The sequence below is a fragment of the Phyllostomus discolor genome, chromosome 1 (assembly GCF_004126475.2).
Source record: "Phyllostomus discolor isolate MPI-MPIP mPhyDis1 chromosome 1, mPhyDis1.pri.v3, whole genome shotgun sequence".
Taxonomy (NCBI): domain Eukaryota; kingdom Metazoa; phylum Chordata; class Mammalia; order Chiroptera; family Phyllostomidae; genus Phyllostomus; species Phyllostomus discolor.
In genome coordinates, this window is record NC_040903.2 from 122,676,072 (window position 1) to 122,748,160 (window position 72,089).

Consider the following 72,089-nt stretch of genomic DNA (forward strand, 5'->3'; position numbering starts at 1 on the left):
TCCCAGGTGAAGCCAAACTGTGAATCTAGACTGGCTGCTGCTAGTGCTGTGTTTTGGGCCACTTAGCAAGAATTACAGGTGCTGGGGGCTCACTGAGGTCAGCCGTTGCTTGCTTAATAAGATTTAGGAAGTTGTGAAGCATGAGCCAAGACTGGCAATTCATATGGAAAAGTCATGGTTAACAGTTTGGGTAGGGCAGAGTCCCAGGGTGGGGCAAACAGTGTTGGCCAGGTTGACAGAGTCTCAGATATGGTACAGTCCTGCAGGCTTTGTGGCTTTGTTGGGGGAGGGCTCACAAAGGGACAATGGATTCTGCCCACCTTTCTGTCTCAGAGATAACTGTCCTCCAGCTCTTCCCTTGATGCCAGACACTTCAGTTCTTCCCCATATGTCACTCACTCATGCCATTCAAGCTGCTACACTGGTGATGAGTAGAGCTCAGAGAGAGTGGATCTGAGTAAGTCTGTGTGTGGGTTCTTTAAGGGGAACTGCTTGGGACTCCAGAAGTTTCTTCCACTGAGTCAATCCCTGCTGGTGTTTGTAGCCAGCAGCTAATGGGGACTTAATCTTCCTGGCACTGGAACCCTGGGCTAGGGGCCTGGTGTGGGGCTGGGACTCCTCACTCCCAAGATATCCCTTCTAAATTTTTATCCACCACATGTAGATATGGGACCAGTCTATTCTTCATCCTTGCCCCTCCTACCAATCTGGATTGATGTGGTTTCTTTAATTCCATAGTTGTCAGACTTCCATTCAACTCAATTTATGATGGTTCTGAGTGATAGTTGTTCTATATTATAGTTGTAATTTTGATCCTCAGCCATCATCTTGACTGGAAGTTTCCTTGATAACTTTGTTTATGTCTCTTTGATACATGCAATATGCTTCTTTTTTATAAACAAAAAACATGTGATGGGTGATTTTTTTAATGCTTAAAATTACCCTGTTAGTATATATGTTCTTCATCCCACCTTTGACTGTTTTGAGCCAATTAATTTGTTCACTTACTGCAGCAAACATGAATGTCAGATATCTGAACTCTGACATCTTTTCAGTGAGTTTATTTTATTCAAAATTCAGAATTATTTAATACAAGCTTACATACTGATCTTTCCAAATAATTTTCCACATGGGATTTGGTCTTTGGCTTGCACTAAATGATCATTTGCCTCTGTTGACATTTTAGTGTTCATTGTAATAGCTCCCAGTATTTATCAATGTTCATGTCTTTGAATACATAAAAGAATGAAAACTGAATAATGCTACATTTCTGGAATAACTTTTTAGTTACTTCATTCCTTTACTTTTTTGTATATATTTATGTAGTATTTAAAATATGCAAACCTGCCCTAGTCAGGTAGCTATGTTGGTTAGAGCATTGTCCTGATACTCCAATGTTGTAGGTTTGATCCCAGGTCAGGGCACATAGAAGGATCAACCAATGAGTGCATAAATAAGTGGAACAACAAATCAATGTTTATTTCTCTCTCAAAACATTAAATATTAAACATTTAAAAATAAAATATGCAAACCTAAATATTATGTAAAGTTATTTAGGCATAATTAGATGCAATTTAATATCAGATTATTTTACATATGCATTTATTTTTAAATTAAGCCATTATTATCAAACAACAATCAGAAGTCTTATAATTCTATGTAACAGTTAATATACCCTATAGACTAAAAGATATAAAAGCATAATATTGACATTTTAATATCATTTTTTTAAAGATTTTATTTATTTATTTTTTTGAGAGAGAGAAGGGAGGGAGATAGATAGAGAGAGAGAGAAATATCAATGTGCGGTTGCTGGGGGTCATGGTCTGCAACCCAGACATGTACCCTGGCTGGGAATTGAACCTGCGACACTTTGGTTCGCAGCCCGCACTCAATCCACTGAGCTACACCAGCCGGGGCCTTAATATCATTTTTTAATAAGTGGAAGAGATTCTATTGTAAAGACATGTGAATTGCTCATCTTTGCAAAGCATAAAATAAAGCATAATAAGCAATAAAAAACAAGAAACACAAGATATTAGAGGAGAACCTACAAGTTACAACCAAATTTACAGTGAGGAATCCTGAAGGACATCACAAAAGAAATTACATGTAACTTGACACTTGAAGTAGCTATATTTTGGACTTATACTTCAAAAGTGTACAACATGATTCCATTTGAATTAACACAAACTAGTAACGAAATAGATAAATGATTTGCATAATGTCAGAAGAACTGCGATTAGGATTTTCTAATTTAATCAGAATACAATTCAACTTATTTACTTGGAGATATCAAAGTTTAATTCTATAGATTTTAATTGCTAAAGCTTAACAATATAAAAGCAAAATTTATGCAAATACTTGCATATAGAGTTCTAGCAAAAATAAACATTTACATATACTAAGCAAGCAACCTATAGTCAATTATTTTTGTCCAAATGAAACTAGATGAAAGTTGGTAGTCATTAATAATCTTTGCTGGGTAAATGTTGGAAACTCTAGGAAAATTACAGAATTAAAAATGTACTGATTAGAACCTCATTTGTCACAGAATAATCCTCATTCCTCTCACCAAAATTTTTTTTAAAATTTAGTCAGAGTGGACTAATATGTACTGGGAAATCATAAGTCTGTAATTACATGCAATATTTAAATAGAAAACAGCTAATGTTTTAATATACAGACTATCATCTCTTCAGGGGAATGCTGTCTCTAGGAATCAGTATTAATCAATGTTAATTTCATAAAGAACCCAATTTAGTTATATCATTAGTGGTAAAAATCTTCAGAGCCAGATGAATTATTTCTCATCTTTAGAGTGCCCATACCAACACATCTCATGTAGCACAGGTGCTCTGTAAAATGGAATGAATTCACAGTTGCATTAATTCTAAGTTTTTAATGATGAACTTTTTTAAAGTATTGAATTTTTTAGGTTAGATAGAATTTATATTTTTAATCTTCATTACATCTTTTTCCATTACCATTTAGTTTCTTTATAACCTCCCCCACACGAGCAATCACCACACTGTTGTCCACATCCATGAGTCCTTTTTCCTTTTTGCTCAAATCCTCCACCCACTAACCTTTCCCCATAGTTTTCATTCTGCTCTCATCTATGAGTCTGTCCCCATTTTCTTTGTTAGTAAAGTTCATTCATTACATTTCTTATATGAGTAAAATTATATGATATTTGTCTTTCTCTGACTGGCTTATATCACTTAGCATAATGTTCTCCAGGAACAACCATACTGTTGCAAAGGGTAAAATTTTCTTCTTTTTCACGGCCAAGTGGTATTCCATGGTGTAAAGTCCCATAGTTGTTTTACCTACTCATCTTATGGTGGACTTGGGCTGCTTCTATATTTTGGTGATTGTAAATAACACTATAATCAACATAGGAATGCTTATGTTCTTTCAAAGTAGTATTTTGGGTTTCTTTGGATATATTCACAGAAGTGAAATTACTGCGGCATAAGGCTATTTCATTTTTAATTTTTTGAGGTATCTCCATACTGCTTTTCATAGCAGCTGTGCAAGTCTGCATTCCCACCAACAGTGCATAAAGGATCCCTTTTATGCACATCCTCACTGGCACTTGTTGTTTGTTCATTTACTGATTATAGCCATTCTGAACAGTAGGAAGTGATATCTCATTGTAGATTTAATTTGTATTTCTCTGCAAATTAATTAGTGATGTTGAGCATCTTTTCATATGTCTATTGGCCATGTGTGTCTCCTTCTTGGAGAAGTGTCTATGCAGGTTCTTTACCCATTTTGTAATTGAATTATTTGATTTCTTGGCGTTAAGTTTTATAACTTTTTATAAATTTCGGATATTAACACCTTATCAGATGTATTGGAGACTATGATCTCCTATTTCATAGGCTGTATTTTTATTTTGTTGATGGTTTTCTTTGATATACAAAAACCTTAGTTTGATGTAGTCCCATTTGTTTATTTTTTTCTTTTGTTTTACCATGACCAAGAAGATATAGCAGATAAAGTATTGCTACAGTCAATGTCCAAGATTTTGTTTCCTATGTTTTCTTCTAAGATTTTTATGGTTTCATATCTAACAGTTAAGTCTTGAATCTATTTTGAATTTTTTCTTGTATGTGGCATAAGAAGGCAAAAGTTTCATTTTTCTTGACATATCTGTCCAATTTTTCCAACACTATTATTGAATAAACTATCTTTAACCCATTGAATATGTTTGCTTCTTCTGTCAAGTATTAATTAACTATAAAAGTGTTGGTTTACTTCTGGGCTTTATATTCTGTCTCACTGATCTATGTGTTTGTTTTTATGACAGTCTCATACTGTTATGACTCCTATGGCCTTATAGTATAGTTTGATAGTAGGTAGCATGAATCTTCCAACTTTGTTCTTCTTTCTCAGGATAGCTGTTGCTGTGTGGAGCCTTTTGTGGTTCCATATACTTTTTTGATATATTTGATCTATTCCTGTGAAATACATAATTGGTATCTTGATAAGAAATGCATCACATCTATAGACTGTTTTGGGTTGTATGAACATTTTATTGATGTTAAGACTTCCTAGCCATGAGGCTAGGAACACTTATCTGTATCTTCTTCATTTTTTTGTTCAGTGTCTTAAAATTTTCTAAGTACAAACCTTTTATATCCTTGTTTAGTTTTATTTCTAGGTATTCAATATTTTATTTTTTGAAGCAATTGTGTAGGATTTTGTTAAATATCCCTTTCTGATAGTTCATTGTTGGCATATAAAAATGCAACTGATTTTTCAATATTAATTTTGTATCCTGCTACTTTGCTGAATTTATTTATCAGTTCTATTAGTTTCTTGGTAGAATTTTTAGGGTTCACTATGTACAGTATCATGTCATCTGCAAATAAAGATAGTTTTACTTCTTCCTTTCCAATTTGGATACCTTTTATTTCTTATTTTTGTGATTGCTATGGCTAGTACTTGCAGTGCTATGTTGAATAAGAGGTAAAAGTAAACACCCTTTCTGATTCCCAATTTTAAGGGGAAGACTTGTAGTTTACCCATTATATGACACTGGCAGTGGATGTGTCATAAATGGCCTTTATTGTGTTGAGATACATTTCCTCTATTCCCACTTTGCTGGGTTTTTATCATAAGTGGGTGCTGGATTATATCAAATGCTTTATCTGCATCTATGATATGATCATGTGGTTTTTATCCTTCATTTTGTTGATGTGATATATCACATTTCTTGATTTAAAAATACTGTACCAATTTTTCATTCCTGGAATAAATCCCACTTGATCATGGTGTATGGTTTTTGTGATACATTGCTGTATTCAATTTGCTGATATTCTGTTGAGGATTTTAGTATTTATGTTCATCAGTGATACTGGCCCATAATTTTTTCTCTTTGTAGAGTCTTTATCTGGTTTGGAATTAGGATAATGCTGGTCTTGGAAAGTGAGTGTGGGTTTTTCAACCTCTAGAATTTTATGAAATAGTTTGAAAAAGAGAAGTGTTAGTTCTTTTAGGAATTTGGTAAAATTCACATGTGAAGCCATCTAGTCCAGGGCTTTTGATTGTTGAGAGTTTTTTATTTCTGCTTCAATTTCACTTAATTTAATCTGTCTATTCACAGACTAAATTGAATCTGATTCTTCCTGATTTAGTTTTGGAAGATTGTATGTTTCTAGAAATTTATCCATTTTTTCCATAGTCCAATATGTTGGCACATTGTTGTTAATAATATTTCCTTACAATCCTTTGCATTTCCTTGGTGTAGGTTTTCAATTCTCCTCTTCCATTTCCAATTTTCTTTATTTGGGTCATTTCTCTTATTTTCTAGATAAGAGTAGATAAGGTTTGTCATTTTTCTTTATCTTTTGAAAGAACCATGTCCTAGATTCATTGATCTTTTGTATTGTTTTTAGTCTATTTCAATTCAACTTTGATCTTTATTATTTATTTCCTTCCTTTGGATTTTGTTTGTTGTTCTTTTTCTAATATCTTTGCATGCATAGTTAGATTGTTTATTTGAGTTTTTCTTGTTTTTTTTTGAGATACACCTGTAATGCTACGAATTTCTTCCTTCAGACTGCATTACCTGTGTCCCACAGATTTTGGATTGTTGTGTCCTCATTTTCACTTATCTGAATGTGTCTTTTAATATCTTACTTGATCTTGTTGACCCATTCATTGTTCAATAACATGTTATTTATCTGTCATGTCTTTGTGTATTTTTCTTGTGATTGATTTCAAGTTTCATAACATGTGGTCAGAAAAGATGCTTGATATATTTCAACCTTCTCAAATTTATTGAAATTTGTTTTGTGTCCTAACATGAGGTTTACCCTAGAAAATATTCTATGAGCACTTGAAAAGAATGTATATTCTGCTGCTTTGGGATAAAGTGTTCTGTAGATATCAATTAAATCATTTTGATCAAGTGTATCATTTAAGGCCACTGTCCCTTTGTTCATTTTCTGTTTGGAAGATCTATCCACTGAAGTCAATGGGGTGTTAAAATTGCTGACTATTATTGTATTTATGTCAATCTCTCCCTTTATGCCCATCAAGATTTTATCACACCTTTAGGTGCTGCTATGTAGTGTGCATAATGTACACTACGTAATGTAGTATAGTATAGTTCTCTTTCTTCATTATGTAGTGTCCTTCTTTGTGTCTTACTATACCCTTTCTTTTGAAATCTCTTTAATTAGATGTAAATATTATTACCCCAATGTTTTTTTCTTTCAATTTGCATGAAATATCTTTTTCTGTCCCCTTTACTTTTAGTCTGGGTATATCTTTCATTCTGAGGTGCATCTCTTGGAGACAGCATATATATGGGTCTTTTTTTCTTATCCCTTCAGCTACCATATGTTTTTTGACTGTGGCTTTTAAATGATTTACATTTAAAGTGATTATCAATAGATATGTATTTATTGCCATTAATTTTTAAATATTTTTCTCTGTTTTTTTTCTTTTTCTTTTTCTTAATGCCAGCCCTGTAACATTTGTTGCAGTACTGGTTTGTTAACAAACTCCTTCAGCTTTTTCTTGTCTGGTAAGTTCCTTATTTTTCCTTCAATTTTAAATGATAAACTTGCTGGATAAAGTAGTCTTGGTTTTAGGTCCATAATTTTCATCTCCTTGAATATTTCATGGCAATCCCTTCTGGCCTGAAATGTTTCTGTTGAGAAATCAGATGACAGTCTAATTGGCATTCCTTTGTAGTTAACTAACTGCTTTTCTCTAGTGACTTTTAAATTCTCTCCTTGTCTTTAAACTTTCCCATTTTAGTCATGATGTGTCTTGGCACAGACCTCTTTGGGTCCATCTTGTTTGAGACTCTCTGCACTTCCTGGACTTGCATGTCTATTCCATCTACCAGCTTAGGGAAGTTTCAGTCATTTTTTTCTTCAAATAGGTTCTCAATTCTTTGCTCACTCTCTTTTCATTCTGATATTCCCATGATGTGGATATTGTTATACTTCATGTTGTCCCAAAGGTTTCTCAAACTCTTCTCATTTTTTTAAATTCCTTTTTCTTTTTGCTGCTCTGCTTGTTTTTTTTCTACTTTGTCTTCCAAATCATTGATTTGATCCTCTGCTTCATCTGATCTGCTGTTTACTCTTTCCAGCATATTATTTATTTCAGATATTGCATTCTTTATTGCCTCCTGGTCTTTTTTTGTGGTTTCTATGTCTTTTTTCATCCTGTTTAGTATCTTTATAATCATTAGTCTAAACTCTGTATATCTTGCTTGTCTACATGTAAGCTCTTCTTCTAGAGAATTATCTTGTTCTTTTATTTGGGACCTGTTTCTTTGTCTTCCCATTTGGCTCCCTTTGTGTGTTTGTGTCTATGTATTAGGTAGATCTGCTAAGACTCTCGTGAAAGCCTGTGTCAGATGCTGGCTGTCATTGGCTCTGAGCAACCTGTTTGGAGCTATCAGCAATTTGCATTTTGTGGCTCTCTCTGCTGGGCCTGGGTATATTACTACAGAACCCAGCTGCACACTAAGGCTAGCTTTTATCAGCACTGGGTCCAGGCAAAGTTCAGCTAAAGTTCACAGCTTCCAGATATCTCCCTCTGCATGCATGTTTTCTGTTAATCCTAAACACTGAAATTGTCTTCAGCTGTACTCCTCAGTAGGGCTTAAGCTCAGCAAGGTGGGACGAGAGGGATTCCTGATGGTGGGTATTAAATTTTTATGCTTCTATACATTGCTACCAATTTAAAAGGGAAATTAAAAGAAAAAGAACATTTAGAAAACACAAGGGTTTAAATTCTGTAATGAGGTTACTTGTTTTCAATCTGGTATAGTCACTGCTCTCTCATTTAATTCTTTCTGCATTTTTTTCAGAAATGCTGACATTATTTTTTCTTTTTCATGTTATATATTTGATACACTCTGTAATTATTTACTCACAGACACACAAATTTGTATATATACATATCATATATATGTATCACATGTTTCAACAAATCAAACATAAAGATTATTTGAATGAACCAAATCAATTTTCAACTTCAATAATCATGTTTTTAGATATACATGATACAATTAGATAACTTAAGGCTGAACATGGGAAGTAGGTTTGTAAGTCCCCTCAATTCTTTTTCTTTAAATTAAATTATCTATATTTTTAGCAACTCATTTATAGAAATATTCTTCATAAAGTTGAACCAAACAAGAGGTAAATGAGAACAAGATATGAAAAAATGAGCATAGTTAACTATCAGAAGACTAGCTGAAGGAAGTGCTAAAGATTTTAAAATATTGTAAATATATACTTTTTTTACTACTTATACTTTCACACCATAAAGTCTTTCTGAAATTCACCCACTTTTGATTTTTAAAGTCATAACTAGGCAGAAAGTAGAACAATTGAATTAAAGTGACAAATAACATTCACTTGCAATTTAATGATTTGGTGAAAGGCTCTTTCTTTCTGAATTTTAAAAAAATCAATAGCGTTGTTAAACTATTAACATTTAAAAATGTCTGCACCACTGAAGTAAATGTAATAAAATGTTTAGAGTCAGCTTAAAAGTCAAAAACTGAATTTTCACATATATAAGATATTAGCATCTCTAATTAAATGTTTTACTTTTAGAAAGCTGTGTTACAACTGCCATCAAAACAGGTTGGAAATAAATAAAAATAAATAATCTTATTACTTTATATGACAAATAGCCTAGCTCAAAATATTTCAAATCATAGTTCCCAAAATGAGACCTTAAATAGTCATAGAGCTCAAAAAAAGAGAAGTAATTGGAAAGTATTAGTAAAATAAAGCGTATAAAAACATTTCATGTATCCAGAAAATACTACTTACATATTACTTAAAGTCAAATCAGTAAGTTCTACCCATAAGATTTGGGTCAGCCTGTTTCATGGAGTATTTTCATGAATATAGAAACACTCTTTCTTCTTGATTTACTTTTCATAACAATGAATGTGAGGTAAAAAATAATTGTCATTTAAAAATGTTATTGCTCATTCCTAATGAACACATTCATTCTGTATATTGGGTGGTACCTGAATAAGTAAGAGTTTTCAATATTAAGTGTTTCTACAAAAGTATATGTATGATACATTTAAAGCAACTACTGTATATTAGATTTTAACATGTTAGTCATTCAACTATATTTTTGAAACTAAGTATGTTTTGCAATATTTCAACTTAACAAAAGTAGCAAATTACTATAGTGGGAGGGAAAATAATTTTAAAAGGTATATTTAGTGTGATTCAAATATTTTGAAACAATATATGATTTTCCATAGTTTTACATATTTCCAAAGTTTGGGTAATACTTGTATATTAAGAACAGGTATATGTCAGTGATAATTATGAAACATATAAGATTTAAAGATTTTACACTAAGGTTTGATCTGGATACACAAGAAATTTGTAGTCCTAAATTGTGCACATAAGCCAAAGAATGTATAAAGAAGATATATTTATAAAAATAAAGATAATTTTATCAACTAATATTATAATAAATAGGTCTAATTAAAATATCAAATTCATTTTAGAATATTGTTTGCAGTATGTTATTCTCTATGTATGAATTGTTTTATTCTCTAGTTTCATTTTATCACTTTTTATCTGTTTTCCTCAACTATAGGGAGCTTTTGAATATCTTTGAAGAACTGACTTTAATTTATATTTCAATACATAAATTTTCCCCCGAAACTGAGACATTCATCTGTACATAAATTATAAATTGCCAAAGCAATCAAAACTACTGTTTGTCTACCACATCAGTAACCTTAAACAGACAGCACTGCATTGATAGTATCTTTAGAAAAACTCTGATGACCAGGAATTCACACTGGAGAAGAAAGGAGGGCATCTGAAGTGATTCCGGTAAGTAATAGCAGACAAAAGGTATTTTTAAGGAAAATAGTGCCTGACTGATTTTATTTCCTGTATATAATCAAGACAAAATAATACATGTTGCAGAATGAAAGTAAGATACACACGAGATCTAAGAGGTGGAGTAGGTGGAAATTGCACTTACCTCCTCCCAGAACCAGACTGGAATTACAACTAAAATATAAAAAAATTAACCTGAATGTACCACTCAAGACTGGATGAACAGAAAGAAGTTTTATAACCAAGGATATTCAAAAGAATTCATATCAAGCCTGGTATGGAAGGCAAAAATGCAAAACAGGCTGGCCCTGCTGCCATGGATAGTGTCAGAGGTCCCAGAGGGATATCTCAGCTGCAAAGCTTTCTTCTGAGGAGCTGAGAGACTCCAGCCCATGCTGGGCTTCCCAGCACCAGAGCACCAGAGACAGAAAGAAGTGTCCACATAACATCTGGCTTTGAAAACTGGTGGGGATTCTGTATCCCAGGGAGAGACAGGAGTTCCAGGAAGAGACAGGAGTCTGCTAAACACAGACACACACTTAAAGGGTCAACACACAAAATCTTGTTCAGAGCCACTCACCCTAGGCTCCAGCAGAGGGAGGATGAAGAGGACTCGAGTCCTGTTAGAAGAGACTAGGGTTTGTGGCTCAGGGGAGAGAGCTCAGTTGACAGCCACTAGGATCCTTGTTTTGAGTCCCACTCCCACATTGTAGAAGCCTTCTTTCTTGAGTGGAACACTCTTCTCCTTATGGCATCAACCTAAAGAAATACAATAACCCAAGCCTACATAGCTTAATTCCTGCTGAGGACTGAGCTGCCTGGGTCAGGGCATAGAGGTCTGGATAAACTTAGAGGGTGTTAGTGACTGAGTTGTGTGGCTCTGAGGCAGGGGAAACTTCAACCACATTCTCCCAAGCCTGACCAGCATCTTCCCATAATGGAAGAAGCACTAGACCCATACTCTGACCTCCAGCAGACCCACCCTGCTAAGCCTGGGCTCCCAGCAGAATCTTGGACAGAATGAGTTGTGTGACTTGAGGATGAATGTATTTTTCCCTCATATGACTGACTGGAGCAGAGCATTCCCCCCACATGGGCAATTCTTGGTCTATTAGATTCTGATAAACTCTGCTGGCCTCACCCTGATGAATCCCTGTGACCCTGCCTCATAACAAAAGTCTGCTGGTACTAGGGCACATGGAAGGGGACAGCTAAACTTAGTATATCCTGGGACTTTGGCTGAGTCACCTCAGACCCAATGCTGGCACCATGTTTAAACCTATTTCAATCTGGTAAACATCACTTGTCCTTACCTGGTGACTCACTGAGAGCCTACCTCATACAACTAGAGTACCACTAGAGGCATTTTCAGTGATGGAGCCCAACAGATAGCTGGAGGTGGAGGCAGGTTCCAGGATGCTTTGGGACTTCTGCTGATGAGCCCCACGGCTTAGGGCTGGTAGAAGCCATCCTTGGTGCACAGCTTAGTTCTTTCTGCTTACACTAAGGACCAGCAGAGACAGCCACAAACTGTGGATCACTTTGTAGGTCCAAACAGGTTGCTCAGGGAGAGTCACAGACAATATGTGACGTTGATCTGTACCAAAGTACAACCCAAGAGGCCCTATAACATCCAGTCGCAAGCTACAGATTACATCAGAACTGGATCCAATTAACTTCACCAGAGACATATTCAAAGGGAAATCACTGCAGGCCCCACACCAGGGTAAGGCAAATTCTGCTTCAGGTGGTCAGCACCTGCATAACAGTTACTACACTGTGGCCCAGGTTGATCTTCACAGTCAGGCAGCCAGAGGGTTGACATCAAATAGGAACAAGCCAATAATAATCAAGACTCAGTTACAACAGAAGGCTTCACATAACACACACAAAGGACATTCCTGGAGCATTAAGCTCATGGTGTCAAGGAGACTGGGCCACTGAATCCCACAAGACATCTACTACATGAAACCACCTAAAAAACTGGAGAACATAGCACATCTGCCTAATTCATAGAAGAAAAAAAAAAACACAAAAAGGCAGCCAAAGTGGTGAGACAAAATCATGACCCAAACAAAAAACAGAGGTGTCTCCAAAAAAAAAAGAAAACTGAATAAATAATAGACAATTTATAAGATATAAAATTCAAAAAATGGTTACAAGGATGCTCAAGGAACTTAGAGATAACTTCAACAATATGAGAAAGGGCATAAAAACCATGAAAGAGAACCAGTCAGAAATCAAGTATACAGTATCTAAAATGAAAAATATGCTAGAAGGAATAAACAGAAGTTTGGATGAACAGAGGATCAAATTGGTGATTTGGAAGACAAGGTAGAAGAAAACAACCAATCAGAGCAGCAAAAAGAAAGAAAGAATATTTTAGAAATGAGGATAGTCCTGGCTGGTGTGTCTCAATGGATTGAGTGCCAGCCTGGGAACCAAAGGGTCATCATTTCGATTCCTAATCAGGGCACATGCCTAGGTTGAGAGCCAGGTCTTCAGTAGGAGGCATGCAAGAAGCAACCACACATTGATGTTTCTCTTCCCTTCTTTCACCTTCCCTTCCCCTCTCTAAAAAAAATAAATAAAATCTTTAAAGTAAATAAATAAATGAGGATAATTTAAGGAATCTTTGAAACAACAGGAGCATAACAATATCTGTATCATGGTACCAGAATGAGAAGGGAGATAGCAAGGGGTTGAGAACCTGTTTGAAGAAATAGTGGCTGAAAACTTTCCTAACCTGGTGGAGAAAAGGACATACAAGTCCAGAAGCACAGAGAGTCCCAAACAGATAACCCAAAGAGGCCCACACCATTATTAAAAAGGCAAAGTTTAAAGAAAAAGAAAGAATATTAAAAGCAGCAAGAAAAAAAGTCAGTTACTTGCCAGGGAGCTCCCATAAAACTGTTAGCTGATTTCTCAACAGAAATATTTCAGGCCAGAGATATTGGCATGAAATATTCAAAGTAATGGAAAGCAAGGACCTACCAGCAAGGCTATCATTTAAAACTGAAGGAGAAATAAAGTGCTTCCTAGATAAGAAAGAGCTAGAGGAGTTTATCACCACCACATCAGTATTATAAGAAATGTTAACGGGTCTTATTTAAGAAGAAGAAGAAAAAAAGAAACAACAGAAGAGCATAATTAGAGAGAATAAAATGGCAATAAATATGTGCCTATCATAATCAAATGTAAATCATTTAAATGCTATAATCAAAAGATATAGATTAGCCAAATAGATAATAAAATAAGACCAAATGTATGCTATATAATGAGACCCACCTCAGTATGAAAAATACATACAGACTAAAATAAAGGGATGCAAAAAGAGATTATATGCACATGGAAATGAAAAAATAGCCGAGGTAACAAAATTTACACCAGACAAAATAATTTTAAAACAAAGACTATAATAATAGACTATATGATGACAAAAGCAGCAGTCCAAAATTAGGATATAACCCTTGTAAACATTATGCACCCAACATAGGAGCACCTAAATATATAAAGCAAATCTTGATGGACATAAAGGGAGAAATCAACAGTAATAATATAATAGTAGGGGATTTTAACATCCCAACGACTTCAGTTGTTAAATCTTCCAGGCAGAAATTCAATAAAGAAATGGTGTCCTTACATGACACACTAGATCAAATGGATTTAATTGATATCTTCAGAGCATTTTGTCCCAGAGCAGCAGGACATGCATTCTTTTCTAATGTACATGGAACATGTACAACAACATTCTCTTGATAGACCACATATTAGGGCACAAAATAAGTCTCAATAAATTTAAGACTTAAAATCATATCAAGCATCTTCTCTGACCATTATGATATGAAACTAGAAATCAAGCACAAGAAAAAACTGAAAAATAACACAAGGTTTGGAAGCTAAATAACACATTACTAAACAATGAATAGGTTAACAATGAGATCAGGGAAACAATTTAAAAAATAAGGTAAAACAAATGAAAATGAGAATACACCAATCTATGGTACAGAGAAAAAGCAGTCCTAGGAAGGAAATTCATAGTATTGTAGACCTACCCAGAAAAGAAAAATAAACAAGAAAAACATCAAATAAACAATCTAGGTTTGCACCTAAAGATACTAGAAAAAGAACAACAAGGCCCAAAGTGAATAGAAGAAAGAAAATATTAAAAATCAGAGCATAAATAAAAAATACACAGTCTAAAAACACAGTACAAAAGATCAGTGACACGAAAAACTGGTTCTTTCAAAGATAAGAAACATTAATAAAGCTTTAATAAGATGCATCAAGAAAAAGAGAAGATGCAAATACATTAAATCACAAATGAAAAAGGAGTAACAACTGATACCACAGAAATACAAAGGATTATAAGAAAATATTATGAAAATATGACAACAAACAAAACAATATAGAAAAATGGATAAATTGCTAGAAACATGCAGTATTCCAAAACTGAATGAGAAAGAATCAGAAAATCTGAATAGACTGATTATAACTAATGAAAATGAAGCTTTAATGAAAAAACAAAAACAAACCTTCCAACAAATAAAAGTCCTGGACCAGATGGCTTCACAGGCAAATTTTGACAAACAAGCAAAGAAGAATTAATACCTATCATTTTCAAATTCTTCCAAAAAACTCAAGAGGAAAGAAAACTCCCAAGCTCATTTTATGAAGCCAGCATTATGTTAATTCCAAAACCAGATAAAGACACTACATAGCGAGAAAATTACAGGCCAATATCTCTGATGAACATAGATCCTAGAATCTTCAAGAAAATATTAGCAAAATGGAACAAATAATACATTTAAAAATTTAAACACCATGATCAATTGTGATTTATTCCAGAGATGCTGGTTGCTACATTATCCACAAATTAATAAATGTGAAACACCACATAAAAAAATGAAAGAATAAAAATCACATGGCCATATCGAAGATGCAGAAAAGCATTTGATAAAATCCAGCACCATTTATTATAAAGACTCTTAGCAGAGTGGGAATAGAGGGAAAATAAGGCAACATAATAAAGATCATATAGGACAAACCCACAGCAAACATTACTTAATGGTCCAAAGCTACAAGCATTTCCCTCAATGTCAGAAACAAAACAGGGAGGTCAACTTTCTCACTCTTATTCAACGTAGTATTAGAACTCCTTGGCACAGCAATCAAACAAGAAGAATAAAAGGTATCCAAAATTGGGAAATAAGAAGCAATACTGTCATCATTTGTAGATGATGTGATACTGTATATAGAGAACCCTAAAAATTTCAGCAAAAAAACATACTAGAACTGATAAATGAATTCAGTAAAGTAGCAGGAGACAAGATAAATATTCAGAATTCAGTTGCATTTTTATACATCAAGTATGAACTAGCAGAAAATGAAACTAAGCAAATAATCCCATTTACAATTGCATCAAAAAATATAACATAACTAGGAATAAATTTACAAAGGATGTAAAAGACCTATATTCAGAAAATTATGTCACTGAACAAAGAAATTAAAGAAAATACAGCCCTGGCTGGCATAGCTCAGTGGATTGAGCACAGGCTGTGAACCAGGCATTGCAGGTTTGATTCCCAGTCAGGGCACATGCCTAGGTTGCAGGACACAGCCCCCAGCAACTGCACATTGATGTTTCTCTCTCTCTCTTTCTCCTTCCTTAAAAAACAGAAAATGCAAATAAGTGGAAACATATACTGTGTTCACAGATAAGAAGTAATTAACATCATTAAAATATCCGTATACCCAAAGCAATCTGTAAATTCAATACAATTCTTATCAAGATACCAATGGTGTACTTCACAGAATTAGAACAAGTATTTCAGAAATTTATATAGGATCACAAAAGACCCCAAATAGTCATAGCAATTTTGAGAAAGAAAAGCAAACTTGGAGAAATCATGCTACCTAATAACAAACTATCCCATAAGGCCCTAGTAATCAAAACAGCATGGTACTGTTTTGGTGCCATGCTGAACAAAAACAGATATACAGATCAAAGGAACACAGTAGAGAGACCAGAAATAAACTGACAACTTTACAGTCAATTAATATTTAACAAAAGAGGCAAGAATGTACAATGGGATAAAAATAATCCATTCAAAAAATGGTGTTGGAAAATTGGACAGATATGTGCAAAAAAATGAAACGACCAACTTCTTACTTCATGCTCAAGAATAAACAGAAAATAAAGACATAAATGTTAGATTCAAAGCCATAAGAATCCTAAAAGAAATCATAAGCAGTAAAATCTCAAACATTTCTCATATCTTTCTCACACATTGCTTCAACAAGGGAAACAAAAGAAACAATAAACAAATGAGACTACATCAAACTAATTTTTGCCTAGCAAAGAAAACCAGCAGCAAAATGAAAAGGCAATCCACTGAATAAGAGAACATATTCAATGATATATCTGATAAGGGCTAATATCCAAAATTCATGGAGAACATATACAACTCAACACCACAAAAACAAACCATCCAATTTAAAAATTATAAAAATACCTGAATAGACACTTTTTCAAACAGGACATACTGATAGACAATAGATAAATGAAAAGTTGCTCAAGATCACTAATTAACAGAGAAATGCATATTAATGTCAATGGTCATCATCAATAAATCAACAAACAGCGATTGATAGATAGCAGGGATGTGGAGAAAAAGGAACCCTGTTGCACTGTTGTTGGAAATGTAGATTTGCATAGCCATTGTGGAAAATAGTATGGAGTTTCTAAAAAAATTTTAAATGGAACTGCTTCATGACCCAGCAATTCTACTTCTCTGAATGTATCCTAAGAAACAAGAAACACTAATTCAAAAGAATATATGTAACCCTATGTTCATTGAAGTTATTTACAATAGCCAAGATTTGGAAGTGGCCCAAGTGACCATCAGTACATGAGTGGATAAAAAAGCTGTGGTACATTTACACAAGGAAACACTACTTGGCCATAGAAGGAAGGAAACCTTACCTTTTGCAACAGCATGGATGGACCCCTAGAGTATTATAGTAAATGAACTAAGCCAGTCAGAGAAAGACAAGTACCATATGACTTCACTTATATGTATAATCTAATGAACAAAATAAACTAGAAAAAATAAAATAGAAACAGGCTTATACGAAGAGCAGAATGAAAGCTGCCAGAGAGAAATGGTTTGGGGGGCTGGATGTAAAATGTGAAGAGATTAAGCAGAAACAAAACAAAACAAAACAAAACCCTCATATACACAGACAACAGTATGGTGATTACAAGAGGGAAGGTGGGGTTGGGGAGATAGAAGAGGGTAAAGAGGGGATAAATGGTGATGGAAGTGTTGACGGGAGAGACCTGGTTCTTCTTGCTGACACATGTAAAGAATTACATATCAGAAAATTTAGTAGTATGTAATCAGTTTATTACTGGTCCACTTCCATGGAAGAGAACAGGACCGGGTAAAGTAGAGGGTGAAAGGGAAAGTTTCAGGGCAAACCAGGGTGAGAAAAGCAAGAGAGGCTGGAGGCCAGGGTGGCCAGAGGCCCTGTGACCCGAGAGCCAAGAGCACCCTGAGCCCCCAACAGAGAGAACATCCTGAGCCCCCCAGAGAGAGAGAGATCCCTTTGTTCTCAGGACTTACATAGTTGGTGGGATAGGAGGGAAAAAGTTACATATTAATTAATGGGTAAATGTGGTGCCAGCTTTTCTGGGGAAATGTGACTACCCAAACTTAAGGATGTGTGGGGGTCTATTATCTTGCTCCAGACTCCCTTTCGTCATCTTGTTGTAAAACAAATATGTTACAAGAGGCAGTTAATTAAAATTGGGACACTTTTCAAAGTTATTTATGGGCTCTTTCTATAAACATCAGGGACTCCCTCCTAAAACAGATAGTGACCAGAGGTAGGCAATTAACCAAAGTTGTCTTATGGGCTCTTTCTTTGGGCACCGGGGACCCTCTCCCACATTCTGGTCTTGGGATGAAAGCACAGTTTCAAGGCTTACTTTCCCAGATAGTGAAAATGTTACACAGAATTTCAAGGACTTTCTTCCTTGCTAATATAGTGTTTCTTGTGATATTCAAACACCTGGCAATATTATCAGAACAGGCTTAGGACTGCTGAGTTAGCATGTGAGACTTGTCTCCTTCCTTCTCCCTGCCTCGGTTTACTATTTATTCTACCTAATTGGTAAAAGGCATTTCCTGGCAACCAGGGTGCTAAATGCTGGCCAGTGACAGTATTGCAGTCTCAGAATTCTTCCTATATGCTGTCTCCTGCTTCAGAAGGAGACTTGACTTGTGGTGGTGAGCACAGAATACAATGTATAGATACGATATATTATATAATTGTATACCTGAAGCCTAAATAAGTTTATTAATCAGTGTCACCCCAATAAATTCATAACTTTTTAAAAGATACAAAGAAGTTCAGTATATGACCTCAGATTCATAGAATGTCATAAATAATCCTTTTGTATTCTAAAAATAAAAGAATAGTTTAGGCCAGAAACACCATTAAGTGGCTGATCATAAGTGATCTTATCATTTTTTCTGTGTGTGTGCATGTGTCTGCATGATCCACACATAACCCTGATTATTAAAACAGAAAAATCATAATTATTTTTCCAACAGATATACCCCAATGTAAATCCACACTAGAAAATACAATGTAACTCTCATTATAATATTTTACCTTTTAACATAAGGGGAATTCAGGCAAAATGTCAAGTGATATAGTATAATAAAAAGTGTTATCAGCACCTAGACCAATTCTCTGAGTCTTATTTTTCATGTCCCAAAATTGAGAAAGGGATTTTTGTATGATGAGCTACAAAAGAGAACATTTTTAGAGTTGCTGAAACATTGCTGTGTGGAGAGAACATCAAATCAAATAGAAATAATGTCACTAAAATATGTACTACATGCATATCAATATATTGTCCTAGTTTGCATGACTGAATTGTACAGAGTTCACTTCAGTATCTATAAGCTTTTGAATATTAAGTCTGTGAGGACTAATTGCCATTTATTGAATATGTCAGTGAAGCAGAACTTCAGTAAATCAAGTCCAAGTAGTAAGTAGGTTACAGCCTTTTTCTCCCTTGTTCTTTTAACCAAAGGATGGTTTCTCCTTTCAATCAGTGAAACTTACGGATAGTCTAGGAACTGGCTGCAGCACAAGAGTAATGGTTGAAATACTAGATGATCCAGTTTTATGACCCTTAGCACAAAGATTAAACCCTCTATTTCCAGCAATGCACAATTTCATACTATTTCAAGGAGCTTGACCCTGAACTGAACTGTTTCAGACTATTCACTTCAATCTGAATTTATAAAGCAAGTGACAGTCTGTAGCATGTAATGGAAAATAATAATGGAAGGACAGCTGTTTGCTTTCACAATTCAGTCATTCATGTTGAGAGAGGAAAAGCTGTGGGGTTCTTGGATTCAGAAGAAAATGAGTTTGGATTTAACATTTGCAAAGAGAAATCCTTTTCCTATGTACTGATTAGGAGTAAATCTTTGGCAGTGGAAGCAAGGGCCAAAAGTGGGACAATTTTCCATACAATGCAGAAAGAAGCATAACTGATTTCTAGTCACTGATAGTGTTGTTTATTTGGCCACCAGATTTAAATGTTCTATATTACTTATCTTCCTTAAAAATAATGTGATTTAAAATATAGAGGAAAATGGCTTGAAAGAGAGAGTACTTGTACAATTACCAATTTGGGATAAGATAATTTTAAACTCCTTACTGAAATATGCTTTACTTAAATTATTATAGTGGAGAATATACTGAGTTCTTTGTATTTGGAATTTAATATTATGAATTGCCTATAATGGAGTAAAGATAGCTCCTTCAATAAATGGTGTTGGGATATCTGGACTGGTCCATGCAAATAAATGAAACTTGACCACCAACTTATACCATACAGCAGAATAAACTCAAAATGGATAAAAGACTTAAGGATCAGTTGTGACAACATAAAAGTTTTAGAAGAAAATATAGGCAGGAAAATTTCAGATATCCCATGTAGCAATATTTTTGCCAATATATCTCCTAGAGCAAAGGAAATAAAGGAAAAAATCAACAAACAGGACCACAGCAAACTGAAAACCTTCTACGTGGCAAAAGAAACCATCACCAAAATGAAAGGAAACTAACTATATGGGAGAACATGTTTGCCAATGATGCATTGGACAAGAGACTGATCTCCAAAATATATAAAGAACTCATAGGACTCAACACCAGGAAGAAAAATAATCCAATTAAAAATGAGCAAAATCTCTGCCTGGTGTGGCTCAGTGTTTTGAGTGCTGGCTTGAGAACCAAGGGGTCACCACTTTGATTTCTAGTCAGGGCACATGCTTGAGTTATGAGCCAGATCCCCAGTTGTGGGGGGCACATGAGAGGCAACCACACATTGATGTTTCTCTCCCTCTCTTTCTCTCTCCCATTCCTATCTCTAAAAAGAAATACATAAAATTCTTTAAAAAAATAAAAATGAAAATAAAAAACAGGCAAAGGAGCTGAATGGACACTTCTCCAAGGAGGACATGCAGAAGGCCCAGAGACATATGAAAAGATGTTCAGTATCACAAGCTGTCAAATAGATACAAATGAAAACCACAGTGAGATACCACTTCACACCAGTCATAGTGGCTATCATTGGTAAATCAACAAACAAGTGCTGGCAAGGTTGTGCAGAAAAGGGAACCCTAGTGCACTACTGGTGGGAATGCAGACTGGTGCAGCCACTGAGGAAAACAGTATGGAATTTCCTCAGAAAACTAAAAATAGAACTGTCTCTTGATCCAGTGAATCCACTGTTGGGATTATACCCTAAGAATCCTAAAACACCAATCCAAAAGAACTTATGCACCTCAATGTTCATAGCAGCACAATTTGCAAGAACCAAGTGCTGGAAACAGCCTCAGTGCCCATCAGTAAATGAGTGGATCAAAAAAACTGGTACATTTACACAATAGAATACCATGCTTGTGAGAGGCCACTCTGCATGTCCTGGGCCCAGCTCCCACTGGGAGATGCACAGGAACCACACCCACAGATAGGTTTTCCCATGGGGAATCAGGCCTGAAATGTACCTAGGCCACTAAGAGTCTTGCTTTTTGCTGAAAGTCCCTCACCCTGAATTGAGGGCATTTAATGCAAAGCAACTTCCTAAAAACCACGCTAAACCTTCCAAGGATGAGTGTAACCAGTCCAACTACTTTTGCCTTTTCATTTGCAAATATCCCTCTTCTGTGATGTGATCACCAGCATCCTCTCCTTTGTTTTCTGTAAAAGCTAACCACCTAAAGTGAGCTTGTGCATAGTTAATGAGGACCTTCTTGTAATGTGCCCAGTAAGACAATAAAAGCTCACTGGAATAAGGGCTGAGGCTTTTGCTCCCCTTGAAAGGAAAAGCCATGCTGTCCCTTTTCCTCCACAGGACTCAGCAGTCCATGTGAATTTGTCTCATAATTCATCCACAATGATGTGGATCCCATGAGCCGGGGTCCACACCACATGCTGCAGGAAGAAAGAAGGAGCTCCTACCTTTTGCAGCAGCATAGATGGAACTGGAGAATATTATGCTAAGTGAAGTAAACCAGGCGGTATAAGACAAATACCATATAATCTCACTTATAAGAAGAATCTAAAGAACAATAGAAACTAATGAACAAAACAGGACCATAGGCATGGAAACATGGAGCAGACTGAAAGTGACCAGAGAGGAGGCAGGAGGGGTATAGTCGTGGAAAGAAGGGGAAGGGACTAGATAAAAAACATGTGTGACTGTCTCATGGACAAGGACAACAGTGGGGGCAGTGACTGTGGTAGCAGGGGTTGGGATGAGTAGAGGAGGGCAAAGGAGGGAAAACTGATACAACTGTAATAGAATAACAATAAAAATGATAAAAAGGAAATTCATAAATATATTTGAAGTGCATACATAGAGCCTTGTATTCTAATATAAACAATTTCCCATGGAAATGCATAAGATGCAACACAATGTGATAGATTTCATTAAAACTGTCAAAAATAAAATTTTACAATGACAATAGTCTGAATAAAATTACTAAATGTACCACATAAAATGAATAATAAAATTAGTAATATTAAGAAATAATAAACCAGTGGTTCACATGATATGTGCTGTGGGAACTTAGATAACAATATTTTCCTACTACAATAGTTTGAAAATCTTTATGAAATTATTGTATTTAAATTGCCAATTACAGAACATTTAGGTGTTTGACCTTTCCTAATGTGAAATATTTCCAAATGAGTAATTTATAATGAGATGATCTGGATTTGTAAAATTCTGAATCTAGTTTTAGAGCAACTGCTACCTGGGCTATGTTAAATGCCCAGCACAGAAGTTGTCACAGACAAATTGCTAATGAAAGTGATAGACTTTATCAGCTCATGTACTTTTTGTAAAATTCTAAAATATTTTTTAATTAGTATAAATGATAAGATTAAATAGCATTAACCTTTACTCACAGGATTAGTAATATTGTTATAGGAGACCTAAAACTTGGGGAAAAAGCAACTGAACTTTGACAACTTATGTTAAATAGAATAAATGACTTCTTCATTTATTAATACAAAAGCCAACTAGTTCTAACTATTTTTTGTACTCTTTCAAGGTAATATGAAGTTAAGTAGTAAGTATTACATCTCAAGGGAATATAAAGAACAGGCCTCTTTGTACTATCAGAAAAGTTAACATGGACGGAGAGGACATTTGTAATTTGACTTCAGGTTATACACACCGTCCAGACGTAGCCAGTGTTCCTCATTTTCATGTGATCGGTAGAACAGGAGATCACTTGATGCAAAGAGAGACAATCACAATTCCTCAGTAAAAGCTGATATATGAAAGTAGAACTAGAAGCCTCTCTCTTAACATGAAATTATAAGGGGTAAAGACCATTTAATAATAGTAATAATAGATATATTAGAAGACCTTATCTCTCTGCCTCTTGTGTGGATATACACATACCCAAACCTGATGGGAAAGAGGGAAATATGGAAAGAGAGAGAGAGAGAGAGAGAGAGAGAAAGAGAGAGAGAGAGGGAAATTTAACAGAAAAAATCCTGAGGTAACACTCTAAACTACTAACTCTAGGCACAACTGGTTCACACTTATGTTCTGAATTCCCTAATACTCTTATCTTTCATTTTGAAGGCAACTTTAAAAAATTCATATTCAAGTGTTGAAGACTTCTTTTGTGATACTATTTTTTCCTTAAGCATGTCTACAATCTGGAAAATAATATTCATAATCAGAAATATTTGATTTGTACTTTTAGAAACCCAATTCCGAAATTCCACACAACTGGAATTAATATACAGATATTACCAACAGTCTAATTCACTTCAAAATCACTGCTTTTTAATATGGACATGACTGAACTTTTAAAAGATTGTTTTTCAAGCCCTGTGGGAAACTGACATTTTTCCTTCACTTCTGAATGCCAATGTTTTACTTCTGCAGTATTTGCATCCAGCTTGCAAATTCACTATTTTGCAAAATAACTTCATTATTTCTTTCTTACATACATACACACATACATCAGCACGCACATCATGAAGGACTCTAATTCTTTCCCAGCAAAGTCAACATTTTTTGATATTATACATAGGTCATACATAATGTACATAAAATATTTGGAACATAATGCATTTATTTTAGTCATTCTGCTTCAAAACATCCTAGAGATGGAGTGTCATACCTAGATATTTCAACAGGTTACTTAATACAAAGTTCAGATGTAAGTATTTATAAAAATAACACCTTAATAAAGGGTTAAAATATGGTCTGTTCATATGAAAAATTTGGTTAGAAATAACAAGTGCAGATATAGCTATTTATTTAAACAAGGTAAATATTTACCTACTATAAAATTTAAAAATGCAGTCAAAATTATCTGTGCCTTTAAATGATGTTTTAATAGGCAATTGTTTTAACGTACTAATGATTTTAATCTAACTCCTACTTAAGTTTTCAAAGAAAACTTTCCAATAGAATAATTATTCAGTAATAGTGGAATAAAAGTAAGCATTTGTATATATTGATGTTAATGGAGAATCAGATTGAAAAAAATGAATCATGTGCCAAACCAAAAGTTGACAAATATATGGATTCCTACAATGAACTCTGGAAAGGGAAATCAATATTTAAACCTTAAGATACGTATTTTGTAATCATCTACAACCAGGTGAAAATAATCTGCTCCATTTCAACCCAACATTGTGACTTTTTGTTGACTACATAAATAAAGGTCATATTACTGTTTTGTATTTCTTTATAAAATTCAGATAATCAGTTTTCGTTTATGGTTTACAATTTCAAAAAGTAGTAAATGTAGTTTTGATATAATATACTGTAATGAAAAGGAATTAGTGTTTGTCTTCAATCACTCAGGCTCTAGGCAGGAATTCAAAAGGCACTCTAAGTATTTTCAACAAAGATACATTTAATACCAAGAACTGGTTAGTTGGAATACTGAAAAAATAAAACAAGAAGTAGCTACCATCCCTAGGATTCAAAAAATAAAAATAAAAGAGTTGAGGAAACTTTCTGGTGCTTCAGCAGTTAAAAGAAAAGACCTCCTAGGAGAGCCAAGACTTCCATTCAGGGGCAGCACTAGCAGGCTGGCTCTTAGGAGAGGTTCTGGCAAACTGGTTTGAGGATTAACTGAAGCTGGCTGCTGCAGCGCACTGCCGCTGCCAGAGCAGTGAGCCATTGTGAAAGCAGCACTTACAGAACAGCAAGCAAACAGGAAAAAGCAAATTTTTTCCTCTTTCTCTTGCCATCCAGTGTCTCTTTAGTGGTTAGTGATCTGTAGAATTCACTAGGACTGCAGCCAACCAAGGGGAGATGGAATTTTTAGAACCTCAGGTCCAGAATCACAACAAAGAAAGTTATTTTTGGTATTGAGAACAATAGCTTAATTACTAACTGTGCTGTTTGGAATCTTTAAACAAGAATGCCAAGGAAGAAAGATTCTTACAAAAATATTTTTATGACTATTATTTTTATGTATCTTTATTTTGTCAGATTAAATTATATTTAGGGCTGTTTTCCTGCTCTACAAATTATTTCTGGTGATGATTATGACAGGATTAGTTATGGTTCAACCAGAAAAGCAGAACCACTAAGCCATTATGGATGTGGTTTAAACCCTGTAAGACTGTTGTTTTGTTGCTGGAGCTTGAGGCCCATAGGCTGGCAGATGAGAAGGGGAGATGAATGCACAGTGGGGAAAATAGGACAAATTTAACCCCACAGCCATGATCTGGAACCCCTGGGCACACGATGCTGGAAGTCATAAGGATGGACAGGAACCCTCGGGTGTCCTGCAGGGGGAGCTGTCACCCTTACAGTGCAGAGCACAGCAGAAGCCAGGAGTCAGCACAGCTGAGGAGGGTACAAGTTGGAGGCCCAACTGCTGTCCCACACTGAGTGAGCCCCAGATAAGTGACAATGTCTGAGAGATACAAAAGCACCTGCTCCAACCATCTAACTGTAAAATCAATAACAACTGTTTTACTCCCATCCTCCAAATTATGTGAAAATATTTACTGCATTTAATAGATTATTAAAGAGTTCAGAAGCAGCACAGATATACAGAAATAGATTCCTTTGAAGAAGTGGAAAACAATTTTGGTGTCAAGTGTGTTCTAAACTGAAAGAGTTATAAGAGAACATATAGTTTTTGACTTGGGGAAAACTGCTTTTAGTTACTTTAATAATGCTAGACCTAGAAAATATTTGATAAGTATCATTTTAATTGCTTTAAGGCATTATTTTCATCATTTAGTAGCCTGATTCAGTCAGAGATCAGTACAAAAACCATTCACTACAAGTACAAAAAAAAGATCTTATTTTCCCTTATATGCATTTTTATTAAGTTAATGTATCTCTCTCTATAATATCTATGTTTTATATATATATATATATATATATATATATATATATATAAAGGAAAACACAAATATTTTTACAAAATATTTCCCCTGAAAGGAATATGCAGGTGATGTTCCAAGATACAATAAATATTTTTTAAATGTTTGATCTTATTACTTGTTATTTTTAGAAATCTATTTTAAGTAGCTCTTCAAACTGGAGCTTTTTTAGAAGCCCTCAAAAGACTCTTAAAGAACAATAAAATAACAGTTTTATCTTCATGCAAGACTCGACAACTATCTGTATTTTAAAATTATCTGTTTATTAAGCTCTAGTGCCTACACAGTCTCTGTATTATAAATACTTTGCTTTCTATTTTTTTTTAAATCACTCAAATCAACTCTTGTGAAACATAGGTACTCTGCACTTTTCTTCTTTAACATGTCTCCTGTACTCCATTCCTACCGACTTCCAGGCCAAACTTCTGAGAGTACAGAACACTATAAATTGGTCTTAGCCCATTTTCTTTTGTACTTACATTGTTAGGAATATAATACAGTTTCCATGTTTGTGATCATCACATCAAAAATTAGTAGGAAGAATGTTAGCATGCACATAACCTTACCAATACAGGTCTAACTTTATAAATTAAACAAGCCTTGCATGTATGTATTATTTATTCCTGTTCGCTTTTAGGTGTTAGCATGTGCATGCTCACCAGCACTACCTTTGCATTTAGAGGTTCTCTGCACTTGGGGGGAAAACAAATCATATATATAATATATATGAATATATATGTGTGTGTATATATATATATATTCATGATTTGGAATTGTTTAAGTCAAGCTACCAAGAAGTTAGGACAAAGAGAAAATTAAAGTTATTCTAAGAATCTATTAAAAATATTTTAGAAAAAAAAGAAAAGAAAAGAAAAACTCAACATTTAATAGGTAATCTCACTTAGGTACAAAAATTTCATGTAACATAGATGGCAAGTTCTATTTATATGGAAGTTTCTCCCTTCTACTCTTAGGGCAATTGGATATAAAAGTATTGCATGCAGTAATATTCTAGAATAAATAACATTAGAAACAGGGAACAGATAACAGTCAAAGAAATTAGCTACAGAATGTTTGCCCAGTTCCAAACTCTGGTTCACCATTTAATTATTTACTTATTTTTTAAATTTCTTAAATGTATTGTTGTTCAATACATCCCTCCATTTTCCCATCACCACTTGTCCCCTCCCCACCCACCCCCACCTCCCACACTCCCTCATTTCCTTCTTTGGCTTTGTCCATGGGTCCTTTACACATGTTCTTTGATGACCCTTCCTCCATCTTTTTTCTGTTATTTCTCTCCCCCTTGCCCTCTGTTCACTGTCAGTTTGTTCTTTATTTCAATGTCTCCAGTTCTATTTTGCTTACTTGTTTGTTTTGTTGATTAGGTTCCATGTATAGGTGAAATCATATAATATTTCTCTTTCACCACCTGGCTTACTTCACTTAGCATAGTGCTCTCCAGTTCTATCCATGCTGTCACGAAGGGTAGGAGCTCCTTTTTTTCTTTCTGCTGCATAGAATCCCATTGTGTAAATATACCACAATTTTTTGATCCACTCATTTACAGATGGGCAACTAGTTTCTTCCAGTGTTTTGTTATTGTAAATTGTGTTGCTATGAACATTGGGGTGCATGGGTTCTTTTGAACTGGTATTTTGTTGGGAACCGCCCTGACTGGTATCAGAAGCTGAAACCCCTGCCTAGGCTAAGGCTAAGGGAACGCCCTTGGAACCGTAAGCCAGTAAGGAAACAAGGGCTTGTCTCCCTGGCAGGAATGCTGCTTCTGCTGCTGAACCCCAAAAATCTTGGTCGGTTAGCCAAAGACGGGTAAGATTCCCCACGGGGGGAATGACCTAAGCCAGGCACGATCACTTTGGGAGGCCCCCCAAAAGAAGGACTTGGGGGCTGCAGCGTAAGAGGGTGATGGACCCTCACTCCTCGGCTTTGACATAGCCTGAGTTCTCATCTGGGAGAAAATCTCCTTATTGCCTTAGTTCTCACCTAAGCCTGAAACAATGACAGGGTGGTGCAGCTCTGTGCTGAAAAGGGGCAGATTCCCTGGGTGATCAGGCCTAAGAAAGAACATGTAAATTACTGTGAAACCTTCTTTGTTTAGAATGCTCTCAGTTGAATGAGAGGGGTCCAAGGAGGAAGTTTGTTCCTCAAAGTCTTACAGCTCTTTGACCCCGACTCAAAATAGACCGGCAGAGTTCCTTGTTTTCTATAGTTCCTTACTTCCCCCTGATAAGTACTGTACTTTACCTGAATTATTATGCAAAATGAGCCCAGTAAAAGCATGTCTGGACGGTAAATTGAGGCCCTCCCCACTAGGGGGGGTGGCCATTCAGTCCCTACTTCCCCACAGGACCTGGTTGTCTCTGTGTATGTTTGTTTCTCGCGTGTTTTTTCGGCGAGCCATCCACAGCGTTCCGTGGTCACTGCTGGCTGGTGACCCACGTGCAACAGTATTTCAGCATTCTTAGGAAATAATCTCAGCAGTGGAAATGCTAGGTCAAAAGGTAGTTCCATTTTTAGCTTTTTGAGGAAATTCCTTACTGTTTTCCACAGTGACTGCATTAGTCTGTGTTCCCACCAACAATGCACTAGGGTTCCCTTCCAGGAAGACAAACAATCCAACTAAAAATGGACAAAGAACCTGAACAGACACTTCACAAGGAGGACATACACAGGGACTGGAGACATATGAAAGGATGCTTGGTATCATTAGTCATCAGAGAGATGCAAATTAAAACTACAATGAGGTACCACTTCACATGGATCATAATGGCCATCATTAATAAATCAACAAACAACAAGTACTGGCAAGGTTGTGAAGAAAATATTATTTATTATTCTTTTTGACACAACACATACATTGTATTAATTTAACTTCATATATAGTTTATATATTATATGTGATATATATTACATTATGTATTTAATATATAAATATCACATAATGCAATTATTACATACACTATAATATAATGCACACTTATATTATATATTTAAAATATTATACATAATATAATATATACTATATTTATGCAATTATATAATATATAATATAATGTATTATATTAAAACTCATAGAAATAGAATAGATTGGTGGATCAATTGGTGGATCTAATGACCATAAATATATAGAATATGTAGAATGTCTAATTATATTATAATATTAAATATATTATACAATTATATAATAGACATTCTACATATTCTATATATTTATAGTCATTATATTATTATATAAACAGAGATTCTGTATAATATACAATGAGATATATACAGATAATAGTTTGATTTGACATATGCATACTTTGCAAAATAATTACCACAATAAGTTTAGGTAACATCTATTACCTCACAAATTTTTGAGAACTTTTAATGAGAACTTTTAAGATTTACTCTCTTTGCAACTTTCAAATATTCAATAGTATTGTTAAATAAAGTCACCCTGTTGCACATTATGTCCCCGGACCTTATAACTGGAAGTGTGTGCCTTTTGGCCACCTTCACCCATTTCACCCAACCCCCATGTCCTGCCTCTATCATCCAACAATCTATTCTGTTTCTATGAGTTTCAATTTTTTTAGATTCCACATATAGTGGGATCATACAGTATATACCTTTTCAGTCTGACTCATTTCATTTAACATAATGCCTTTGAGGCCCATCCATGCTATTATAACTGTCAGGATTTCTTTTTTTTTGGCTGGATAATATTCCATATTATAACACAGGAGCTCCAAGACAAGTAGCTGCTTAAGTGTTTGTGATAGTCCAAAAAACCACCTGGAGGACGAGAAGATATGGACAAACTGTTCATTACTCACATTATAGGGGTGTGCCCCAATAACAGCAGATCAGTACGAGAGAGGCTGCACCCCATCTCCAGCCCTGGCCCTACTTCTAGGGTTAGAGAGGGAACACTGGCAGTGGGGAGGGTTCTGTGGTAGTGTGTGAAAGTGCTACATGTTTGTGATAAACACAGGAGGCTTGAGAAGGCTGGGACTTCACATACAGCCCATTTTACTCATTTCTTATGGCTGCTGGCCAGTTAACCACCTGTTCTCTGAGGTGGAGGGGCTATGTCCTGAGTTACCTCAAGCTCCATCCCGACATTGCTCCTCTACCTCACAATCTTCACATTAGTTCTTCCAGGCAGGGAGTCCCTGGGAGATGAGAGCATTGGTGCACTGCAACCATATGCCACAAATACAGTATAAGCTATACCTTAAGAGGAGGAGAAGAAGGTAGAGACTGAGAATGCCAAGGAGGAAATGACACCACCAGCTACCCAAAGAATTTCGCTTAATGCATCCAGAGCCTGAGACACATTATGAGAGTTATCAGGGCTGTACACACAACACTCAGTGTGTAAGTTTCTCCCTGGGCTGTCCTTAAGAGGTTTAAAGCCATGAGGGGCTGCAAAACAACTCTTCTCATTTGTGAGACTTTCCCACACACTGTAGATACAGCATTTCCAGTGTGGTGAAGAACTAAATTAGTATGATTTGCTACAGCAGTTATGGCAGTGTGCTTTAGGATTGTTCCCACAGAGGGTACAAATGTGGAAAAAGGGTAGAACCACCAGCTGGCTCATCTTACTCAGTAATGGGGTTGACATGAGTCTCAATTCTAGGTGATATATCCAGAAGCATGTCTATCACTTGACCCAGGATATAAGGCTTTCCCCAGGTACTGTTGTAGGGCAGGTAGGGCCACCATAAGGTCTGAAATCCCAGAGGGTTCCCCATGGAAAAGAGTGAACCCTCATTCCAAGTGAAGCATTCTCTTTCCCCCAGGCATCCTCTGCTATCAGGGTGGTGATGAGTTGGCAGAGGTCTCTGGTGGTCCAGCCTACCAGGAAACTGTCCTGTTAGCTGGACAGTTTCATTGGTGGTTCCACTGTGGCATTTAATACACAGTGGTACAGGTTGCTGCAGCTCTACCTCTTGGGCTGCCAACCACCCTAAGCTGGCCCAAACTACATGGCTAAGACACAGTTTACTTCAGTTTACCTGTTCCCTCACAATCACAAACACTGACAGAATGGTGTGATTATAGAGGGTATCGGAGTTAACTCTATGCTTGCTGCCAATTCCACTTGGTCTGGCTGGTGGGGTGGATCTACCAGGGAAGTCCTGCAGCGGCTGTGGTCAGGAACTCTGTGCAGACCCAACAGTCTGACTGGTTGCTCACAGCGGCCAGCATGCCTTCCCATTGGAGGAAGGTGTTGATTCCACAGAATCCAACCAAACAACCCTCAAGAATTTGACATTGAAATGAGGTAAACAAGGTTATAGTATACATTCTATAAAAATAGAAAGAACACAAAGGTTAATGAACACAGAAAATCATACCAGTTTCTGAGTCTGCAAGAGTGTCAGATGAGAAGACATCCAAATACAAGTCTTTTGCTGGAATAAAATTAAGGAATGACAATCTATTAGATCCTCTTTGTCTGTAGTTTAAATGTCCCTCATAATATCATCAGGTGCTCAGGTAAATTCTGTATGTTTGACACTACATTAGTAGTTTCCAATCAATAATTCCAACTCAAAAAAAGAAAGAAAAATGAAATATTAGTTTGAAAGAAAACTTGGAAAATTTAGGATCCAGCCTAGTTTTTAGGAGAGAAATAAAATTTTACAGACAGTTCACTTAATTAGAGTCTACTTTCCATAATTGTGTATAACAAATTTTACTGAAAATATTTTCTTCTAAAATCACCCTTATTTTTATCAAAAAGTCAAATCAATACCAATTCATTTATTACATTAAGTCCAGTTTCAATTTGGCCTGATTATTTGCATAAACACAATAGGAATAGCAATTGATCACATCAGCTTTCATAAATCTACTTTGCTGGAACATTAAAAGAAATTCCTAGATTGACCTTTAATGAGACCATTGGGTCTGGGAAGCCAAGCCACACTGTTACCATCAGGCTTTGCTTGCAGACCTGCAGATTTGAGCAAGTTTTCTGAAGTTCTCGAGGTCTCCAAAATGTCTTGAGTTTCTTCCCCAGCCATCTTTCAAAAAAGCAACCTTTGCTCCTTACCTGGGAAGAATGCCATGAACTATGTGACTGAGAAAGGTACCAGGCCATTTTTCCAAGGGCTTTTATTGGCTTCCAAGTCAATATTAATTTCTTAAGGGTCCCAGTGACATCCAGAGGCCAAACATGTCTCTTTTGATTATGAAATTCCAGACAAAGACTTAGTTAATAAAATCACAATTGTAAACTGGCTGTATGTATCCGGTTATGAAGAAATCAGATTCTTACTGGATTTATGCAAACAAACATATCGCCATGGAAAAAATAGTACCTGCTCATTAAGAGTTTCCCAATTCCAGAAGGACCAGATAGTGAGAAAAACATAAAAACCTCAATATTGCATTTGAAAGTACAACTTACCAAATTGCACTACAAAAAAAGACAGTGTTCTTGTGTCTGAAAAAAACAAAAGATTAAAAAGCAGCAATATCTTTCAAAAAAAGTTATAAAAGCCATACTTATCTTCAGTTTATTGTGTCCCATAATTAATTTCTGTTTATCCTGATTATCTGCATGCACCCCTATAAATCCAGTCATCTCAGAGTTCCAGCAATCTCCACTCAGTTCAAAGGTATGATCCAAGAATCCATTCTCAGAAGCATGCAACTCAAAACAAGTCAGAGTCCTCTCCATGATCCCCTCCAAAGACATAATGCCAGAGTCTGTCCAGAAGGTATCCAGCCATGTAATATGAAAAATAGAGACATTTATTGGAAGAAATACAAGATACAAGAAACATTGTACATAGGGCAATGATGTCTCAGCCCCCTTCAAATTGGTCACCTTGGGATCTCAGACAGTTCTCCCAATTGCCATCAGCTGCCCTGTTGTATTTCCCTGAATCTCATTAATGGTCTGAAATCTGTTCCATTTCAAAGGTGATTTTAGTTTTGGGAAAATGCAGAAGTCACAGGGAGTCAGATCTGGGCTGTAGAGGGGCTGAGTCACCCAAGTGATTTATTGTTTTGCTAAAAAACTCTGTACAAGATGTGATACATGGACAGTTGTATTGTTATGATGAAGCTGCCAATCACCGGTTACCCATAGCTGTGGTCTTATGAATCATCTGAATACTTTCAGTGGAGGGAGTTTCAAGCTTAATGCAAACTTTGATGCAGATTCATTTCTATCCTCACTCAGGCATTTTGGATGTGATGGCCACATAATACACGTGCTCACGCAAGTGCATCTACCACCCTCACTGACTAGTATGGTGAAGTCGTCATTGCTTATGCATGCATATTCCAGTCCACTCTCCTTGGCCACCAGGTTACATTGATACCGCACAAACTGCTCTCATTATATTAACAATGGCTGCGTTTTTCCTGGACAGACCTCGTATAGTTTTGCAAATGCATTAAAACAAACACAATGACTGTTTATAAATGACACAACTTATAATGACATAGCTATAGATCTGATAATAATGCAATTGACAAAGGAATTTGCTTTCCTGCAGCAACATTTTAAAATAACAACTAAAATTGCAAATGAAAATATGTCGGAATTTACAATTTCTAGAACATCTACTTTAATAATAAAACATGCATATACAATTAGAACATATTACTTCTTTATTTGACAAACCTTTCTCTGTACTTTAAATATATTAAATAGGCTTAATTAATTAATGAACTTCTCTTCTCTGAAAGTGGTAGAACACATTATTGAAGTATTCCAGGGGCCCACTGGAATAACTCCAAGTAATTTCTCAATTAAAAAGTCAAACTTTGAACTTTGACGAGAGTGTCAAACAAACTTAACCAAAACAATATAACATAAACTTTTTCTAAAAATACACATTTTATGGTAATAACATTGAAAAGCATTAATTAAACCTAAAACTGTTTTTATATCAAATAAGTTGCCCAGACCACAGGATTCTGCTTACTTTATATGTGTTTACTTTCTTTAGTCCCCCAAAATATTACACTCTAGTTATGCCATCCAGATGCAGAAAATGCACCACCACATGCAACACAGATGAACATGTATAACTTACAGACTATACACATGAAGACTGAACACAGAGATTATACACATAATTTGCATTACTACTGTGTATACAGAAAGCACAAGACCTTTTCATGTGCTTGTCTTCTTGTTTCTCCCCTCTGCACAACCCTTCCTCAACTTGTTCATACACTCTGCAGTTTTCCCAGTCCCTTTAGTTTTCTCTTTTCACGCATCCAGAAATCAGAACAACTTACTTTTAATTCGATGTCCGTCAAAATATACTGCTATAAGTTACACATTTTATTACTAAAACCATATATTCTTTGCCAACTTAAATAGACTTCCAATTTTAGTGACAATTAAAGCCAAGAAATTATCATTCGTTATTTAGATTGATAAATCTTTTAATACATTTTATGATTTTCAGAAATAGTTTTTTCCCCCATTGGCAAATACATCATATTTTTATTCATGGTGATTACTGCATTTTTTAGCATGCCCCAAAGTGAGATGTTTTACTATCTAGTGTCCTTGACAACTTTTGCAGATGCTGAAGAAGAGGTGGGGGAGATACTAGCCCTGGGCTTGTTCCTAGGACCGCAGCACCTGAGCCTCTAGAAGGAAAATTCAGAGTGTAAAAGACTCATTTTATTCCTTTTCTTCCTGAGTTTTACTACCTAAGAAGGGAGTAAAATCTTTTCTCTTCTTTAAATGGTCAATTTAAATTCTTTCTGAGTAGAATATACTGTAATAACATGAAAACTCACACATTAGAGATCTTAACCCATTTACTTACCGGGTCTTTAGTGAAACAATTCTAATTAGTGTAAAATGTGACCTAAGCTGCTCCTTTTCAAAACAGAAACAAAAACAAAGTCTAAAGCAAAGGAAAAATTTTAAGAAAGGACTGGGACTAGCCCTAGAAACTATGCTAAAGTATGCTCTCCATACTTTCACTTTGGCTTCTTCCTTTTCCCTATGCAGGTCTTCTTCTGTCTTTAAAAGTTCTACAAGGCCCACAGGAGCATTGGGAGCATCCCCCAATACTGGCACACCATCCTGGTTTTCCTCCAGTAACTTCTCTGGGAATGCACCTCCATTCTCAGGATTCCCCCCACTATTCTTGGTTGGGATTTCCCTAGCTATTCCCAGGATTCCCCTTGGGGCTCCCCCTCCTGACATGTTGTCATACGCAGTCAACTCAAAAGTGGTCTTTTCTGGAATATCTTGTTCATGATGGCCATGGTAACACAAGTGCTCCAAGATGAGGAGCTGCTTAAGTATTCATGATGTTTTGAAAACAAAACAAAACAAAACAAAAACAAAAACCACCAGCAGAGGTGGACGTGCCATTTATTACTCACATTACAGTGGAGTGCACTATTGGTGGCAGATTGATGTGAGAGAGACCACATTCTACTTCCAGCCTTGGTGCTACTTATAAGGGTAGGGCCAGAGCAGTGGCAGCAGGGAGAGAGCTGCAGTAATGTGTGAAAATGCTACAGGTTTGTGATAAACACAGGGACCTTGAGAATGCTGGAGCTCCAGATATAGCCTGTTTTCCTCATTCCTTATGGATGCTGGCCAGTCAGCCACCTATTCTCTGAGGTGGAAGGGCCATGTCCTGAGTTATCCCACAGTTAGGTAGATATAGATAGGTATAGAGATTAGAGATAGAGATAGGGATAGAGATAGAGATAGAGATAGAGATAGATACAATTTGCTTTATACATCCATTTAATGAGTGAATAAATGTAATCACATATTGTATGCATATCTTGGCTATTATAAATAATACTGAAATAAACATGGGGTTGCAGATATCTGTTTGAGATAGTTATTTTGTTTTTTTTATGGATATTTATACCCAGAAGTGGAATTGCTGCATTATATAGTAGTTCGATTTTTTTTAAGATTTTATTTATTTATTTTTAGAGAGGGAAGGGAGGGAGATAGAGAAACATCAATGTGTGGTTGCTAGGGATTATGGCCTGCAACCCAGGCATGTACCCTGGCTGGGAATCAAACCTGCAACACTTTGGTTTGCAGCCCACACTCAATCCACTGAGCTATGCCAGCCAGGGCTAGTAGTTAGATTTTTAATGTTTTTAAGAACATCTATACTGTTTTTCTTTGTGCCTGCACCAATTATCATCCTATCAACAGCACGTGAGGATTTCTTTTTCTCCACATCTTCACTAACATTTGTTGTTGCCTCTTGTCTTTTTAATGACAGCCACTCTAACAAGTGTGGAGTTGTATCTCATTGTGGTAATATTTTAATTTTCCTGATGATTAATGATGTTGAGCACCTTTTAATGTACTTTTGGCTCTTATATGTCTTCTTTGGGAAAATGTTCAGTTTTTCTGCCCATTTTATAAAAATATTTTATTTAATTATTTTTAGACAGATGGAAAGGAAAGGAGAAAGAGAGTGAGAGAAATATCAATCTGCAAGAGAAACCTCGATTGTTTGCCTCCTGATTGGTTTCCTCTTATGTGTGCCCTAACTGGGGAGAGAACCTGCAACCCAGGCACCTGCCCTGACTGGGAAACAGACCAGTGACCATTCGCTTTGCTGTGTAATGCCCCACTGAGCCACTCTGGTCAAGGCATCTGCCCACTTTTAAATTGGATTGCTTAGTTTTGGAGTTTTTTGTGTTTTTTTTGGAGGAGGTGTTGCATTGTATTTGTTTTTTTATAGTTTTTGTTATTAATCTCTTATCAGATATATAATGTGCAAATATTTTCTCTCACTCAGTGGGTTGCTTTCTTATTTTATTGATAGTTCCTTTGCTGTGCAGAAGCTTTTAAGTTTGATGTAGACCCACTTATTTATTGTTGCTTCTGTTGCCTTTGCTTTTAGTGAGAAGTTAATCTATTGTTATCATCATAAAACTGTATCTATCCATTCATCCACTCTATGTCTTTTTTTAAAATCCTCACCTGAGCATATGCTCACCAGTTTTAGAGAGAGAGGGAGGTAGAAAGAGAGAGAGAAATGGAAAAACATCTATTGGCTGCCCCACACAAGCACCCCAAATGGAAATGAAACGTACAACCCAGGCATATGACCTGACTTGAGATCAAACCCACAACCCTCTGGTGCTCAAGATGATGCTCCAAACTGAGGCACTCGGCCAGGACCACTCTATGTCTTTTGATTGGAGAATTTAGATCACTTTCATTTAAAGTAATTATTGATAGGTATGGACTTATTATTGTTTTGTTCATTTTTTTCCTGATATTTTAGTAATTACTTTGTAATTACTAAATAAATATCCGTTCTTCTTTTTGTCTCTTTTTTGGTAATTTGATGATTTTCTGTAGTGGTAGGCTTAGATTCCTTTCTCTTTATTCCAACATGTCATCATGCTCCCTGAATGGATAAACTAATAGTGGAGAGTTTGCGGATGTTCCTAACAAGAATCATGTTACATATTTGTAGGGTTAGGTAAGTCGGTATAAAATCATTCTCATGAAATGAAGAGTCTGAGAAGGCAGAGGGAACACTTGTAGCCAATGGTACTAGAGACTGGCAAGGGCATTTGATAACCATTTGGCAAAGCATGGTGGAAGAATCGGAAGCCATGGCAATAGGAATCTGATAGCAGAGCAAATAAGCAATCAAAGAGCTCTGGCTCTGCTTTGTTCTGCACACACTTGGGATCAAGTTCTAAATCTGTACATTTTAGTTGCCTAGGAATTTGGGCCACTTATTGAGACTATGTGTCTCAGTTCTATCATCGGTGTTAGCTAATAATGCTATTGGCAGTGATAGTGGTAATTGAAAGAATTAGGCACTCTGTATAAGAGGGTTGAGTTTCAATGAAGTGACTATTTCTTGGGAAAGAAGTTTTAAATTCAGAAAAGAAATGTAGTAATGAACAGACTGATGTCTGCAGAAAATCCACCATATATAACAATGCAGGTATTTGATTGCTTGTACTAAAAACTTGCTCTCAGGAATAAGAGGGAGGGGACTTGGTCTGAGGAATAAGACCAAATCAAACTTCCTAGAAATGGGCCACACACAAAGGCTCAATAGAATATTGTCTAACTTCTGCTCTAAGCCTTACTCATTTTTTAGTTTACTAAAATCCATACTCATTTTTAGTTTACTAAATCTAACAACAAAGCTATTAACTAATAGCTTTGAATCACATTGACCAGTAGCTAATAAAGCTAAACCTGATCACTATCACTATGCACATTTATCCAGAAATATACATCAAAATTACTGGCATACCCACTGCATGACATAAATGAGCAATATACATAATAGACCTGCTTTTCTAAGTGGTAGGTCATAGTGCAGATCTATGATACCATTTGGAATCAGTGGTGTAAGGTTCTTATTTTTTTAAATATATGAACATTAATTTTCCTATATTCAATTGAGTTATGAGCCTATACATTCAAAATTCATTCAATAAATTTCAAGACTAGATAAGTTTTATTTGAAGAAAGAAGGGAAAGATTTCTTTTTTCTTCTGGGTAACTTTTATTTTTTTATCTTTATTTTTTTATTGTGATTTCTATTACTAAAAATATCAGGGTGAAATCTTAGTTTGGGAACAGCATTTCTTGGAGTCCTAAAATATTCCAGAAAAAAAATGAATATAAGTGGTTTTGTTGTTTAAAATATACTGCTGAAGAAAATTTGAATAAGGCATATATATTAGATAATAATACAGTATCAATGCCAATTGTCTGATTTTGACAACTGTACTGTGGTTATGTATAAGAATATTCTTATTTTTCAGGAAATACACATTGAAGTACTAAGGGACAAAGGACTTGATGTCTGTAACTTAAACAGTTCAGAAAATGTGGAGGAGGCAGAGACAAAAAAATAATAAAGTAAATATATTGAAATCCTACTGCTTCTGGAATCTAGATGAAGGATACACTGGTATTATTTATACTATATTTATGACTTTTTTGTTCTGACACTATTTCAAAATAAGTCTTATTCAGCACAAGTCTCACAATGTTATTCAACACTAGTCTCAAAATATTATACTGACTTTATGGAAAATAGCATGAAAATAAATGCAAGACTTGAAGAATGCAATATCAGTCACCATATTAATTATTTATGCCATGTTTACTTTAGCATAGGAACCTGCATACCATTTTCTAATATTCTAATGGCAGTATGTTATATGTGAGTTAAAGTTATTTTTGAATACCATGAATTTAGTGTTTAATTTTTAGTGTTTATTTTTTGTGTTTATTTTTTAAGTTTTATTGAATTTATTGGGATGACATTGGTTAGTAAAAGTATGTAGGTTTCAGGTGTACAATTCTATAACACATCATCTGTATATTGTACTGTGTGTTCACCACCCCTAGTCAAGTCTCCTTCCATCACCATTTATCATCCCTTTATCTTTTTCTTCCTTCCCCTCCTTTCCCCTTTCCCTTTTGTAATCACTATACGACTGTCTGTGTCTATGTTTTTTTTTCCTTTGTCAAATCTTTTTACACTTTTTACCAAGTCTCCCAACCCTCCACCCCTTTGACAGATGTCTGTTCTCTATATGTATGAGTTTGTTTCTATTTTGTTAGTCTATTTTGTTCGTTACATTTCACATGTAAGTGAAATTATATGGTACTTGTCTTTCTCTGACTGGTTTGTTTCACTTAACATAATACTTTCTAGGTCCATTCATAAAAGGTAAGATTTCCTTATTTTTTTTATGGCTGAGTAAATGTACCGCAGATTTTTTATATATTCATCTACTGATAGGCTTTTGGGCTGCTTTAAAATGTTGGCTATTATAAATAGTGCTGCAATAAACAGGGATGTATATATTTTTTGAATTTGTGTTTCAAGTTGCTTCAGATATATTTCCTGAAGTGGAATTGCTAGGTCATAAGGCAGTTCCACTTTTAGTTTTTTGAGTTAACTCCATACTGCCTTCCACAGTGGCTGCACCAGTCTGCATTCCCACCAACAGTGCAAAACGGTTCCCTTTTTTCCACATCCTTGCCAATAACTGCTGTTCGTTGATTTACTGACGACAGCCATTCTGACAGATGTAAGGTGATATCTAATTGTGTGTGTTCTTTTAATACTCACCTGAGGATATGTTTTTTTATTGATTTTAGAGAGAAAGGAAGAAAGAAAGAGAGAGAGAGAGAGAGAGAGAGAGAGAGAGAGAGAGAGAGAGGAAGAAAGAAAGAAGGAAGGAAGGAAGGAAGGAAGGAAGGAAGGAAGGAAGGAAGGAAGGAAGGAAGGAAGGAAGGGGAGAGAGAAACATCAATTGGCTGCCTCTCTTACATGCCCAGACTGGGGATCAAACCACAAACTTGGTGTGTGCCCCGACCAGGAATGGAACCTGAAACCCTTTAATGCACAAGATGATACTCCAGCCAACCGAATCACCTGACCAGGGCTCTGATTGTAGTTTTAATTTGCATTTCTCTGATAGTGACATTAAGCATCATTTCATATGTCTATTGGCCAACTGTGTATCCTCTTTGGAGAACTACCTTTTTAGGTCCTTAGCCCACTTTTTAATTGGATTGTTTGTTTTTTTTGGTGTGGAAAATTATATTTTAATAGATTTTGAATATTGAACATTTTGAATATTAAATAATATCAGATACATCATTGGTGGATATGTTCACCCATTCAGTGGGCTGTCTTTTAATTTTTTGACAGCTTCCTTTATGGTGCAAAAACTTTTTAGATCGGTGTAGTTTCATTTGTCTATTTTTCTTTTGTTTCCTTTGTCCATGGTGATATATCAGAAAGCATATTTCTATGAGTAATGTCCGAGATTTTACTGTCTATGTTTTCTTCTATGATTTTTATGGTTCTGAGTCTTAATTGACCATAAAGGTGTGAGTTTATTTCTCACCATTCTGTTCCATTGATCTATATGTCTATTTTTATGCCAGCATCATGCTGTTTTGATTACTATGACCATGTAGTATAGTTTGATATCAGAAAGCACAATTCCTCCAACTTTGTTCTTCTTTCTCAAGAATTTTGTGGCTATTTGGGGTCTTTTGTGGTTCCATATAAATTTTTGGAATATTTGTTCTAGTTCTGTGAAATATACCATTGGTACCTTCATAGAAATTGCATTGAATCTATTGATTGATTTGGGTAGTATGAACATTTTAATGATGTTAATTCTTATACATGAGTACAGTATATCCTTCCACTTATTTGTATCTTCTTCATTTTTTTCTTTAGTGTCTTATAATTTTTTGAGTACAAGTCTTTTATATCCTTGGTTAAATGTATTCCTAAGTATTTTTTGATGCAATTGTAAATTGTATTGTTTTCTTAGTTTGCCTTAATTGAATTTTCCCTATTAATGATACCCACATTGGATGTCAAGAAAAGAGTTTGTTAACTTAACAAAGAAAATTTATAATATTCTCATTATTTTCCTCATTAAATACACATTATTGAAGTAATGCTTGTTTTAAATGGGCATAATTATTAATAGAAAAATGCACACATTAATTTTAAACCATAATGACTTTGGTTCTTTTTACTTTTATAGAAGTAATTTAGGCACAGTTGAATGCAATTTAATTTTTATTTAGCTGAACTTATTAATGATTCTATGGCAAACACAAGACAATGCAAAGCAAAGGTCATTGGAAGGAGGCTTATAGATAGTTACTTAATTTCTGTGCTACTATGACATTATCATATGTGAGATGCTGCTATTTGATGTTAACTAAAATACTTGTAAACAACATAATATCCTCAATGAAAATGGCCATCCACTGAATGACTTCCTTGGTATAGTCTCATTTTAACTGGAAAGCCCTTCTATTTACTTTTCTTCTCTATTTCTTCTTTTTCTTTCTCATTTAAACCCTTAATCAGTTCCATGAGACCCACATCCGTATTTATTTTCTGTAAAAGAAATAAAATAATATAAAATGAATGAAAATATTAAGTGAATTCATTACTTTATTTCTTTTGTTCCTATTTACATGTTAGTGCCTTTCATTCTGCCTTCAGTCACACTTATTCCATTGAAATGTTTTTTAAGTCATGAAATCAAATGTACTTTTCTTTGTCTCCATTTATTTTGATTTTCAGATTCTTCAATATGAGCTAATAAAAATAAAAGGGCTTCACAATCAGATATGCCATTCTTTGTGTCTTGGACTTTGAGATTGCCATATAAAGAAGCTTCTTGGTATTTTGAAGCACTTCTATACCTAGGTTTCTATATATATTATATGGATGTAATATCCATCTTTCAGGCTTTTTGGAAGGTATTAATGAAATAATGGATACCAGATAAGAAGGGCCTAAAACTTTCAAAAAAAATTAGTGTTATTCAACCAAAAAAACTACATCAGACAAAAGATTCCTTAAGGGTTTGGAGGATGGTAGTGCCTAGAACGTTTCATTGGAAATGTGAAATCTTTAGTTATTAAAATGGTGGGCTTTGAGAAAACTAAAATGAACAAAAGAATTTAGTGTTTGTATAGAATCAAGGAAATCATATCCCAGAAAAGGTAAACAGACAAGTTAAGCTAAAACAGAGTTTCAGGGAAAAGAGTTGGGGGATGACTTTGAGAAATTTGAATCTTAAAATGCTATGTCAAGAAATTTAAACTTTGTCTTGAGTAAAAGAAGAGCTATTGAAGTTTCTTTTTGACAGGAGGGTGACTTTATTGAATGCAGTGATTAATGTAGATTGAGTTAGAGAAACATTGAATGCTATGATTTGAAGATTGGAAAAGACTACCTAAAGGGAAACCAATTTAGAGCTTTATCACAGTTATACATACATGAACTTATAAGAGTTTATATTTAGTATTTTCTGCAAAAAGCATCAATAAAGAATAACATAACTTGTTCCATGATACAAACTGATAATATTATCATTTATCTAATTTTTTTGCATTATAGAAAACAACATCCAGGATGTTACATAAACAATTTGGAATATTTTTGTCTTGTGTGATTAGAAGGAAAAATTTTATTAAAGACAAAAATTATAGAAATTATGGTAGAGAATCTACTTTTGGTTATATGAAAATTTGGTTTTAAAAACTGATATTGGGTTGATATAACCATAGGAAAATTATCTGGAGACAGTTTGTCACATGAGCTTAGAGCTGGAAAGAAATGGCATGCAAACTATTCACCCATGTAATATGAAAAATAGAGACATTTATTGAAGAAGATACAAAATACAAGAAAATTGTACATAGGATGATACCTCAGTCCCCTTTAAAGTAGGCACCTTGGGACCTCACACAGTTTTCCCAGTCCCCTTAGCAACTGCACAATGATGTTCCTACTGCTCCAGTAGCAGGAGTTGTGGAACAGATTTTTGTCATGACATGTTTCATGTCAAAATCTCAGACACTGTAGTTTTTAGAATCCCCAAATCAGCTTCTACTTCTCACACTGTAAGTCAATAATCTTTGTTGATTGTAGCCCATAAACAGTCAACATTCTGAGGCATTCTGCTTGTTTCAGGCCTTCCAGAACATGGATCACTTTCAACAGATTCTTGACCAACTTTGAAATGTTTGTGCCACTCTCTTATTTGCACTGCACTCATTGCATCATTCCCAAAAGCCTTCTAAATCATCTGAATAGTTTCCGCAGAAGAATGGTCAAGCTTAAAACAAAATTTGATGCAGATTCATTGCTCTTCTTGCTCAGTTATTTTGAATGCAACAGTCACACTACAGTATGCATGGTCGCTCAACGGTGTCTACTGCCCCCACTGACTAGTACAGTGAAATTGTCATTGTTCACACATGCACATTCCAGTCCACTTTCCTTGGCTGCCAGGTTACATTGATCTCAACAGACTGTTCTTGTTATATTAACAATGGCTTGACTTTTTCCAGACAGACCTCATACACGGTGCCAATATTAGTAATATAAATTTTGTAGAACAAATTTTCATATTTTAATTTTTTTAATTTTTTAGTTGTTCAGTTACAGTTGTCCCCATCTTTCTCTCATTGCTCTCCCCTGTTCTGTGCACCAACATGCTCTCCTACAAAGGGAAGGGAACTACTAGCTATTGTAATCTACCAGATGCTTAATACTGGGTGATTTATTCCAATAGTACCATGAGTACTTTCTTTACCACATTTACTAGTGCTCATTTGATCGTTTATATAGACATCAAATATACACTCACTAGATCTAAGCTCTCTCTCTTTTGGGAGTGCACCAAGAATTATGGCATTACTAGAAAGCCATTATTTTCCTTCTTCTCTCCTCCTCTTCCCTTGCCTCTCTCTTTTTCATGCCTTGGGGATTTTAGGCACTTTGTCAAGTCTTTTGCTGGCACTGTAAGTCCCCAGCTTTCAACTCTGCCCTTGGCTAGCTCCCCTAGTTCCTCAGTTTGTAATGGGGTACAGCCAGCCCCCTTCCCAAAGAGGGATTTGTAATGGGGTCCAGAACTCAGGGTGTCCAGGAAATATTAAAAATGTGGGACGGCACCCTCAACCACACAAGTCTGAACTGGGGGATGGGACATGTGGAGCAGGGCCATTGAGAGTTGTTTTGCATAGCAACAGTTTTGCAAATAACCTCTGGCATGGTTATTTAACATATCTATAACCTTTAACTGGTTTCATGGATATGTTAACCAGCATATCCATGAAACCAGCATAGCTGTGGCCATGCTTTGAGCCAGGGGGATGGGAGTGACTTCCACCCAGGATGTAACTGGGAGGCAACTCCCCCTGGTTACAGCGCCTGTATGAGAGCTTAGAGATGATTGGCTCCACATGATGGGGTCATGCCTGCCCAGACTAACTGTCTGCCCAGTAAAGCTGGAAGAGTACAGGAATGCTGGCAGGTGTAATTGATTATGGGAGGAGTTGAAAATGGGGCTGCATAGGAAGATTGGCTCTGAGATTTAAACTCAGGTATGGCAGTCATGCTGAATGGTGGGGACCACACAGCTTTGGTGAGAGTCAGGACCATGAGGCTTTGGGGTGCTTCCTTTTGCCATGTGGCTTAGGAAGCAGGAGAGACCTCGCTGGGAAGGAATGGGGTGAAAGGACTCTTGTTGGTAGGCCATGAGAAGGTGCCACATGGTTTTGGATTAACTGGAGATCGCAGTAGCGACACAGCTGATGGTACCGAGAACTGAGGGGCTGCCTGAGCCATGGATTGCAATTCTTTTCCTGAGATATGGTACCCCAGACTGGGTAGAAGGAGAAAGAAGGACTGTGTGCATTTGTGGGCATTCTAAAGGACTTTAGTATTTTAATAAAGACATTAAGTCATTACTCTAAGTCTCTATAACTTTTTAAATAAATAATTACTTTCCTTTTCACCAATCTCTGGCATTTAGAGATGTCTTTCCTAGGTGGTGGACAAGGTGAACCTAGTATGGTGGGGACCCCCAGAGCATAAGAGAGGGTTTATTCAGTAATAGTATATCATTCACCACCACCCCAGGTCTGTTCTATAACAATTCTACAATTAGTACTCATTGCTTTAATGGGAGACCATATCTTTGAGAGGAGCCCTTTGTCCACTAGCTAAGAATTTATAAAATAGAGAAAAGAATTAAATGTACTTGGTAAGTTTATACAAGAATCTTGATTCCAAAAACATCAATGTGGAATTTATGACAGACAGTATTACTAACTGATTTAAAAGTGCTGTACAGTGTTCTACATGTTTTATGTGAATTACCTTCTTAAATTCCCATAGCTATTATATGGAATAATTACTATATTATCAGACCCATTTTAGAGATTTGGATGCTGAGGCACAAAGAGGTCAAAAAGAAGTGACCCTGGACTCAAAAATGGGCCATTTGACTCCAGTGTTATCCAAGTGTCATATTCTATTAGTCTTATTTTCTGGTACATTTCACACAGAATCCTCTTCTTCCTTACACTTGAAGTCAGTCATTTAGGACAGGGACCCAACCCCCTGTTAGGAATCAGGCCTCGCAGCAGGTGAGCAAGCAAAGCTTTGCTTGCATTACTCCTCCTCCTGTCCCCACTCCCTGTCTGTGGAAAAATTGTCTTCCACAAAACTTGTTCCTGGTGCCAAAAATGTTGGAGATTTAGGAAGAAATAAAAGTCAAGTATTCTTTCTGTCATTTAAACACATATGAGGGGGAACTCCAAAAAACAGAATGATCTTCTGGAGGGCAGGTCCCTTGTAGTACAGGCTTCCCCTGCTAGCTGAGTTCTAGGCACCCATCTGTGTCAGCGTACCAGCTGGCATTGCTTTGAGAGGCCGTGTGTGGCTTCAGTGAATTTTTTTGCCTGTTTTGTGGTGGGTGATTTACAAGTGCACCTGCCCACACCATGCTGAGTGTTCAGCACTTTTTGACCAAAAAAATCATGATCCCCATACCTCACCCTCCCTGTTCACCTGATCTTGCTCCAGGCCACTTTTTTTTATTTCCCCAGGAAAAAAAATATTCTCAAAGGGAAACATTTTGCTGATGTGGAAGAGGTGGAAACAAAAACAGCAGAAACACTAGTAAACATAAAAATCAATGAGTTCAAAACTGTCTTGAGCAGTGGAAAAATGTCTCAATAGGTGTATTGCATCAAATTGCATCTAAGGTGGCTGAAATTTAAACATGTAAGAATAAATACACAATTTTCCATAAATAAATTCTGATTGGGGGGGGGGTCCCTCGTACAACTACGTGTTCTTCCTTCTTTGTGGAGACAAATACTATAAGTATTTTCATCTCCCTCTCTTCTGAGCCATTCCATAGAGCACTGCTAACAGGTACATAAAAGATGTCAGAACGTGGATCTTCTTCTTCATCTGAAAGCCTGACTCTCATTCAATTCCTCCCTTATCAGATAAAATAGTCTAAAACTCCAAATGAGTAAAGCATGTTGTTACTTTTTTCAGAAACTGTTACAGTGTTTTATGTACTATTTCATTAGTGTTCTAAAAAATATGTATAGCTTTGTAACAATGAAAATATCCAGTAAATTCCTATAATATTGAGTTCATTTGCATTCTTCCAGAAGGGGCCTTAAACTTGTTAGATAACTTTAAACATTATATCTTGAGACAAATTATTTTGTTTCTCAGGGGGCACCTTACAGTCATTCATCCTTACCAAAAGGAAGAAGAAAAAATAGTCGACATACAATGAAAATAATTGTCAACATTACCCAAGTGAACAAACAAATGCCAAGGACAATGAAAAAAACACAACTGCAATACACCATTGTCTCATTTCTTTTTGAAAAGGAAACATTTCTAAAATAGTATCCAAAAGAATTTTGGGAAGTTCTATACACATTCTTTATGTTGGGGGAAAACTAATGAAGTGAATATATAATTATGGAGGGAGCAGAAGAGGAACTTCACACTCAAATGTGAAGTTTCAGAAGAGGGCTCAGAGTTCATGTTCAAATAAGGTTGATATATTAAATTTTAATTTGCAAAGCCAGGAAAAGAGCAAAATGTATTCAACGGTTGTTCTTTAGGTTACATTTCTTTTTCTTTAAATAATTTGAATTTTCAAAATCAATCACATTAATTAATTTATAACATTTATTTACCCACATTCACTCTTCATTTCCATAAACCTGGCATCTGGTAATTTCTTATTCAGTATTTCCACAAGTTAGCATGCCTGTGCATGTTGCTCTTTTCTTTCTATACATCAATTTGTAATATTAAAAATAATTGTCAAACTAGAACACTATCTTTCATGTTTCCTACAGCAGCTGCCAAAAATGTGTTTCACCAGCAGTTTAACAAGGCCAACACCTGGCAAATAGAAAGTTTCACTTGAGATAACACAAAAAAGCTATTTCTATTGACATGATTCTCACATAATTATATAGGAAATAATCCTGAAATATCATAAGTGTACATTACTAGATAATTACAATGTACTTTTACATGTGTAAAAGTGCACAATTAAAATTGTATCAGTAATATCACATCTGACTCATTAATGTAGGCTAATAGTGAAGAGTATGTTATCCTAGGTAAACCCTACTGATAGGAATACACTAAAAATGTTTTGTTTGGTACATACAACAATGAATTATTAAGTCAAATATCAAATATATAGCACATTAATAGTAGATAAAGACTAAAACTGGTTTCATATTCATGTCTTCCACTAGTTTAAGACCTTGAGCAAATTAGTCCCAAATGGTGTGGCTCAGAGGATTGCACTCTGACCTGTGAACCAAAGGGTCATCTGTTCAATTCCCAGTCAGGGCACATGCCTGGGTTGTCAGCCAGGTCCCCAGTAGGGGGTGTGTGAGAGGCAACAACACACTGATGTTTCTCTCCCTCTCTTTCTCCTTCCCTTCTGTTCTCGAAAATAAATAAATAAAATCATTTTTTAAAAAAAGACCTTGAACAAATTACCTAATCTCTCTACACTCATTTGTCAAATTAAGAAAATAATAGCATCCTTCATATACCCCTAATGTTGCTGTAAGGTTATCTAAAAAAATTGTTGAAGGAATTTTATAATGTTTTACACATAAAGGGACAATAAACATTAGCTATAATTAATATGGTTATTTTTTTCTACCATCATTACTATGACCCTAAACTTGGGAACTAATTGTCTGTAACACTGGAATCTTCTTTGTAAATATTTTCATATATTCTTCTCTCCAGTAAATTGACTCTATTCCTTTTTTCTGTTCTCCAACTGTCCCAGCTGAAACATATACATATTCCATGAATATTGTGGCACACAATTAAGTTAGAACTTCCAAATCTACTTTCAAATTCAATCAACTACTCATCTTGAAGTATCTTGAGAGATCATAGAGCTTTTATTAGATATTATTTTCAAGATATATTTTGAGTCCCTTAAATTCTTAATATTGAAAAGAAGAGAATGTCCCCCAACTTCATAATTTTCATTTCAGTATCTCCCAGAAATACATTTATAGTTTGAAAGCTAAAATACTAAGTGACAGTAGCACTTTTGCTTCCAGTATGGCAGAGTATGATCCCCTGAAAACCCTATAGCAGATAACAACTGTAACTCAGGATAAAACACAACAAACAAACAAACAAACAAACAAACAACAAATCTGAGGGTCTGGAGAGTGAACACATTAAAGTAGAGTTTGGAGAGTACTCCAAACTTGGAAGAAAAGCTCAGCAAAAGTTGAATTTCCATATTTTTTCTGAGTATAATAATACTCACAACTAAGTTACTTTAACAGGAACTAAGAAGTGAATGTAGTGGTGAAGGTGAATTTTATGTTTCAACTTGACTAGATAATGGGTACCCAGATGTTTGTCTAAATATTTAATTCTTTGTGTATCTGTGAGGATGTTTCCAGGTGAGATTGACACTTGTATAATAGACTGACTAAAGCAGATTGTCATCCCCAGTCTTAGTTGGCATCGTCTGATCTATTGAAGGTCTGAATACAACAAAAAGATAAAGAAGGGAGAATTTCTTCTGTGACTCACTCGAGCCTTCTGCCTTTAGGCTGGGACTTACACCACCCCTGTTCCTGATTTCTTACTTGCAGGAGATAGACTGTGGGGCTGCTCAGCTTCCATAGTGTGTGGGATATTTTCATAATAAAATTCTGTTTATGTAGATATATATCCTATTGTATCTGTTTCACTGGAGAGCCCTGACAAATACAGTAGCATTATTAAGGTAAAAAAAGTCAGTTATATTTTGTATGCTATCAGCAAATAACTAGTAAGATATAAAAATTCATTTGTAATAGCATAAAACACTTAAAATTTAGGGAAATATTTACACTTATACTAAAATCTAGAAAACATTGCTGAAAGAAATTTAAGAACTATATAAATGAAAAAAGATGCTATGTTTATTAAGCAGAAAATTCAGAATCATTTAATTATTAATTACCTCCTAATTAAATCCATAGGCTGAAAGCAATTACCTTAAAATTCCTACAAGCTTTCTGGAGGAAATTAATAAACTTATTATAGCATTTATACTGAGACAAAAAAGACCCCAGAAGCCAAAGTAATTTTATAAAAGAAAATGAAATTTGATGACTTACACTATATAACATAAAGGTACAATAATCAAAGCTTGCGGTATTAGTGCAACAAAGGACATATGGTTCAATTGAGCAATATCAAATACAGAAAGATATGTAAAAATATATTGTCAAAAGATTTCAAGGAGAGAAGAAAAAAGATTTCAATGAAGACATTGAGGAAATATTTTTTAGGATATTATTTTTAAAATTTTTGATGGAACAACTGGCTGTATGTATAAAAAAATCAACCCTAACTTTGTAACATATACAAAATTCACTCAAGAAAAATAATAAACCTAAATGTACACCTTTTTTTAGAAGTAAACTTTCTTTTATGATTTATAAAAATGTATTTTTAAAGAGAAAGAGAGGGAAGGAAACATCAATGTGTGGTTGCCTCTCACATGCCTCCTACTGGGGACCTGGCTCACAACTCAGGCATGTGCCCCAAATGGGAATCGAACTGGCAACCCTTTGGTTCACGATCCCATGCTCAATTCACTGAGCTACACCAGCCAGGGCCTAAATGTAAATCTTAAAACTATAAAACCTTGACAAGAAAGCTGAAGAGAAAATCTTCACAGCCTTGCACTAGGGAAAGATTTATTTGATAGGAGTCATAAAATAACAGGGTGGGATTGTCTGTGAGAGCTGGGGTAGGGCTGGGCAGAGGAAGGCCAAGGGGGAAAAATGGGACATTTTTGGAAAACAGGAAAACAATAAAATATTTATTAAAACTAAAAAAATAAAATATTAAAAATTGGTATTTATTAAATATGAAATATTTCTCTTGAAAAGACATCATCAAGAAAATGAAAAGAAAGTCACAGATTGGGCTAAAATATTCACAATGCCATGTCTTACAAAGGACTTTTATCTATAATTTATAAAGCATTTAAATTTGGAAAAGGGATTCAATAGAAAACGCTGTTCAAAAAAGAAGATATATACATAGTAATTAAACAAATGAAAAGATAGTCACATAATTAGTCATCAGGGAAATATGAATTTAAACCATAATATGATGCCATAATATAGGTGTTAGAATGGCTAACATTAAGAAGCTTGCAAATACCATATGTTGGCAAGGATGTGGAATACTTGGCTCTCTCATATATCTCTGTAAAATAGTACAAGAGTTTAGGAAAGTTTGGCATTTTTTGGAGGGAAATTAACTATGGAACTACTATAAGACCCACTCACCCCATTCCTCATTATTTGCCCCAAAGAACTTAAATTATATATCTATACAAAAATGTGGACAAAGGTATTTATATAAGCTTGATTTATAATAAACAGAAACTAGCAAAAATGTCAATGTCAATGAATAATTAAAATGTCAAATATTTGTGCAAAGAAGCAAATGACTGATGTGCTTGTCAACACGGATAAATCTCAAAATTATGCCAATTGACAGAAACCAAATGCAAAATACTACATACACTTTTATAAAAAATGTTAAGTCCAAACTAGTTTATAAGGATAAAAAACAAATCAATTGTTCCCTTAGTCAAGGGCAGGAAAACACTGGGACACCAAAGCAGTGAAGGTGTGGAGTCAGCCTCCAAGATGACCTGCAAAAATTCTTCCTTCAAGTATTCACGCTCTTGTGGAATTCCCTCCCACAAGTACCAGGTCTGTATGATTCACTCTAGGGAGTCAGCTGCCACTTAGTGAGGAAACCTGGGCAATCTAAGGAGAGGCCCACATGGCAAAGATACGAGTTCATTTACCACCAGCCATATGGGTGAACTACCTTGGGCACAGATCATCCAGCACCAGCCAGCTTTCTGATGACTATAGCCAAGTCAACACTTTGATAGTAACTTCATAAGAGACTCTGGAACATCACCAACCAGGTAAGGTGCTTTTAAATTCCTAACCCAAAGAAGTGTGAGCTAATAAATATTTGTTGTTTAAAGCTACTAAAGTTTGGGCTAATTTGTTACGTAGCAATAAAGAACTAATACAGATTTTGGTAATAGAATGGGTATGTTACCCTTAACAAACACTTAAAATGTGAGCACTGTTTTGCAACGTGGCAGTGGACACTGAGGACATAACAAACACTGAAAAAGCTTTGAACACATTATCCATAAAATTTGGGCTTTGATGAGCTACCAGTGAGGACATAAAGGAGAGTGAGAAGAATCTTATTAGATACCAGAGGAGAGGAATTTACAGTGGCAGAAAGTTCAGAAAAACTGTTATCTATAGTAATGTAGAAGATAGAAAATGTACCTAATTACCCAGGTGATCTGTCTTAATGTGGTTTTGTCTATTAAAATCTATAGGCTACCTTGTCCTTTCATTGATCTTTTACCTACATATAAATTTGAGTTTATAGACCCCTGAAATGTTTGGGGATTCCCTGGGTTTCTCCTCCTCAGATAAAGCCATCACTCTACTGGCAATGCCTTTTATTTTTTTAAATGGTGGTAAAGATGTCATAGAAAACCCACTGGAAGTCTTCAAAATGCCAGTGTTTAAATATTAAATGAATGTTCCATAAAAATATACTAAACTACTTTATCAGAAAAATAACTCATTGTCTATGCATTATTTATTGAAAGGGAGAGGGGATAATAGGGGCAAATTAAAAGCCTTATATTTATTACTATTTCTTTATTGTTATATAAGGAACATATAAAGACCCCTAAATGATAAATTGGAACATTGTGAAAAAGATAAAATAATTCTTATCCTGAACTCATTTATTTCAAATAAGTAAAACAAAATTAAATAGGTGAATTGCAAAATAAACAATTCATTTTTAGGGGGTTTTATGTTTATGTAGTTGAATATATTATTTTTTTAATATTGTAAACTTTAATATTGTCATGTTTATTCTGTTCCCAGTGATGAGAGTATTAGGTTTTCAGCCTTACTGAGAGAAAGAGATATTATATAATTATTTTCTTGAACTAATCTGTCATAGTGATTTGAGGAAAAATAAATCTTTCTCATGGAATTTAAGTGGAATAATATTCGTATAATTTGTATTATTTTATTTTTAACTATGTACAAATGAAAGGCCACTGAGGATGAACTTATAAATAACTATATAGCCTCATCACATAGGAAATAATCTGAAAAGAGGGAAGGGTCAAGTTGTTATAAATTAAAATATATTTTAATTTTTTAGCACCTAAATTTAGAATTAAAAGTTAAGATTATTCATAGATGTTGTGGAAGAAAAATAAAGTATCATTGCCTTGTCATGTGCTTTACATTTGTTAAAGGAATCATATTCAAAATTACAGAAGTCTGATATTTAGCATACTCAGATATCAGAGTAGATGTAGAGGTGATTTCAGACAGATAACAGTATGTTTACCACTCTTCTTCCAATATTCTTAAAGCAAGAGTGGTTGTATGTGACTTAAACATATGCATAGATTTTCTTCTTTTTCATTCTCCAAAAATGGTTTTGGAATTTTCCTCTCAGGCAAACATTTTTTATTTTTTTACTGTTATTCTATCACAGTTGTCCCAATTATTTTGTCGAGTAGGATTTCTCAGCATTGATATCATTGGCATTTGGGGCTGAATAATTTTTGTTTTGAAGGACTGTCTCTTGCATTATAAAATGTTTAGCAGTATCCTTGCTCTCTACCCACTAAATTCCAGTAATGCCCACCATCCCACCATCCCCAAGTTATTGCAATCCAAAATATCTCCAGAGTTTGTGTAATGACTCTGGGGTGCAAATTCCTTGTTCTCCACTTGAGAACCGTTACTCTACAGTAGAAAAGAGAAACGTCAGGAAGAAAGAGATGTGTCTCTTTTCCCTGTGATACACAAATACAGACCACTGAGGGTTTCACAGCTGGACGTTAAAGAGCTGTTTAGAACTGAATTTAAGTATCAATATCAAAGAAATTTATTGTATAGGGAAATACTGGTAATTTCCTTTTATGGTTATTATTATTTTTTTGGCTATGAGGATTGGCACAAGATAGAAAGATCCTGCTGAAACTAGATAGCTGGCATAGTTCAATTTATAAAATTTGGGAAATTATCTGAATTTGAATTGGTCCATGACTTGGACTGAATCACATGGCAATGAGATAATTACAGTGAAATCTTGGTTCTTGAACATCTCCTATCTTGAACAATTTGGTTCTTGACCAAGTTGTTCCAGAAAAATGCCTGTTTTGAACAAAACTGCGGTTCGTGACCTGACAACTCTTTCATGCTGACATCTTATTATGATCAGTTAGGCATCTCTCAGACAACAACACAAAAGGAGAGTGTGTGGACATGAATATGATTTGGGTTTTGAAAAATCCCTTCTCAAATAACCTTCCAAAAAAATTAAGCTTGAAAACCAAGGTTCCACTTAGAAACTTTAAAATACTCTAATGATTTTCTTTGCTAATGATCAGATTTACTCCTACATCTTTTCATGTGACTCAGCTACTCCCCAAAATTGATTCATAACACGTCCTGCATTTCTAATTAGCTTCAGTAGGCTGCATGCTCTCTGATGGAAGGACCTCTGTGTTGTCTGTGAACAGCACTGCTCTCCTCTCGCGGGACTGCCAGGACCTTTCGGCTTTGCTGCTCTTGTGTCAGGTTCAGAAACGTTAATCAATAATGGCACTTTTTTCCAGTGATCCCTTCTCAACCTCGGAATCCTCACCACTCTAAGAAATCTCTGTGAATTTATTGTAATTCACCTATAAAATTATACTCTTTAATTTCTGGTCCAAAGGATAATGATGGACAACAACTAACATTTGCAATGTTCTTTAAAAGTAAAAAAATTAATAAATAAAACTCGTTTTAAGTTTCAAAACAGTGTTGTGATTTATAAAAAGAAAGTGTTGATATATTCTCATGAGTGACATTAAGGAATGTTAAGTTCTTGTGACTTGCAATCTGCAAAGACAGTCCAAGTTACCTTTATTCTACAAAATAGAATATTTTGAGGGTTCCTTATCCTCACCCTTAAAGAAGATCCTATTTAAACCAGAATGAACTATGATGTACTTTGTATAGGATTAATACATTTATGGTATTAAAAACAGTCTTAATTATTTTACCAATTTGTTCACTGATTGAATGTTTATTTCCAAACAGCCCTAAGTTTAAATTAATTTTATTATAAATTTTGACACATAACAAATTTGTTTAGGTGCATTTCAGTCAATCAAAAATACCAAATCTTTCCATTTTAACAAAACAAGCCATTTGTATATAGCAGGAATCTTAACTGGAAACCAAACAGTCCTTATCTCCAGTTTGTAATTGTCCTGTTGTGCTTAAAGAATGGCTGACATCAGAGCTCTGGGTTGGATAGGACTGCTTGGGGTCTAATTAGTGGAGGGGCAAAGGAGGAAAACAACCCACAAGCAAACTCCACTTAGAAATATGTCTCAGAGACAGAAAAGAGAAAGGATTCTGACTATAGCATTTACCTCCTTGAGTTACTGTGCAATCTGGTACAGCCCTTGGGAATTCTTGTCTGAATCCTTCAGAGAAACTATCAGCAAAAACTGCAAGAGCTAACAAGTTAAAAAATGTACACCATTATGACATCAAAAATAAACCCAATAGAAAAAGAAAACTATGAGACTCTGAGATCCCAAGTCACTCTGCGTGGGAGCTTAGGTAACAGAGTAATACCCTAAGAAGGGGGAGAGGGTTTTTCTTGCTCTCTGTGGAGAGGGTCGAATGCCTTGGCTCAGGTAGGGCTCTAGAGAACATGGTGGTGACATGTGAGCCATGTAAAACTGTACATTGGCAGAGATCAGCCTGTTTCTGCATTGCAGGCAATAAATGACTTGGTGACAACAGTGGCAGAAGATGGCAGCTTCAGCAGAGGCAGGAAGAGTTGTAAAGCTGCTTGGACAACAACTTGTGACTTGTAACCTGCAAAGACTCTCCAATCTGGGGAGCCACAGTAAGATAGAAGGACGGTAACACCTGCCATGGGGCAACCAAAACCTATGTTCATACGCATGTGTAATAGATCTGAAAGACTTTTCCTTTTTTCAGGAAGATTTGGCTTTGGAAACCTAGGTTAGGAATGGCTGAATTAATTTAATTTTTCTATTTATTTTTTAACAGCACCCTAGGAAAACATATGCAGCTAATTGACTACTTTGATTGAATTGACAAAAGAAGCCTAATGAAAATCACATTACAAGTGAATAAAGCTAATGGTTTTATTTAACTGATTGATCCCCCAGTCAAAATAGTTACTCTGGTGATATGTGTTTTCTTAATTTCTAGGCTGAAGAAAAATAATAGATCTTGACTGGTTTCCATTTACTAATTCACATTATGATTGAAAACCTATCTGCCTTTCTAGGTTTTGGAAACAGACCACTGAAAAGACAGAAAGGAAACTTGTTCTCATAAAATTTACATCCTAGTGGAGAAACAAGGAAACAAATTAGTTATTTCAGGTGGAGATAAGTATAGAGCAAAAATAAAAAAAATTGATTAGCATGTTAGTGACTGGGAGGCAAGGTGTCTAATTTACAATGAGCTTAGGGTGAGATATTCTAAAAGAACCTAAATAATGAAATAGAGTCAGACAAAAATGTGGGGGATTTTTATTCTGCAAAGAAGGAGGGCTGAGTGAGAAGGCTGAGAGATAAGAAAATGTTGGCATGTTCAAAGAAGAAAAGAGAGGTCAAGATGGTTGGAATTTAGTGAGAGAGAAGGGAAAGAGATCAAGTTACAGAGAGATTCAAGGGAAGATTTCATGGGACTTTAAAGATGATAATAACAAGTTAGATTTCATTTTGAGTGTGATGGGAAGTCATCAAAAGACTTGAAGCAGGGGAGTGATGTGATTTTATCAGCTACTTTGTGTGGAGACATAATCTAGGGAGAAATGTGTAGTATTCAATGAAAAAATATCTCCATATTTCTTCTTCAATTTTAAATGATGGCTTTGCTGGGTAAAGTAGTCTTGCTTGTAGGTCCTTGCTTTTCATCAACTCGAATATTTCATGCCAAATTCTGCTGGCCTGAAATGTTTCTGGTGAGAAATCAGATGACAGTCTAATAGGAGATCCCCTGTAGTTAACTAACTGAAATTTTTCTTGGAGCTTTAAAGATTCTCTCTTTGTCTTCAAGCTTTACTGCTTTAATTATGATATACCATGGTGTGTTTCTCTTTGAGTCCAGGAAGTACAGAGAAAGAGTCCCAAACTAGATGGACCCAAAGAGGCCTGCACCAAGACACATCATAATTAAATGGGCAAAGGTTAAAGACAGGGAAAGAAACTTAAAAGCTGCAAGAAAAAAAGCAGTTAGTTAACTACAAAGGAGCTCCCATAAGAATGTCATCTGATTTCTAAACAGAAGCATTTCAGGCCAGAAGGGACTGACATGAAATATTGAAGGGGATGAAAAGCAAGGACATACAACCAAGGCTAATTTACCCAGTAAGGCTATCACTTAAAATTGAAGGAGAAATAAAGGGCTTCCTACATAGGAACAAGCTAAGGAGTTTGTGAACATCAAACCAATATTGCAACAAATGTTAAAGGACTTGCTTTAAGAACAAAAGAAGAAAAAGAGAGAGGAGGAGGAAGAGGAGGAGGAGGAGGAGGACAGAGAAAATGGTTAAAAATAAAATGGCAATAATCATTTTATTTTTTACATCTCTGTTTATATTTCTAGATAATTTTTTATTTATTGTTGCTCCATTGTCCCAACTTTTTCTCCATTGCTCACCCCAGGTCATCCCTCCCTATGCCCAGTCAGTCTCCACACATTTTCCATGCCCTATGAGTCCTCTAATTGTGTTCCTTTGCTTGTCCCTTCCCTTTCTTTCCCCTGTTATCCCCCTCCCTTCATGCCCATGGTCACTGTCATTTTGTGTTTACTAATAGCTTTAAATGTAAAAGGCTTAAATGTTATAATCAAAAGATATAGGATAGCTGGTTGTATAAGAAAACAAGACCCATATGTATGTTGTCTCCAAGAGACCCAACTCAGAACAAAAGATACCCACAGACTAAAAGTAAAGGAATGCAAAAAGATATATCATGCAAATTGAAAAGGAAAAACAGCTACTGTAGCAATACTTATATCTGACAAAATAGACTTTAAAACCAAGGTTATAATAAGAGACAATGAAGGACACTACATAATGATAAAGGAAACAATCCAAAAGAGGATGTAACCAAAGTAAACATTTGCATACACAGCATAGAAGCATCTAAATATGTAAACCAAATCTTGATGAACATAAAGGGAGGGACTGACAGATATACAGTCATAGTAGGGGCTTTTCACACCCTACTGACTTCAATGTATAGATCTTCCAGGCAGAATATCAGCAAAAAGACAGCAGCTTCAATTGATAGACTAGATCAAATATATTTAATTGATATCTACAGAGTATTTCACCCTGAAACAGCAGGTTATACATTCTTTTCAAGTGCCTGTGGAACAATTTCTAGAATAGACCACATGTTGAGACACAAGAAAGTCTCCATAAATTTAAAAAGATTAAAATCATATCAAGAATTTTCTCTGATCATAATGCTATGAAATTAGAAATCAATCATAAGAAGAAGACTGAAAAATGTGCAAACACATGGAAGATAAATAACACCTTATTAAACAATGAGTGGGTCAACCACAAGATCAAGGAAAGAATTAAAAGATACCTTGAAACAAATGAAAATGAGAACACAACAACCCAAAACCTGTGGAACACAGGTAATGTAATCCTAAGATGGAAATTCATAGTATTGCAGGCCTATCTCAAAACACAAGAAAAAGTTATATACACTGTCTAACTTTACACTTAAAGGAACTTGAAAGAGAATGACAAACAAAGCCAAACATGACTAGAAAGGAAGAAATAATAAAGATCAGAGCTTAAATAAATAAAATAAATTCCGAAAAAGAGATTAAAAAGGTCAATGAATCCAAGAGCTGGCTCTTTAAAATATAAACAACATTGATGAAACTTTAACCAGACTCATCTAGAAAAAAAGAGAAAAGACCCAAGTAAATAAAATAGAAATGAAAAGGGATAAATAACAACTGACACCAAAGAAATTCAAAGGATTGCAAGAAAATATTATGAACAACTATATGCCAACAAATTGGAAACCTGGACAAAATGGATAAATACCTAGAAATATAGAATCTTCCAAAACTAGATCAGAAAGAATCAAAATAAGTGAATAGACAAATTACACTTAGTGAAAACGAAGCAGATGTCAAAAAAAAAACTCCCAACAAACAAAAGTCCTGAACTAGAAAGCTACACATGTGAACTTCACCAAACATTTCAAGAACTAACACCTGTTTTCCACAAACCATTTTTTAAAATTCAAAAGAAGGGAAGAATTCAGGCTCATTTTACAAAGCCAGCATTATCTTAATCCAAAACCAAATAACGACAATATAAAAATAAAATTATAGGCTGATATTCCTGATGAATATTGATGCTAAAATGCTCAAAAAAATGTTAGCAAACTGAATACAGCAATGTATCAAAAAAATCATACACCATGATCATGTGGGATTTATTTTGTGGGTACAACATTCACAAATCAATAAATGTGATTCACCACACAAACAAAATGAAGGATAAAACCACATGAACATAACAACAGATGCAAATAAAGCATTTGATAAAATCCAGCACCCATTTTTGATAAAAGTGTGAACAGAGGAAATATATAGTCACCAACGGTCCACCTTTGGGGCATGAACTATTTTTGTGTCCTCCAATTCTTATAAAGACTCAGGCATATGACCCCTTCACTTAATCAATGCAATAGCTAAGAACTGTATATACTCTCTACTGAAACTTCCTACTCCTATCTTTGCTAAAGCTGCCATCTCTCTGTTTAGTCTCAAAATTATAACCCTCCATCTGCTCTCTCCTACCTGTAGTTTCAGAACTAGACCCTAAAATGAAGGACAAAAATGAAGGACAGCTTCTGTGTTGGTTTTGTGAGTCACACCATTAAGTAGGCTTAATGTAGACTGAGTATAACCATCACTTGAATTGTACAAGCAGGAAATGAGGTACTGGCATGGATGTAAGGCTCTGCAATTGACAATTTTTCCCTAACTGATTTTTCTTAATTGATGATTTGCTATAGTCTCACTGGTATTTCCTCAATACACAGCCTGCCACTATTTCTTATTAAAATTATAGATAGAACATGAGAAGCATCTCTTTGTCCAATGGTTGGAAGTAATAACAGACAAGCAAAGAAACAAGCAAAAAGAGCTAAGAACTTAGCATGGTTAGCAGCTTGCAAACTCACCACAGATGATGCTGTGTAAATCTCATGCCCTGAATTTGGATGCAGCCCCTGAAACATCACCCTTGTTTCTGTCATTCTCATCAGCCTGGAGGTTTTACAACCTTTGTGTGAAACCTGGAGAGAGCTTAATATATGTGATTATAAAATTTCTCATGCTCTGCATTTACTTATTCCACAATAGCTTCTTAGCAAGCTAGTCTCCTTCTATAATCCACAACCATAGGGCTACTGGTTAGAAGAGAAAGGATAAGCCTCCTGAATCTACGCTTCTAATTTCCAAGACAAACAGCCTCTATCTAAAGTCAATATCCACTGATTTTTAGAGGTTCCTCTGTTGATGAATCTGTCCTGCCCTGTGCAGTTCCATCATATTTACTAAGCTCTGATTTTACAGACACATCTTGTGAAATCCCAATAAAAGCCTGTCAGTCCCCTGAGTATTCAATGGCCACCTGATTTTTTCTTTACAGTTACTATTTCTTTGCCCACATAATGGTATTTAAGTACCATTCATAATGAAAATGGATATTATTGCACCTTCTTAGGTAAGATGTCCCTCCTCAGAGATACTCTAGCTCCTGATCCACAGTGGTTTCTCCCTTGTGGTGGCTTTGTACTGTGCCAACTAGCTAAGTTGAAACTATCCTTCCCAGAATTCCTTTCTTCCTATAGTTCTCAGCTACAATTGGCCCCATGATATTTTTGCATAAGTTTTGAAAGGAAGAAGTAAAGCAAGAGCCATTTTTATTTTTTAAACATTGATAAAGGGTCAGGCGATGTTGAAGCTCACTTCCATAGTGTTGGACTTACAGCCCACCTGGCTGGCAGGAAGCAGCACCTGATTGCCAACTTTCAGCTCCAACCAGATCTTCCACTTCTCTGATTCCTGTGCTAATGTGTATTTAGAAACATGATAAAAGATGCCAGATTTTCCTGCAAGTGTATCTCCTCACTAACTAAAATGAGAGGCTTAGTGACATTGAGAGGTGAACATGGATTCTGGTTCACATACATGCTCCAATTTGTCTTATCTCTCTCCTGCTTCACACCCATCTTTTCTTGGCCTGCCCTATGGACTTCAGGTTAAGGCCCAGAAGCAGAAACATGATTGTATAAAGGTCAAATCCCTATAAGAAAACCCTTATTTTATTTCTTACCTGGGTTCTGCTTCTCTGATCAAACTCTGAGTAACATACTCCTCCTCCCTTTTTGATAAGTTCCAGGCATGTCTGTTCTCTCTCTCTTATGGTCAAAAATTACTGAAAACAAAAAGTATTGGTATATAGTTTACTTGCCTCAATAAGTACTCAGATCATAAATATCTGAAATTGGTATACAAATTAATATTCTACATAGTCACATAACTCTTGATAAATGAGGTCAAGAAAGAACAGAAGGGTGAAGGGACTTTTGAGTGGACTTTTGGTAAACATGGTTGGTAAACAGAATCTGCTAAAAAGAACCCATGCTCAGAGAAAAGGCATTCCAATGAAAATGTTGGCATGATAGTGTCATCAGGGGGGCTTACAGAAGAGTGTTTCTCAAATTTACACATTCTGACTGAACATTTACACATCCTGACTGAATGGGCAATGTTCAGTCAGAATGTGTAATGGTAATGTAAATGGGCAACAAGACAACAAATTTAACAGCAGAAAATCCCTAGTTTATAAATAATAAAAATAAAATGTATTAAAAATTAACAATAGTCACCAGTAATGGTAATAACAAAAGTGGTCTCACATAAATCAGTAGAATAAAATTGTGTAATTTCACTCATGATGATTCCTATATTCAGTTTACTGGCAGATAAATATAGGTCGATGTTCATTCCTGATGAATTATGTCTTTTATATTCCCCTAGAAAATCCTAATTCATAGTGGTTTGGCATAAACATTTGATAGTTCTATTGCAGTAATGGGCATTATGATTTTTAAAGCCTGCATATAATGTAGTGATTTCTCACTGAAAAAAAATTTATGTGATATACAGAGGATAATTTGATAAGAATATTACAATTAGGAAGAATTTGGCTTGGAAAGGGTTTTTTTATGGTCTATTGTATATTTCAAATGTGATTTTTAAATATGTGTAATAAAGTTTCTGAAGAGCAAAGAAAATGATTGATAGGAGTCCAACCCCAATCACACAAATATTCTCCTTAATCATTCTGAAACTTTATTACACACAATTTAAAAAACAGTGGACGATATAAATGGATTATAATGCAGTCTTAAGCACTATCTTTATCAACACAAATTGTAACAGTTTTCTCTGAGGAAGTAAATTCAGAATCTTCATGCTTCTGAATATATCACTGAGAACCTCTGAATATGTCAGTCGAAAATATCATCATGATATTTTTAAATCTATTGCAGCTCAGAAATTATATGAGAATTTTTTCCCTTCAAAGCCAGTAAATTTCAGTCACTGAACATTTCCTCACACAGTACTCAAAAAAGACTTAATCAGTGTCCGCAAGTTGATAATGTTAACAACTTTCAGAGCTTTCATCCACACTGAACAAAACCTCACCAGCATATTGTTTGCCATCCTTTCTCAGGATGTAAGTTCCTGTTTTGAGTTGTATTTAGATGCAAATACTTGTATTTTGAAAAGGAACACCCTGCTTTAGAAGTTACAACTAAGGGTCTTCCACAAATGCCCATCTCTGTCCTCTGATTGTGATGAGCTTTTTCTAGCTTGCACCACAGCTCATAACCTAATCACTTAACCAAATACCCAAAATTAACATGTATCTTGGTTTGCAGTGGTATAGACAGCAAAAAGTATTCAACACTTATCTATTACATATGTGTATACATGAAAAATTGAGTCATTCTGTTAACACTAACTTAATTCAAATGTATAAAATAAAATATTTCTTACCCCATCCTCACTTGATGTTATTCTTCTACATTGAATGTCATTAATATTAGGAAATATCCAACCATGACATCTGATAAAGGACTTTTGCTAATAGCCAGATTCCTGTTTTTTCCCAAGAATGTTGGTCTGAACTGGTGGTTTAAATAACTTTTCAGCAACCTAGGACATGTACATATCATTCCATGAACAAATTTTTAAAATAAATAATTACTCTTTGCACTTTGTCTGAATTTCATTATTCTTCCACTTCAATAGTACAGTGTTATTATTTAAGAATAAAACTGAGTAATTTCTATGATAACCCTCACTTTGCAAACATAGTAGAAAGAACGCAGATGATTTATCAGAAATCACACCTATAAAGAAATTATATTTGACACTATAGGTAAATAACTGTTGGCTTTCAGCTGAATAAAATCTAATGATTAAATATATTCATTTTCATGATTTCCTTTCAATTACATGTGTGAAACAATCACCACATAACTACCTGTACCAGTGTTGGGAGACAATTCTCCATGGGTGTCTCAAATTTCTGCATGTCTTCTGAACAAAAGCATCAAGGTTTTGTTCAGGGCTACCTTTTTTGTGGATGTTTGTATAGGGCCTCAATTCTAGCTAACAGTTGGGTTCTTTGTGACCTTTCAACTTCACATCTTCTAGGGATGAAATGCTCAAGATGGTTTTCACACTGACAGTCTGCTGATTCAACTGGATCTTTGGAACATCTGGGACAGGCCACACACTCTGTCCCCCTGTGGCATCTCCTTGAATCTAGCTGTAGCCTCTTTGCACATGGATTTCTTCATATTATAATGGTCTCTGGGTAGATCAGGCTCCTTAGTTGGTGGTTTTCTCCTTTTGTCTACCTCTAGCAAACATTCCAAAGGCTAGGGTCTCTACTCTAAGACTTTACCTAACTCTACTCTAGTCTCTACTCTAAGACTTTAATCACCTAACCTTGAAAGTCCCAGAACCCTGGAAGTCCACAGCCTCCTACTAGCCAACAAGTGACTAAGGTCATCCTAGATACACAGGAAAGGTAATTATTCCTCACCTGTTACTAGAAGGAAATGCAAAAAAATTTAGCCATCTTATTCTCCTACACCCATATGTACATTCCTGAAACTTAAAAAAAAATACTCATATATTTCTTAAACCTGAAAAAATTATTTCAGTAGTAGCAAAATACTTATGACTTATGTTTGGCACTCCAAAGCCTTCTTAAAAACATCTGTAACATTTATGCATTTATACAACTTACCTTTGGCTCCCTCAAGAACTTAGACTTTATAAGTCAATTGAAACCTTTGATGCAATTTCCACATAAGTAAATTGATGTTATAGGAATGGCTGTGCTATCTTTAACATTTTTTCCAGAGGGAATCCTAGAAAATAACATTTCTGATATTTCTCATGCAAAATTTTAATGTAATAATCCACATTGGTGCCAATAAAAGCCAGCCAGAGTGGAAACACTCTTGGAAAAAAAACTGATAAAAGTGATAAAAATGCAAAGTTAAAGTTATCTTGCTGACTTTAAAACTTTACCAAAGGAGAATAAGGCCAAAGGAAAAAATGCCTTAAAATTTCACTCTTAAAGAAGATAGAGAACATTAAAAGTAATGAGAAATATGAATTAAAAACTCAATTTAATAACATGCAAAGCAATAAATTGGCAATATTTGTATTAAAACAATAAAACTTACAAAAGGGAATATAACATGGAAATATAAAGTCACATTATATGAATAAAAATGTGAATTTATAGAGAAAATACAGAAATAACTTGAGGCTTATTCATGACATATAGGTTCTAGTCTCAGTTCCAGTTTTAATATACTGTCAAAATGAATGTGCACAAGTTGAAACCTCTTCAATCCTTTTTTATTGGTTAAATTAAAATTAGGATTACATAGACTAGTTTTTTTCCTTTTTCTTTTAGACATTCTTGTGTTTTTTCTTTCATGCTGTGTGCATATGTGTGTTTATATATGCAATATATACATGTATGCATATACTGTATGTATATTATACTATGTGCATACAGATATATATATCCTTTTGTAATCTTTATAATACAAAGCATACATGTATATATGTACACTTGTATGCATACATAGACACATTCATTCATCCATTCATACACAACATCCAATATATAAGATACATAATATATATACATATAGGATGTACAGTTAGCTTATAGGTATATAATTTCTATGATACATAATTTATATAGAAAAGCATATAGGTACACACATAATTAACTTGAATAGTTCATACTTATAAAATAATATATTTGTACCATAAAGAATATGTATATGTTGAAAAGTTAATGCCTCTCCTACCATGATCATCTGGTTCTAATCCTCAGTGTAGACCAGAGATAATAGTTCCTTATGTGTCTTCTCAGAAAAGTACTTTGTGCATGCAAGTGCATGCATAAACATACACACACTCATTTATATGTTGCAAATAAATGGGGGCAAACCTATGGACAAAGACAACATACAGTGGTTACCAGAGGGAAAGGTGGTAGTAAAATGTAAAGAGGATCAAATACATGTGGATGAAAGAAGATCTGACTTTGGGTGGTGGACAGATGATATAATATACATTTTATGTATCATAGAATTATACCCTTGAAATCAACATAATTCTGTTAATGTCATGCCAATAAATTTAACTAACACCAATTCAAAAGAACCTATGCACCCGAATGTTCATAGCAGCACAATTTACAAGAGCCAAGTGCTGGAAACAGCCTAAATGCCCATCAGTACACAAGTGGATCAAAATAGCTGTGGTACATTTATACAATGGAATACTACATGGCAGAAAGAAAGAAGGAAATCCTACCTTTCGCAACAACATGGATGGAATTGGAGAATACTATGCTGAGTGAGATAAGTCAGTCAGTGAAAGACAAACACCATATGATCTCACCTATAAGTGAAACCAAACGAACAAAACAAACAAATGAGTGAATTAGAACCAAAGACATGGAAATAAGGAACAAACTGTCAATGACCAGAGGGGAGAGAGAAGAGGGAAAATGGAGGGCAGGAGGAGAAGGGTCTAGTCAAGGAACATGTATAAAGGACCCATGGTAATGGGCAGCAGAGTAGGGACTGACTGAGGGAGCAGGGGTACGGATGTGGGCAGGGCAGGGGAGGGCAAAGGGGGGGGAATTGGGACAACTGTAATTGAACAACAATAAATGAAATAAAGTAAAAATGAAGAAAATCAAACCTGTTTGAGTAACTCGATTAATTAGAGTATCATCCAATATGCCAAGTTTTTGGGTTCATCCCCAATCAGGTTACATATAAGAATCAACCAAAAAATGCATCAATAAGTGGAAGAGCAAATTAGTTTCTCTCTCTCTTTCTCTAAAGTCAATAAATTAAAAAATTAATTTTCTTTAAAAGTATAAATAAATAAATAAATAATTGAAGGCATGTTTTCCTATCACCACAAATATATTCTTTTCAAAAATTATTTTCATATTTTCTGTATAATAATATATTTTTAAATAAAATGCTACTATAATTTCACTTTCCAAAATTTCATTGAATTATTTTATATTTTCTTAATTAAAGAGTACTGCATGTATTTTATGTGTAGTAAATGTAATTTTTTCAATTTTTGTCTATTGATTTTTTATATTTAAAAAAATTTTTGACATAGCTTTTAAAATTATATACACAATTTAATCTTTTTTATATGAGAATTCCAAATACCATGTTATACTTACACTGATTTGATTCCTGAAACTATAGCTCTATTTTTAAAAACTACCATCTGCCATTTCTAAACTTTGAAGACACATCTTTAACTCTTTCTGAAGTCACAGAAAGAAATGCAACACATGAAAATCCAGGAAACAAACAACAATCATTCTAATGCTCTTCAGTGGTGACTCATAAATGTGAGCATTTAGCATCTTGCCTTAGCTTTAAATCTTGTGCTTCTGTTCATTTAGTAGCTGTAGAAGAAAAGTTATGTTTCCTCTCAACTTAATACTCTTACTATGATTAGAAACAGCTTTATATTTCAGTCAATAAATCAGTAGGTATAGCACCGACTTGAAGATATGTCCAGCAGTGCTCTAGGTATGCAAATGGTGACCAAAATATATAAGATCAAGCTTTTGTGATTTAAAGTATATAAATGCTTTTGGGGGGACCAGATTTCACACATCAAATGACTGGAGAATAATAATCAGATGTCTCTGAGTCTAATTACAAATTTTAAGTGAAAATATTTATATATATAAGGGTAAATATAGATGAAGAGAATATCTTAAAATCTGAACAATACATTAACATACTTTGTTGACAAGAATAAAATAAAAGTTTGGAAGTAAAGGGGATTAAAACAAGAGAATTAGGTGGTATGTTGAAACTAATGTTTCTTGATTGGAGATTTTGTGCTGAAGAGCAATGACAATTAAGGTGGAGGTTAGTAACAGTCTTAATTTGTAAGTAAGGAAGAAAAGACTCACAATACATTTTTCAGACATTGCATAATAAATTTTAAAGACATTAGTGTTGCCATTTAGTGTGGTAGAAACTAGAAAAGGAGTAAGAAAAAGGGAAATCTGTTGTAGTGACATCCGTGCCTAAGATGGCAAATATCTCATGTAAATCAGTGATAGTAGAAATAGGGTAAGATAAAAAATCTACAAGTCATTTAAAATGACTTGTGAATGAATCAAAGGTTAAAATCTAGCATCATGGCTTAATCTGTATACTGTGTATTGTGAAGTTTAATTGAGAAAATAATGCAACTTCAGGAAATAAACAATATATTTTTCTTCTATTTTAGTGTGGGAGAAAAATTGCTTATTTTTCTTACGGTACTTCTGATTTTGACTTGAATAATAACATTTTCAAGCTGTTTTTGGTAGTTGTATTACAGCTTAAACCCCTGTATAAATCTGTACTTAATTGGAATAGTGGGCTGACTCTCATCAGATTGAAAACACATCTTTCCAGATTTAAAACAATTCTGTAAGTTTTCTTAGATGACTAGAAATAAGAATACTTCCTATATATTGGTACAAAGGCATTTTTAGAAGATTTCTTCACCTAAATTAAGTCAGAAGACTCTTTTAGGAAATCTTTTTCACAAATCTTTTGTAAAGTTGGAAGTCTTTTCATAGGGTATCTATTGGAATATATATATATATATATATATATATATATATATATATATATATATATTTCTAGAGATACAGAATACTGGTAATGTGATTTCCCTGCTTTTATATTTTACTTTTTTGTTTATTAATCTTCACCTCAGAATATATTCATTGAAGAGAGAGAGTGGAGGAGAGAGAGAGAAAGAGAAAGACACAGAGAGAAATATTGATGTGATATAGAAACATAGATTGGAAGCCTCCCATACACTCCCAACCAGGGATGGAACCCACAACCTTTTGGTGTATGGGAGGATGCTCCAATCAACTGAGCCACTTGGACGGTGCACTCCTAACTCTTGTAAACACTGGAATGTACATCAAATTTATCTAGCATTTCCTAGTTACATACACGAAAGGTATATATTCTTCTGGTTTATTGATTGTCTTATAAAAAGTAAGAGAAATAAGGAGAAATTTACTATTTGACTTCTTACATCCTAAATATTGTTCATAAAAACATGAGAAAAATTGTCTAGCAATATAGTCTTTCTCTGAAAATCTTGTTCCTCTAATGTTATTCTTGTGGAAAAGTATGCTTGCTTGCTAGTGGCCTTGATGTTCACTTTAAAGTTAGGCTAATTCCTATAATAACTCTAATTTCCATCCATCAAAAAATTTTCTGCAATCACTTATTGCTAGACATAGCATGGATAAGGAAAACAAAAGTTACTTTGAGAACTTATTGAGATATCATTTTATTACAATGGAACTTCAAAGTCACCTTACTGCCCAGTCTGTTGTGTTCTTTTAATTGGTGGAAACATTCACCCTTATAACTGAATAACATTGATAGAGTACTTTCGGTATAAGAATTATAAAAGAAAAATATTAAATTTATATTTTTTCACACCTAAAGTTTGTTTCACATTTTTTTTTTTGGTCAACAATTCTAGAATGACTAATTATCCCACTTTGCCTAGGCATAAAATAGTTTCTGAGAATTGAGACTTAAAGTTTTAAAACTGAGTTGGTTACCTTGTGAGAATACTCTATTATAGGCATATATAGAAATAACATGCATATTTTTAAGTATATATATATATTTCTAGAGATACAGAATACTGGTAATGTGATTTTCCTGCTTTCTTACTTTTATTTTACTTTTTTATTTATTAATCTTCACCTGAGGATACATTTATTGAAGAGAGAGAGTGGAGGAGAGAGAGAGAGAGAGAGAAAGAGAAAGAGCAAGAGAAAGAAAGGTTGAGAGAGAGAAAGAAAGACAGAGAGAGAAATACTGATGTGATAGAGAAACATAGATTGGAAGCCTTCCATACACCAGCAACCAGGGATGGAACCCACAAACTTTTAGTGTACAGGAGAATGCTCCAACCAACTGAGCCACTTAGACAGTGCACTCCTAACTCTTGTAAACATTGGAATGTACATCAAATATGTAACTAGCATTTCCTAGTTACATATACAAAGGGTAGAGGCAAATCAATAACTCTTCTGTTCTGCAGGCTTTATGGAAAAAGCAAGAGCAGTAGATATTTTAAAGGATTTTTTTTAAATCTCATATTGTTCTGTTAAGCATATGACAAAGTTTGTTTCTTTAAACTTTTACAAGCCATCAGCATGGGAGGGAAATTTTTTTATGGATAATTTGTGTTCATGACATCTAAATGTACTTGAGCAAAACTCAGACTTTAGAAAACTCATGGGATTCTCAAGATAAATTATAATTAAGATCTTCCTGACAGGCTTAAAAGCATAAATGTCAGCAAAAAAAAAAACTTCACTTTTACCAATTTTATCAATTCATATACTTAGACTTTAATAGCCTGCCAGTATTATTCACTATTATGATTCTGATAGTAGGTAAAAATCATGTTTAGAATGCTATGATAATATCTAAATAATTGGAAAATTTTATAAATTCACCAAGTGTTTCATTAAGATTATCTAAACTAGCAAAATCAGCATTACCAAATTCTAGAGGTATTAGTAGATTCAAAATATAATTAATACACATGTTTATCATACATATGTCTATATGTAATATGCATGTTTAACTTCAACTGAAATTAGGCCTAAAAACAATAAAAAATCTTGTATAGAAACATATCTATGATCAAAAGCCATCATAATCTATCAAGTCCATTCCTATAACACTAATTACATCATGCCATTTTATTGAAATACTTTTTTCTCCCAGACATTCCTAGTCAGTAAAAATCAAAGCCTGGGATTTTTAGCTTTGTACCCCACTTCCAAAAAATTCTGCTCTGAATTGTTCTATGCACAATCTACTTTGCAATGTACAGATATAAGTTTTCAATGTCCCCACATATATTGGGCAACTCCATTCATCTCTTGTTCTTTCACTGAAATATCTAGGTATGAATCAAACCACTTTCTCAACAAACATTTCTATACCTATTTTATCTGAAGTTCTCTCTTCTTTCTCTGCATTCTGGTATTATGTAACACATGCTATATTAAATTATCTATACTTCTTAAAGACATGTGTGCTATATTCTTTTGTTATCAATAAAATCAGACATTAGATGTTCAATATGTGTTGATGAATTAAATAACTCACCTAGAAGTACAACTAAAAGTGATAAGTCAACCTTACCTACAAGTGATCTGGTAGAGTCACTTTCATTTTTCAAAGTAGGTGTACGATGTGTGAAACTTTTTAATATATTTCTGAAGACTTGGCAGAAAAGAGGTGACACCTTTCTACCTACAATGTGTAGCAATTTAATTTGTGATAGTCAATACAGAGATGATTTATGGAGATGATACAGGTTTTTCTATCATTAAAAATCATTTTATTTTCCTTTCTTTCAACAGCACTGATAAACATAAATAAGACATTTGAACAAAAGACTGTGTATTGTAGAATTCTGTGTGATTATAAAAAGGCAAAAACAGTATTTCCATCAATTGATGAAATAATGTATAAATTATGGCATACTCATAGAATATTATTTATTAGTGAAGACTAGAACATATATAGATAAATATAACATATAATACAAAAGACATTGTTATGTATGTATTTATGTATGCATATAAACACACATACATACACATATATGTGTATATGAAGAGAGAGAAAATAAAAGGCCAAGTGAGACTGGAGGTGGATGAAGTAAGAGTCAGTATTAATTGATATTTTACATATATTTTTCATTTAATCTTCACAACAGAGGAGTAAACCTGGAACAAAATATTTTAAACCATTCAAATTCACAAAACTTTTGAGCAATAGAGATGAGATTCAAGCCCAGGCAACTTGATTTCAGAGCCCAAGCTCTCCAGCCACTTCTGTTCCTATTTTCAAAGGTCTATTTTAAAAGGTATTTTGACCAATGATTTTCACATTGATCCCTGGCAAATGCTAAATTGATCATAGATGATTTGTTGGTTCTGACATCAT